Genomic DNA, 72,089 nt, shown 5'->3' with positions numbered 1-72,089 from the left:
TTGGAAAAGGTGAGCAGGGCTTTTGGTATTGGCAAGGGAGAACAGTGGAAGGGAAAGGGAGGTAGAAGCATGATTTTGCACATTTCACTAACAATGCTTTGGAAACAAGTTTCAAGGGGGAAAATGTTCAAAGTAAAACATTTCACAGATTACAACGCACTGCTTTAGGAACACACAAACTAGATTTTTTAGTATGCATAAGCCTGAAAACTAAAGTAATATTACATGCTTTATATTAGCTTCACCTGTATGTTTGTCTGTCCGTCTGTAACTCTTTCGACTAAGAGTGAGTGGCTCATCACTGTAAAATGTCCCACCGATTTCATTACGTTCGTTAGCCGAGCGGTCTAAGGCGCGCGACTTCTGTGACGTCAGCTTTCGGATTCAGCGATCGTGGGTTCTACTCCTATCCACGCTGAAAAAAAAATGTTTTTTTTTTTTTCCCCGGTAAATTCTAAGATTATATCCATACATCTAACTGTAAATGATTCGGAGAGACTTTACCATTTCTTTGTGACGTTGCAACTCCAAACAGTTATCTCAGATGGTAATAGGTAGTGTCGGTAACTCATTTCCCTATGATAATTATACATAAATATAGTTTAAAAAACTAAAAAAACATGCTTTTAAAGAATATCAAACTAAAAAGTTAAAAATAAATATAGTTTAAAAAACTAAAGAAACATGCTTTTAAAGATTGTAACCCTTCTCCCTCCTTAATTGGAAGAGGGGTTGCGTCCCCGACTCACTCTGGGCGCGAAGGGAAAAAATAAATATTAAAACCAGGCATAAAAAGCTAAACAATATAAATTCCCCACACCACTGCCCAGGGGTCAGGCCAAAAAATTCAAAGGATATAATAGCAGAGTAACCATTAAACAAACAAGAGGCAAGACTTTGGACGTATGTTATTAAAAAATAGAAATTTGCAAAAATAATTTTTACTATACATAACCATACAAGCTTAGTTACAAAAGCTGACGTTAATAATGGCAGCATCTTATCCCCATTTGCGATACTAACAATAACCTTTAAAAAATCGTAAAAAATATAAATACTGATAACAACAAGTATAAAAATATATAAGGGCGTGAGGCGTGGCAACTATAAAATATCAAAATTTACTGACTGCCCTAATACCAAAAATCAAACAAGACAATCAATACAAATATATAAAAAATTCTACAATAATAAAACTGAAGTACAAAAAATTTATTTAAATAAAGTTCTTAAACTCTCAATCAACGGTTTAGTCTTTCTTCAGATGTTCGTTGCTAAAGACTTGCCAAAAAAAACAAAGTTAATATCCTAGGCGTGCGCTGGCTTCCTGACCTTCCTCACCAACTCCAGAGTCTAATGCCACGCCGGGCCATAGGTACGAATTCACAAAGGCGTGAACGATGATCAAAAAAAAATTATCTTATTTTTAAGGGAAATGTAGCAAAAACTCTTCACGTAACATAACCATGTTACCACAGAAGTATTTATCATCAGCTTCAAACAAAGTCTTACTTCTTTATTAACTTGCCAATGATTTTATAAAAACGTAGAATGGCCGCACCAATCAACATCAGGCTGCGCATGTAGTCCAATACCGATCGCATACATTTAATAATACTGCACAAGCTGATATGTTAGCTAAATGCCAACTTTACGTATGCAAATTCCGATGACAAAGTCTCAAAAACAAATTGCAAAATGTTCGTTTCTTCCAAACTTATACTTTTATTGCAACTACAGGCAAACGGGCGACCTTTTTTAAAAAAATCCCACACTGGAACAACGTGTGAAAACAAATGGGCCTCTTCACCAAACTGGCTAATAAAAGTTCCGTCCAAATAAAATTTAGTATGGGAAAATACACAGTTCACTAGGTTTGCCAAAAACCACTGCAGCACCACGAGGGTAAAAATCAAAATTGCGGCCTCTCTTTACCTTGATAAGTTCAGTATCACAGGGCAATCCATTGCCCTGTCACCCAGCGTGGAGCCTCCAACCCAATACTCTTCGTCGCCCGTTGCCGTCCGGCACACCAGTCCGCGCCGTCACATGGCTCTGTCCTCGACGGTCGCTCGGCACCAACCCCCGCGGCCCCAGCTGATTTTTTTCTTCCCGGCAAGCCGAATGTCTGACGTCATCAGCCAACCGCCGGGCGCTCACCAAGTGGTATTTACGTGAAACACAATCGATATTCTTAAACTCATAATCGATAGCTACCAAACGGCGTATAACTAATTAACAGAAATAAATATAATTAAAAAAATTTACAGATAAATTAACATTAATTAAAAAAGGCGTAAAAATACGTGAAATAAAAAACCATATAAAACTAGAGACCAGCAACAAAAATAAATTACAAGTAAAAATGTGGCCCTGCCGGCCACAACCTCCGCCTTGAACAAAAAAAAATTTAAACAGCAACCTTAAAAAACTAAAACGTCAAAAAAAAAACCTTGGACTTGGAGACAAAGTATTCTCAAAAACTTCTAATCCAACAAACCAGCCCAAACTCAAACAAACAAACCTGCAACAAGGAAAACTTGCCTCCAAAGCCTCAGTCAAAATTTCAACGCTCAAAAAAAAAAAAAAAAAAAAAAACAAGAGAAGGATTTTCCAACAAGTAACGGAAAAGACAAACTAAACTCACAAACCGAACAAACGGGATCTAAGTATGCCAAAACAAAACAAACAAGCTCCAAAGTCAAGACCGAAACGTATTAGACAAAACCTTCTCTCTCAAAATTATCAATAACTAAAGGTTGCAAACTAAAGCAAAGAACTATAAAAACTATAACCTCACAGGAAAAAAATCAAAACCATCACTGGAAATCTAAAAGACCACTAAAATTCCTGGTGCTGATCCTGCTCCCGCAGCTTGCAAATTAGCGTAAACCTGTTCTTTGGGAAGTTTATAAATCCAAGAAACTGCCATTATTAAAAAAATCAAAAAAGTCAGCAAAATCGCAAAAGTCCAAAGTCTCTGCCCAGCAGAGTGGCGCAGGTTGTAACCCTTCTTCCTCCTCAATTGGAAGAGGGGTTGCGTCCCCGACTCACTCTGGGCGCGAAGGGAAAAAATAAATATTAAAACCAGGCATAAAAAGCTAAACAATATAAATTCCCCACACCACTGCCCAGGGGTCAGGCCAAAAAATTCAAAGGATATAATAGCAGAGTAACCATTAAACAAACAAGAGGCAAGACTTTGGACGTATGTTATTAAAAAATAGAAATTTGCAAAAATAATTTTTACTATACATAACCATACAAGCTTAGTTACAAAAGCTGACGTTAATAATGGCAGCATCTTATCCCCATTTGCGATACTAACAATAACCTTTAAAAAATCGTAAAAAATATAAATACTGATAACAACAAGTATAAAAATATATAAGGGCGTGAGGCGTGGCCACTATAAAATATCAAAATTTACTGACTGCCCTAATACCAAAAATCAAACAAGACAATCAATACAAATATATAAAAAATTCTACAATAATAAAACTGAAGTACAAAAAATTTATTTAAATAAAGTTCTTAAACTCTCAATCAACGGTTTAGTCTTTCTTCAGATGTTCGTTGCTAAAGACTTGCCAAAAAAAACAAAGTTAATATCCTAGGCGTGCGCTAGCTTCCTGACCTTCCTCACCAACTCCAGAGTCTAATGCCACGCCGGGCCATAGGTACGAATTCACAAAGGCGTGAACGATGATCAAAAAAAAATTATCTTATTTTTAAGGGAAATGTAGCAAAAACTCTTCACGTAACATAACCATGTTACCACAGAAGTATTTATCATCAGCTTCAAACAAAGTCTTACTTCTTTATTAACTTGCCAATGATTTTATAAAAACGTAGAATGGCCGCACCAATCAACATCAGGCTGCGCATGTAGTCCAATACCGATCGCATACATTTAATAATACTGCACAAGCTGATATGTTAGCTAAATGCCAACTTTACGTATGCAAATTCCGATGACAAAGTCTCAAAAACAAATTGCAAAATGTTCGTTTCTTCCAAACTTATACTTTTATTGCAACTACAGGCAAACGGGCGACCTTTTTTAAAAAAATCCCACACTGGAACAATGTGTGAAAACAAATGGGCCTCTTCACCAAACTGGCTAATAAAAGTTCCGTCCAAATAAAATTTAGTATGGGAAAATACACAGTTCACTAGGTTTGCCAAAAACCACTGCAGCACCACGAGGGTAAAAATCAAAATTGCGGCCTCTCTTTACCTTGATAAGTTCAGTATCACAGGGCAATCCATTGCCCTGTCACCCAGCGTGGAGCCTCCAACCCAATACTCTTCGTCGCCCGTTGCCGTCCGGCACACCAGTCCGCGCCGTCACATGGCTGTGTCCTCGACGGTCGCTCGGCACCCTCTCCCCGGCCCAGCTGATTTTTTCTTCCCGGCAAGCCGAATGTCTGACGTCATCAGCCAACCGCCGGGCGCTCACCAAGTGGTATTTACGTGAAACACAATCGATATTCTTAAACTCATAATCGATAGCTACCAAACGGCGTATAACTAATTAACAGAAATAAATATAATTAAAAAAATTTACAGATAAATTAACATTAATTAAAAAAGGCGTAAAAATACGTGAAATAAAAAACCATATAAAACTAGAGACCAGCAACAAAAATAAATTACAAGTAAAAATGTGGCCCTGCCGGCCACAAGATTATCAAACTAAAAAGCTAAAAATAATTTTAAAATTTAATTTATGACAATAGTATATAAGCAATACTAGTATAAATGAGAAAAAAGCATGGGGCGCTTAATATACAAAAAATATGGCACAAAGCGCCTCAAGCTTTTTTCTCATTTAAGGTAGGTGTACCAAAGTTAAGCTTTGATAATTTTTTTAAAAATGTCTTGTGCAAGATAGAATATCGTCATTAAAAGCATGGGGCGCTTTGTGCCATATTTTTTGTATATTAAGCGCCCCCATGCTTTTTTCTCATTTATACTAGTATTGCTTATATACTATTGTCATAAATTAAATTTTAAAATTATTTTTAGCTTTTTAGTTTGATAATCTTTAAAAGCATGTTTCTTTAGTTTTTTAAACTATATTTATTTTTATTAAAGTGTTTTCTGTAAAATCATATTCCACACCATAAATTCGAAAGTGTGTTTGTTGGTCGGTTCTTTCACGCCGCAACGGAGCAACGGATCGACATTATTATTTTTTTGCTTAGATATGGTTTAATGGGCCGGAGAGTGACATAGGCTACTTTTCATCCCGGAAAAAAATTCACGGTTCCTGTGGGATGGATCTGGAGAGTAATTCTGCAATCACTTCTTCATGCTAAGTATCCACGGTAACGGCCATCGCATCGGTTGCTTGCAGTTCGGGTTGGATTATTCGATTAGTTAATGTTATCATTCAATTTTGACCTTGTTTTGTTACTGTGAAAAATCAGCTCCCAAGGGTGGTTTAGTCCGGGAAACTTCAGCTAGTATACAACATTTGATTTGTATTTTACAACATTAATTCTCATGGAATCCAATCTCTTCGTAAGGACAGTCAACAAACGGAAAAAAAAATAGTACAAGCATACTATAAAACGGCGAAACACGAAATTGGCGACATATGAAGTAAACGTACTATGAACATTTCTCCCGTGGGGCATCGAACGCAGGTCCTTACTTGTCACTGAGGTGTACGAGGGAGGGGAGGCACGCTTAGCCGTCTCTGGCTACCGGGGCCACGCGGCCTCCCCCTCTTGGTCAACGAACCCGTGAATCCCCCAGGTTCTACCCACAAATAGAACTCCCCCAGGAGGGAAAATGTGTCGGGGAGGAACTGCAGACGAGAGTTACTCCGACACAAGGAGATCGCGGCGGACGAAAAAGAAACAGCGATCGCCCGGGGCACAGTGGCGGGGAGAACTGGCAGCCTCGTCCGTCGGAAGGAACGACCGCCAGACGTCGGACGGCGGCGCGACGCGGCGAGGAAACGGTGAGGGAAGGGGGGGGGGGGGCGCGAGGGTGTAAAGACCCCGACAGATCGCCGGAGGAACCCGCACAAGAATTTTAATTTACGGTTTCATTTTACGTGGTCGCGGCGGAGGGAGTACCGCGCCCGCGCAAGAAAACACAAGACTCTTTCCCCCCCCCTCCCTTGTCAAGCCGACGACGCCCGGCGCTGTAGTTTGACGTCTAACTGCTTTTAAAGTGGACGGAATTGCTGCCCCTGGTAATTGCCGTTGTTGCGGGCAATTTGTCCAGCGTCTATTGGAGAGCGGAGGGGTGTAAGGGGGTCCAGGGATTCTGGCAGGGGACATGGACGGAGAGGGGGGGAAGAGGAGTCAGTCTGTGCTGTCTTCATTCCCGTGTCCCGACAGCGCGCCGGGTAAACAGACACCCCAGGGTTCGCGACCCACGGGAGTGATTTACGTCATCTCGGATGGAAATAAAGACCTCATCCTGCCCTCCGTAAAACTTTAAATCTTCCAGTTTAAACGGCCGTTGCATCCCATTGTGGCTCTGAACTCGATGCTCACCGTCCAATTTAATCGTGCGCTCGCGGCTCTTAGACCAAAATTAACGAATTTTCCTCGACTATCTTTAACGTCAGTTGGGTTTCGATTTATTACGATGTCACGGTTATGACAGTAACACACAAAGACACATAACATGGATATTGGAGAAAGTAATTAGCCCTGGCTTTCAGTAAGGAACCATAGCACTTGCTTGAAGTGGTGTTCGAGAAAAACATGGAAAGAAGTCAGGGTGGGTAGCTTGACGCAAGATCTAACCCAAGTCCTCCGGAATGCGAGTTCAGTGTCTCGCCACTGCGCCACCTAGCTCCGTAAATGCTGCGAGTGAACGGCAGTGATCGAAAACGAATTTACGCTCATACTACGATGGTTGTGGGTTCAAGCCCAACCCCCAGGTATGATTCAAATGGAGTGAAATGTAATTTTGTTGGTCAGGGGTGTATCTATGTTAGTGAGGCGCGATGGAAAGTGTGACGATCGCTTTTGCTTCTAGCGCGGTACCGCCTCTGAGCGCAAAGTTGTGGATTGGCGAGCTGTCTTGAGCTTGAGCTTGATGAGTTGATGAGTTTTGAGTGGTAACCGTGACATCATGTGGAGGATAAATTGTGTAATGCAAGTTCCTTGAGTGCTTTACCAAAATCTGCACCAGGTAAAATACATTGAAAACACGCGTTTTTAGCCATCTCCAAAGATCCTAAAAATACAGTTTTAAAAACTAAGTACGCAAACAGAACTAATCATCTGCCCTCCGCGCATTCTTAAATGCTTTTCTCGAACCGACGCCACTCGGATGTCTTGAGCAGTTTGCAAATCGCCTGGTTTCTCCAGAAGCCCTGCGCACCGCATGTGTGTCCAGGTAGGCGGGGCGCTCAAATAAAAATCCATAACTAAACGCACATATGCTCTTACGTATTGATCTGTCCCGCTTCCAACGAACCCCTTGAGATGTTACCCTCCCCTCCTCTTCGGCGAGACGTCCTCTGCGGACCCCAGGCGAGCCACGTCTCTCAGGAAACATTCTTTTCACAGACGAGAGAGCCAAACTCCCGATCGTGCATCTTCGTGGTTTTTTTTTGTTTATTGTAAATGTGTTGATAAAAGGATGCTAATGGTCAATTAGGTTAGGTTTAGCTACATTATACTATACTTTAAAACATTGTGGACGGTTGATTTGGTTAGGATAGCTATGCACATTAAGTATGCGGAAAAAGAAAAGCGAACATGAACTTCGGGGAACCTTCGGGTTTTGGCTCTCTCGTCTGTGAAAAGATGGCTTCTCCTCCTCCCCCCTCCCCCCGGCTCTCAAGGCCAGGGACGGCCGGTGGGACTTGACTCGATTAGCCGCGGGACTCCGTCGGTCGCCGTTCCCGCGGCTAATTAATCGCCAAGTAGCCCGAAGAGGCTGACCTCAAGCGACCTCTTGACTCGGCTCGTTACGGGCAATTGGGTCCTCGAGCTTCCTCCCCCTCCCCCCTCCCCCGTCTCGCGGTAATTGCAGGACCCGCCTGTCGATCCCCGCGGCCTGGTTTTTCGCACGGGAAGTGCGCTGTTACTCGCTCGTCAAGTGATTCTTGGCTCGCGACGCATCTTCGCGTGGCCTTGGGTCTGTGCCACGGACGGCGAGGAAGGATGATGTGGTTCAAACATAGGTATGCATATATTGGCCTCATCAGTTTCTTTCTTGTGAGATGTAGTTGGACATATAAATATTACATATAAGTATGACGAAAACATAATATATATGAATTATGAAATTATAACACGCTTATAATATAGTTTGTAATCCATTGTGTGATTATAGATGCGGTTAGTTTATATATATATATATTTATAGAATTTATAATATAAGAAGATAATGTAATAAAGTTATAAAACACTTAGAAGCGCCAATAGCCCTTGCAGATTACTAGCATTATTATTAGGAAGAATTAAATGGCAGCATGGGACAGAGAAATAATAATAACAACAAGATACACCAAACCAGGGTTAAGATCTAGGACCAAAAGAAAGTTAAAACGATTTGTAAACGGGAATATCTGTACCACAAACGATCGAAAATTTGTTTGAGAATAGAGGCCGACTTCCCATATATGTATAGTATTCCATTTGATAAAATAAAATAAATTTTATTTCCTGTAGAACTAGGCTAGCCAAACAGAGAAAAAAAACCACTCCAAGAATGTTTAGATGTCAAACTAAAAAAAAAAAAAAAAAATGAGTATTACTGAAATTATTTGTCTGTATAGTTCATTATATATATATATATATATATATATATATATATATATATATATATATATACACACACACACACTAAATACCTCAGACGAGACTGTGTTGGGGCTAATTTATCTTTGTGTGTCCTCATCTACGGTACCTATAAATTCAAAACCTTTGTCTTATCAGCATTAAGGCCACATACTGGTAAAAAAATAAACTGAAATTTTCAAAATGTAAACAAAACTTAAGCTTCACGACTCAACTCATTCATTGAATAATTGGTTAATTTTTGTAACTAGAAGTTCGTTTTCTGTGTTTCAGCGGCTTGGAAGTACGTACTGTTAAGGTGGGTATCCATATGTTGTAGTTATCCGTTACGTGGCACCGTTACGTATAACCCTGCGACACGACACAACGATGTTGGAATTCCCATCGTATCATTCATCGGTTACAATGTATCCATATCAAAAACACATGTTACCAGAAGGGTAGTTTATCAGTAGCCATGAATACATACAGAATAACCTGCAGCGGCCGCCTCTCGCTTAAAAGAAGGAAGAGAAAGTCACCTCGTTGGTGGATGTCAAAAGTGTTGGTTCGAATTTGTTGACTGATTTGAATTTTCAGGCAGCGAGTGGACTGTACAAGAACTTTACGAGAATGCATCCTGCGCAGTTAGAATTTTTCTGTGTTCAATCGGGTTGAAAAATGAAGAAGAATTTCACTCCACCCGTTCACAGTGGTGTTCTTTTCGTCGAGCCCTAACTTCCTCTGATGTGACGGCTGAAAGACCGACGAATGACAGATCGAGCCCGTCGTGTATCTTAGTGTTCAAGTTTTGACACGAAGCACTGTAAAATAGTTCCGTCCACGCATGCACGTTCAAGTTACGCAACCGGGGCTACGTCGTTCCGGTCGTTTGCAACATGTGGATAGTCACGTTCACAGCGCAGCCGGTCCACCTGGCGCGGCTTTTGGGGAGCTCTCACCCCCTCTGGACTGGACTGCGGCATGCGGGAGACCTAAGATGCACATAAAGTTATGCCATTCCCGATTACACCCGAACAATTCACCTTTGGCCGACCTCGGGTTTATTTATATATATATTTATATTTCTCTGTTTATTTTAATGTAGCCATACTAACCTAATTAACCGTCCATAGTGTTTTAAAGTGTTTTAATGTAGCTAACCTAACCGACCACTTTTAATATTTGAATTAAATTTTCCTGCGCAAAAATGAAACAAATCCCGAAGTTGGCCGAAAGGTGAATTGTTCGGGTGTAATCGGGAATGGCAGGACTTTACGTGCATCTTAGGTCTCCCGCGGAATGCTGCGCGTAGTGATGGGTCGAAACAGTTCGTTTTAGAGAGTCGTTCACGTGCGCTCACTCTCGACAGGGAGTCGTTCGTTTGAGTCATTCAAAAGAGTCATATCGTTCATGAGCGGATCGTCTGTCGGTAGTTGTAGATTACGCTCGCGAGCGAGTCGGAGCGCGTCACTTCATTCAGGAGCTAGTCCGGGATATTCATTTCGTTCAGTTGCGAGTCGTGAGTTGTCATTTCATTCACGAGCGAGTCGGGGTCGCAAAAAGTCGCGAGCAGCAAACAGTCTTTCTTTGTGGCCAAACATTTTGAACACGGGAGTGAGTATAAATACATAATAATAAGATTAACTTTATTTATTTGATCTTTAATATACTTAAAGTGTTTAATGTTTCCATGAATTATTTTGACGTTATTTAATCATGGCACCCAGAAATCAAAAAACTAGTCAAATTTGGGACTATTTTTCAGAAGTTAATAACAGTGATGGAAAAGCAAAATGTAATTTCTGTTCAAAAGTGATTTCGTACAAAGGTGGAAGTACATTTAATCTCACACGCCATGTGCGAACCATACATCCCACAATTTCACTGTCCTTGAAACGTCAGCTACCTGCAGATATCTCAAGATTTGAAGAGGATAAACCAAATGATCCAGAACCTTCTGTATCCAGTAGGCCTGCAGAAGAAACTTCAAATACTCAACGAAACACAGTCCCTTCTAGTGAAGCACAGTCAGTAGAAACAGTGTTACACACAGGTCGGAAAAGTGTGAGTACAATTTCTTCATACTTTCATAAGCCATTGTCAAATAGGAAAAATAGAGACATTGATAACAGTCTTACAGAATTGATTGTTAAAGATTACCTGCCTTACAGAATAGTAGAAAGCCCAGCTTTCAGAAAATATTCGCAAAATTTAAACAGTGGATACCAACTTCCTACTCGAAAGACTGTTTCCACTGTTTTAGTGCCTCAAATGTACGAACAAACGAAAGTAAAAGTTAGGCTTGCTCTAGAGGCTGCTGATGCAGTTACAATTACGACAGATGGTTGGACATCAGTAAAAAATGAAAGTTACATATCAGTAACAGCACACTATATTAACAAAGATATGGAACTACATTCCTGTCTTCTTGAATGTTTTAATTATGACGACAAGCACACTGCTGTAAATGTAGCAGAGGAATTAAGGCGAGTGACACATGAGTGGGGCATCGACAGAAAAGTTGTTGCAGTTGTTAGTGACAATGCAGCTAACATGGTGGCAGCTGTTAACCTTACCGGCTGGACACACATATCTTGTTTTGCCCACAACCTGAACTTGATTGTTCAGCATGGACTTGATGGGACTAAAACCAAGATACTACTTACCAAAGTCAAGAGTATCGTGGCATTTTTCAAACGAAGCCCTCAAGCTTGTGCAAAATTGAAATCCATGCAAGAGCAATTAGGTGAGCCATGTCTGAAGCTAAAGCAAGAGGTCGTCACTAGATGGAATTCTACTTACGACATGCTTCAAAGAATTGTTGATGTCAAAGATGCCCTAGCTTCAACTACAGCCATTAACTACCCAGACCTTCCAGTTATTACGAACGAAGATGTGAGCAATATTCAAAATGTATGTAAATTATTGAAAGTGTTTAAGGACTGCACAGAAGAAATTAGCTCTGAAAAACAAGTCACTGCTTCAAAAATAATTTTGTTTGTTAAAGCACTGAAGACATGGTGTGCTAGACGTAATTCCGAACTCGACGAAAATGTTCCCGCCAAGGAAATTGCAGAGAGATTGCTAGAAGGCATCAACAAACGCTTCAAAGCTGTTGAAGAAAACAGTGTGTTTGCAGAAGCTACGATGTTGGATCCGCGATTCAAGGCCCGTGGTTTTTCCGATGTGAATTCTTCGGAAAAAATTAAACAGACTCTAATTTCGCACTGCGTGAAATTCGGATCTAAATCTAATCCAACCATAACACATGAGGTGCAAAATGCTACTCAATACCAGGGGTCTTCGATTTGGGAAGAGTTCGATGAAAGTGTAAAAAAATTGCTGAGCAATCCCAATCGAAAAGTTGCAGGGATAGTTGAAGTCGATAAATTCCTACAGGAACCATTGTTGCCAAGAAATGGAAACCCGCTCACTTGGTGGTTTGAAAGGCGTGAAGTTTATCCAACACTATTCCAACTAGCCAAAAAACGTCTTTGTGTAGTTGCGACCTCAGTTCCATGCGAACGAGTTTTTTCTAAAGCTGGCCAAATTATCACAGATAGAAGAAGTAGGCTTTCAGGAAAATCTGTTTCACAAATATTATTTCTGAATGAAAATTTGTAAAGTACTTTGTGGACAATATTTAAAATGCGCCTTATTATAATGACTTGTTGAAATATGGATATTTAATCGGTGTTTACCAAATAATTGCAGTTATCGCAAACATTCATTATGGACCAAGAAACAATTCCCGAGTACATTATTATTTCAGTAATTTTAACTTCGAACTGTTATGCATCGATCTCAACAAAAAGGATTACTCCTATGTGTAAGAAGAATCTGAATCTTATTCAACGTGTGTCGGCTTTTGAAAGTGCAGCAGGAGTCAGTGTTAATTAGCATCTCAACTAGTACATAGGCCTAAGTGTTCCGTTTTGAAAGTCGAAATATACACTTGCTGCAGTCAACATAAGGTAATCATTTTCGCTTAAATTCATGTAGCTATTAATTTAATTTAAATGCGTAATTTACCATCTCACCTAATTTTATTTTTAAATTAATTATGTTCAAAATTTCTGTGCAGCTATAGGATATATGTAAAATTTTATATGTTTTTTTAATCCAAGATATCACAAAATTATTTCAAGACGTTACATTGCTTTTTTACCGAGTAGTCGAATCAATTTTTAAAACAATTTTCACAATTTTTAGCTAATTTTTAAGTCAATAAACCCAATATTACACAATATGTGATGTGGCATGTTGTAAGGTTTTTTCTTTACAATATTTTTCCACGATAAAAGAAACCTGCACTCTTTTCGTATTGTTTCTCTCTAGGATTTAAAAAATAGAATGCTGTGCTGTGTGATTTAAAGCAGATACCACGCTCCAACGTTATGAATCTGTTACCAAAGATGTGTCTTTGTAGAAAACACGCGATAATGAAATTCTATAAGCCTACAAACTAGCGGTCTTATCTGCTACCCGCCAACTTCTCTTGTCTCATTTTTCATCCAAACAAGCCAAGGTTATCACACCTACGAGATATCTGCTTCATTCTCACATTTCGTCGAGCGAGCCAAAGTCATTCAACCATTCCTTTCTGTGTATCATTCGTGAATATAGCCTGCCGATTCTTACCTTTAATATCGTTCGCGAATGATATGCTCTTTTTTGAAGAGCGACTCGCGAGTCGCTCACATAAACGAGTCGTTCAGTATAAACGACTCGTTCGCGAACGACCCATCACTAGCTGCGCGTGCCCGCCGCCGGCTCCTCGACTTCCACCCCCCACCCCCCACCCCGTCGCCAATGCACGCGCGCAGGCACTGACGTCACCGCGCCGCCAGCTGACCCGACCTGGTGAGAAGAGTCTAGCGGCAGCAATGCTACATTCCCGCAACTGGCTGCAAATGCCGATCCTCTCCGAAGTTGGCCGATCGGGAGCGCCTACCCCCTGGATGCTTTTTATTTTTACGCGCGCGTTTTTTCTCTCCAGTATAAAAATGCCACATAGACTGTTTAGTGGATGGTTGGTTATATTAGGTAAGTATAGCTACATTAAAAATACTGTAAAATCATTTTATGGTTGCTTAGCAAATAACTTTTTAATATGTAGCTATCCAGCGCTAGGAAACCGTTTACATGATTTCCAAGTATCTTTAATGTAACTATCCTAACCAAATGAACCGTCCACAAAGTTTTAAAGTATTTATAATGTAGTTAACCTAACCTAATTGACCATTAGTTATCATGTCCTTACCTGAAAATTACAATTTAATTAATATATTTACTTTTATTTGCATTCATTATTCAAATATATTTATTACTTTTGAAATGTTACGTGCTCGTATTTATTTTTACAAGTACAAAAAAGAACTTCGCATCTGCCGGGATTCGAATCGTCAACCTTAAGATTCGATGATAGCGCCGCTGAGCGCTCAGCCACGAGGCCATATTTGATAATTTTAACTTTCAGATGACATATATGATTGTGCCGCCGGTCCCGGAACGAGCCTGAGCAGTGCGGCAGCCGGCCCCGGAACGAGCGTGAGCGGTGCGTCATTTGCAGCCAGTTGCAGGAAGGTAGCATTGCTGCCGCTAGACTCTTGTGACCTGGTGCCGAGGCCTCTGGACGGGTTCTTGCCTGCTGACAGTGTCTCCAGATTGGGTTTTTTTTCCCCATATTGGGGAAAATAATTTTTTGGGGGGAAATTTTGGGGAAACTAGATCCTTGGGGAAATTTTTGGGGAAAAATATTTTGGTAACGGGGAAAAATGGGGAAGTATTTAATCTGCCTGCCTAGTATTACTTCTAATGCCATCTCTAATCCTTTTTTCAAACAAAACATGTTTAGTTTTTTAAACACTCACTTTATTGAATGCATTTAAAAAGCAGCTAGCTACAGATGGCCTTGATTTGAATAAGTTGATAGGTATTGGTGTTCTCGAATGCTAGTGTGGAGAGAGCATTCTCCATAATGAATGTGGTGAAAAACAAATTGAGAAATAGAATGCATACAAGCACAGCAGATCACATAATTAGAGTGCGGTACAGTTTGAGAAACGAAGGCTGTAATAAATTTGAGCTAAGCACTAAAAGGCTTGCCAAGATTGAGTCAGAGGATGTATATAATAATCATAACGATGTCGGTGTCATGTTGCTTTTGGCATAAGTATGGTTGTACTGACATTATTGTTGTTTTATTCCAGCATAAATGATATATAGTGTTTACATTAGTAAAATAGTTATGTATAGTAGATTTCACTTAATTTCATTCGTTAATTGTACTATGTAACACAATCTTTTTACTATAATAGGTCAATCTACTGTAATATTTATGAAAGAGAAAATGTATATTTTGTGTTGGTATATAGGTACTCAATATTATCAAAAATTAATAAATACAATTATGCTGCTGTAATTTTACTTTAGTCAGTCATTAAACCACAAATTAGCTCTCTTGTATACAATTAAAAAAAACCATCGTGATCGGTAAATCAATAGAACGAAAAAAAACAAAATCATAAAAAAATCAATAGTGACGCCCGTGCAGCAGGTTTTATTATATTTTATTTTTTATTTTTATGGTTAGACGAATTTTTTTATTTATATATAAAAAAATTAATTTATATACTTTGATTCTTGATACGTACGATAGTTTTACAGCTCTGAACATATAATACCACACCTTTAAGCGGCCAACACTGATAATAAATAATATTTTAAAGGAATAGGTAGATAAGGTAGGTTAAAGATTTTTGGGGAAATCTGTATCATTTTGGGGAAACTTTTTGTCTGTTTTGGGGAAATTTTGAAAACTCAATCTGGAGACCCTGCCTGCTGTAGTCGTGGCACGAGTACAGTGCGGGCTACCAGATATTTCGGCGGGACTTCGCGCAGGATGTACATATGGAGGGTGTCCATAAAAGTATGTCCCAGTTATAAATTTTAACAGTATCAAATGCAAGCGTTGTAATGTGTTGGTTCAAGGTCACAAAGAGTAACTCAAAACAGTTTTAGACAAGCGAATGTGCGACTACTGAGCTATGTTTTCTCGCTTGCAGCGCCACCTATGTTTAACGAATTGCAATTTGCCCAATTATTAGAGGATTAACCAGTAAAATTTATTTAGCAGCAGGATGGAGCCCCTCCCCGTTTGAATCTCTTTTAACGAGAGAGGTTCAACGTCGAAGTCGTGTAAACACGGTGCTGCCTACATTTGTTTGCGTATGGCGCGAACCCAAAGCTCACAAAGCCAAAGGGAAACTTTATAGTATTAAATTGTTTAGTGAATTTAAACAAAAGGGCAGTGTATTAATAAAATTACATATCTAGGATCGAGTTCAAAGCCGGGAACTTGGTATTTATTCAAGTCATTTCCCCTTTAATCGGAACAGTTTCATCATATTTGATAATTTCTGTCTGCTATTCGAATGGTTCGATAGCCGACGTAGCAAATGTGATGCTCCAGCAGCGAATTATAGCGACGGGTACGGAAAATACGCGTGATTGGCTTATACTTATCACGCCCGGCATTATTTTAAAGAATTCTACGTTAATTTTCGTGTTCAAGTTTCGTTTTATAGGTGTATTTGCAACATGAGGACATACGAATTTGCTCGTTACCGTATTGAAAGACTCGCTTACGTATTTTCTTTGTTAGTGCCACCAGAGTGTTCCGTGGGGCGATGGCATAGAACAGGCGAGTTCTTTGACGAAGAGAGATTCTGAGGAACTGAGGTGATGTCGGCAAGGCAAAGAAATGTCGCGGTGCATGTGAGTAGTAGTGTAAAAATGTGTGGACTGTGGTGAGCGTAAAACAGACCACAAGAATCAAGTGCATTAATTTAATCAGTTAAGTTTTTATACATTAGGCAGATGAAAATTGGACTAATATAAATTTAGAAAATGTAAATATTAGTTATTAAATACAACTTTTTATTAACCTGTCAAAATTTTTGATCAATTTTCATGAGTTCGTGAAAATTTTAATTGAATTTGTAAGGTCATTAATAAAAACTAACTTATTATGCAAAAACTAAGTAATATCAAAGATATTTAAATTAAACAGAATATGTGAAGCCGCGTCCTAAGTACCCAAGTTATATATCCGGTACTATCTTATGTATTGCTAGTGCCTTAATTTTTCTCACGAAAGGTTAAAAAAAAAAACTATTATGTTGTAATTTAATTCCGGCACGTGGAGACGATGGTCATATTTGCCGTACCGGTTCGAGCAGAAGTTGTTGTTAATGTCCTATCTGTGGAACCTGATTGGAGCGTCACCGAGTATGCTGTATTGCTGGTAAGAAAACAAGGTCAGCGACTTGTCTCGGCGGTTGTGTTCGAAGAGAAGAAGGGGACAAAGGTATGCAATAAATCTTTAATATCTGCGTACGTGGCTCTTCAGGGAGAAAGACTCACTGTTAACTTGATAATTCCAGAGGAGAAGAGAGCTGATAGAACTTTCCTCAGGTCGATACAGAGTGGGGAGTTTTGTCTCCCAGGACTCGTCGGCGCGGGAGGAGGGTAGGTTGAAACAAAACCAAAAAGCTCCCTCCACAAGCGAGGGGCAGGGGTAGTTAGCGAGAGAGACACACTAGGGGGAAATGGGATAAAAGGAAGCGGAATTATTACCAACATAACGTTAAGACAGCAGCAAAAGGGGCGAGAGGAGGGTTGGGCGCGGGTGGCGTCGGAGAAAGGATTGCCAACATAATACGCATTGTTATTGCGCCGCCGAGTCTGGCACAGATGGTAATTACATTTATTGAAAGCAGATTCTCTCCTACCCCTTTCTCTTGGGTCTCCCCCCTCCCCTCACCTACACCACGTCCTTCATTTACGACTATGCGCAGGCATTCCCAGCCGTTTCGCGGCTGGAAGGATTAATGGGCCTTACTCCGGGGGAGGGGGCGGGGTAGGAATAATGACTAATTATTAACACCACTTTGCGCGCGAATGTTAATGCCGTCCCGTTGTCTCGCTCCTCGTGGAGGAGGGAGGAGGGGAGGAGGGGTGGAGGCGGGCACTTGAGCGCAGCTCTTGCCAAGCCGGAGCTCGCAAGGAAACTACTTGAACGAGATAAATCACGTCGCCCTCCAAGCGGCGCTCATGCGCAGCGACTGGATTGACGCGAGCTGCGCCTACCAGGGTCTTGGGTGGGTGGGGGGGGGGGAGGAGTGTTAGAGGAAGTTAGTGTCAGCTGCCTGCCGGCACGCGTGCACTTGAGTGTTGAAGGGAGATCATGAATCAGGGCTTTAACGTCTCGTCGCGACACCGCGGGGACCATGGAGAGGTACTGCGAGGTATAATTGGAGCGCATTGGAAAGTTGGTGGATGGGGGGAAACTGAAGTACCCGGAGAAAACCCGCAGTCTCTCACGGCCAAGTTCGCAAAAAAAAAAAAAAAAGAAGGTTCGATCTCGCTTGGTATGGAACCAGGGAAACACCCCCGCCCCCCCCCCCCAGAAGATGGGAGGGGGGGTGGGGGAGTAATCTGTGGACTTTTATTTTTTTAATGCTTTTATCATTGGTTATTTCGCTATATCGCTGACATAATTACTTATATGTCAATTTCGTAAATCTTTTGTAGTATTTGTGACCAATTTAGGCAATAAAAAACAACACTCATGTCGTACTCGGCACAAAAACCCGGAAATTCTCACACTGGAAGCCGGCGTGAATCCAACTTCGCCACGGACCACGGAGCTGAGGTCGGGACTCGTCGAAGGAGGAAAACTGAGACTGCACCGACTTTCAACACGTGTTCCGCACGACCTGTCGCAAGGAGAAGCACATTAGTTAGAGTACAGGTTCAACCATATTTTTTTTACGTGACAACGTCTTTTCACATGCTACAGTTATAACTTGATGTAAGCTTTTGGACATACGCCATTATAAAGCACATGTATGTCTGTAGAAGAAAACTGCAAAAAATACAAAAGACAAAAACACAAATTAAGCAAAAAATTGCTGTTGTCAACAGGATATAAACACCACATAATATTCCATAACAGGAATATGGTCAACAAACAAAGAAAAACAAAGGAAATTGACTAACAACGAAAAAAAAAACCACAAATGATCACAGCACAAAAATATTGAACCCATAAAATTCAGCACAACAGTTGAAACGAGACAAAACACGACAAAACGAAAAGACGAAACAAACACAATAGTTTTCTAAAACAGAAACAAGCGACGTTTCGGGAACTACTATCTGCTCCCGTCCTCAGGCAAAGACGCACATGGTACGAAAACACAGGTGCGACTCAATATAGTTATAGTCGGTCGAACTTTCTTTGGTGACAAAATACCGTCAGATCGGAATCGCTAATAACCACGGGACTAATAATGTGTCAACAATGGTTGATCCAACAGCGTATATACATACGTATACGTGTCTGTTGCGCAGCATTTGTTTTGCTTTTGAAGTCATCGTACTGGTGTCGGAGCACACGCGCGATTGTTACGAATTATCTTCGCGTAAAGTTATAAATTGATGTAGCGTGGAAAACGTGTTTAGCGTTGATTCAGAGGTCATTGTTAATAGCTTGCGAAGCACTATTAGAAACCAAAGTGAGATAATAAAAATTTCACCGTAATATAACTGAATATTGGTATTAAATTGAAAATTACAAATTAATACAAGAAGTGGTCAATATGACTCGTAAATATGCTCAGAATTATTGAAAACGCAAGACAGAGGAAAGCTCGCGTCGAAAGGAATCAAAAGAGCCTTAAAAAGGCCAGTGCCGGGGGAATGTGAGCGCTACGGCAGAGTCGAAAAGGAAATGAAAAATATGATTAAATCCCATCATTTCAACAAGAAAAAAATCCATGGCGTGGACTCCGAACTCCCCAATAGCATACCGAAATGAATGCAGGCAAATGCCGGTAGCTGATTCTATCCGCGATTCTTTTGAACTTTTTTTATTTTAATTTTTTGTCCCCAATCTATATTTGTTTTGTCACGTCGCAGATGACTGGAAGAGAATTCGTGTAAATAAATTAGCGATGCTGTGGGCAAGAAATCCTGATTCCACACGTATGCTGTGAGGATCTTTGCTGTCTAAATACTAAGTGAGACAAAGGGACAATGAAATTTCCCTTGTATTATCTTTGTATTGGAAAACAGGAACGGTGGCATAATGGTGAATATTAAATACCATTCCTCTGTCTACATTGTAATTGTTCAGCGTGATGAAAGTAGAATGTTTCCTCAAACTACATGAAAAATGATGAAAAAAAAATATATGTCTAGAGAACAGAAACATTCCAGAGATGAGTAAATAGCAGGCTGGACGTTGTTCAATACAGTACCGAGAAAATTATTTTATACGGCTTTTATTAATTACAGATAAAAACAAAAACCTTAAAAAAGTGGAATTGATAATGAGGCAAGTGTGCTACAATTGGATCTAAAATTTCTCAAAAAGAGAAAGCCTTTAAAACATTATAGTTTTTGATAAAATCTGACGGATAGTTAAAACGTTATGGCTACTTAAAAAAAAAACCTCCATAAAAAATTGCCAACACTGCAGCAGCGCGTGGTGAAAGCATAACAGAAGCCCGAGGATGTGTATTTGTTGTATGAAAAAGCGACGTTGAACGATTATCCACACGTGATTCGCCCATCTTCACCCGTTTTTAGGCACCTTCGCCATAGGCAACACGCTTAGAAGATAAATCGTGCAAGTTGCATAGGTCGAGACCCGCAGGGGCGTCTTTCTGGTGCTTAAGGGGATTGGTGCACCAGCATCGTATTAAAAAAACAATATATTTGTTAATGATTCAGCTGCTAGAGAAAATTTGAACCATTCTGGTGTAAAATTTATTTTTTTAATTTTTATTTTAATTTAGTTATTGCTGATTTTCGGGAATTTTTTAAATTCAAGCTTTATTAAAAAACTATAAAGAATTCAGTGGTAAAACTTTCGCAGATAAATTTTCAGACACGGGAGATATGACTGTGACCATTATTTTATCTGTAATCATTATTATTTTAATGTATTTACAATTTGAATTTTAATAACTGAGCTGCTACGAAATTGCGTGATATTCATTTGCGAATTTAATAACATTCGCGTTTTCATTTTTAATTCAAACGCCAACATATCTGTCGGCTGAATGATTGACTTTATTTTAGTCTTTAGTTTATTGCAGTCGGACCTAAAGTAAAAACGTAGCTGTAGAAGTTTGAGCAGCGTGCAAGCTCGGATACGAGAAATTATGGAGCGCGCTGGACAGTAGTGACACCTTGCGACTGTTTCCCCAACTTTTTGCAGCCAGCCCACCCTGCCACAGCTGTCTGCTGTTTACGAAGGGGAGACGGGATTTCGCGCGAAACTGATATGAAGGCCAACGTACTCATTTTCAGTAGATAAGAGAACGTGCTTGGTCTAGCTCGGCGTATAATTGAATGGTTATTCTCTGTTATTATTTAGCACAGTGATTTAGCCAGATGTTTTTTTGTTGTAAGCGTGAGATTTATTCAGGAATAAAATGCCGAAGAAACTCCACCAAGCAGAGTACACAAAAGAACAAAACTATCGAAAGCCATTAGAGCGCTTAGAAAAAAGAATAAAGAAAGATAAGAGATTATTTTATGATAGCTTTTTTTTACCATACATTTATTTTTCAGAGTTGCGTATGTACAACGCGATGGACGCGATGCGACAACAAAAAGATGTGTAAAATTGTAAACATGATTTTTTTTTTTCCAGCAATGCGTGAACCGTTCATAAACTATATTCAACATGTATCCGTATAATTACGTTTGAATTTTTTTATGACAGGCATCAATGTTAACAAGTTTATTAAGCCACAATAGACTTTTTTTCAGAAAAATAAGTGTAGCAGTAAACACTCAACATAGTCTCACACAAAATCAGTTTACATGAATGCAGTTTTAAGAAGTAAGCTACGTAAATAATAGTTAAACATTATTTAATATCTGCTGGTAACGTTTCCAAAGTATCAGCTTCGCCTTCATTCACAAACAATTTTCGTGAGCTTATTAATTTATTTTGCTGGCGTTTCGTTGGTGACTGTTAGGACTGCAAAATTAGTAAACATTTTTCACCCTATCCTGAGTTAAATCTAAGTGTGCGCGGTTAGATGAGGACCTGTGTCTCATGCTTACGCCTTTACACTCTACTCATGCGGGGTATTAACCATGCGCGTAAGGGCGCGTTGCCAATGACTTGTACGATAGTCTCAACAATCCCCTACGGACTCGAAAAATGTCACCTGCTCATTGGCTACTTGACTTGTGACAACTGTTTGTTGTAATGCCTGTGATTCATCGTTGATTTTGTTGAGGAGTTTTTAGTGATTCAGAGCCTCCCATTTAACTGTGGCCGAATTGAAGAAGCAGTACAAATGTTACATGCTTGAATCCATAGCGAATGGAAACCATAAATATTTACTGATGTAGTGGTTAGTAAAAAAAATATATATTATTCGTTTCGCGTCCATCGCTTCGCGCCATGTTGGCTCCTATATTATATGGATTTATAAAATATAACGATTAATTTACGACACTTAAGATAAGGTGTGTAGGATTTTAAGAATTCACTTGAATTAATATTTAAGAACATATTTCAGGATAACTTGTGAAGACGCTCGTACAGACGGCACCGGTTGTGATGACTCATTGTTACCAGAGCAGGGGCCACGCATGTGAAACCTCAACACAACTCGAAAATCAGTAAGTGTTACATTGAAATGTGTCCGCTACAAATGTTCAGGAATTATAACTTTGAAATCGAGTAGAAATATTCCTGCAATTAGCATTAGGTATATTTTAATAGACATTGAAAGCGAATCATTAAGTAGCTTCAAAATCCAAATACCAGAATACAGATAGTCTGTAACAATACAGACCTCTCCGACTAGATATGGTCTAGATTGTTAATAGTAACACATTTGAAAAAAAAACTGACTAGTTACTGAATATGTTGAAATTATGGTAAACCTGTTACTTTAGATGATTGGTGATGTAATAATGTATCTTGGAAACTACATAAAATTTTAACTGCTTTTATTTCGCAAATCACCATGGCGGCCATTTTACGATCACGATTTAGTTCTTAAATTTTAAATTAGTTTATTTGTTGAGAGCCTGGTACAATGTGTCTGACCACTAAAGCGATCCGAGCCGCGTAGTGTATACTACTGCGAGGTTGCCGAAGTAGGCTCGGGTCGGGACGAATTTCGCTGTGAAAAAACAAAGGTTTTTAATACATGGAAAATTATCCCAAAGCCGAAAATTTGTACAGTAGTAGAATGAACATTTCTTAGTAACACGTCAAAAGTTTAAGTACTGCCGCAAACCTTGTGCGTCACACCAAAAACGAGCAGTTAAGTCCAAAATGACATTTTTTTGCTACGATCCACAATAATGGATATTGCAAATGCAGTTTATGGATTAGACCGTCAGTATGGAACCCAAAATAATCTAGAAACATTGCCCTATCTGAGGATAGTGATAAAAAGCACAAAGTTTAAATTTGTTTCTATAAAATAGACCATTTAAATCATTAAAGTTAACGAATTCACTTTCATTCAATTTTAAGGAAATATAAATACATCTTACATAAACTTAAAGATCCCAACGTGGAAATCGCTTAAAGTAAACGTTGTTGCATATTTATTCATCTTTAAATTGGTATATTTTTTAAGTGTCTCATACAATTAGTCTGACCACTAAAGCGATCCGAGCCGCGTAGTGTATACTACTGCGAGATAGCCGAAGTAGGCTCGGGTTGGGACGAATTTCGCTGTTAGGAAACAAAAAATTTTAATACATGAAAAATTATCCCAAAGCAAAAATTTTGTACATTAGTAGAATGAACATTTCTTAGTAACACGTCAAAAGTTTACCGATGAAACCTTGTGATCACACCAATAATGAGCAGTTGAGTCCTTAATGATAATTTCTACAATGATCCACAAAAATGTTTCGTAAATTTAATAACTTTAATACTTTTTTAAGTCGGTTCTCATTATGGCACCAAAGTAATATAAAAGAATGTCCTACATGGTAATTGTGATAAACACCTCAAAGTTTAAACGTCCTATTATTAAATTGGTAATTTTAATCATAAAAAGTAAGAAAAAAATATTTTTTTTATAGAAATTTGACTACATGTTACACAAATATGTTGTGCGTAGCGTCAAAATCACTTCATAAATATTGTCTGTTTTTTTTTTTTTTTTTTTTTAAGTTTTAAATGTGTATATTTTGAGTGTCTGGTACAATAGTCTGACCACTGATGTATTTCAAGCTGCGTAGTGTGTTTGCAGCAGTGTTAAAGTCGCTTGTGCTGGGACGTTTTTTGCTCCAGAAAACTAAGGTTTTTAATGTATGGTAATTCCAGACTGAATTTTACTCTGAAAGAATAAACGTTTCCTAACTACAAGTGATTTTTTCTGCAAACGTAGATAAAAATCTTCCAGGATGCGATTTGCTTAGGTAAAAATGTTAGTATGATGGACTCTTTAATTTCTAAATTATAAATAAATCACAACAATAGAACTTCCTAGAAAGTTGTGATAAACTGACGATATTGCGCGAGTAGCAGACCCGTACGTGACTACAGAGAAAGGATATTTTCCTTGACCGTTAGGATTTATGGGACGAACACCCTCTCACAGCTAGAGTCATAAAATACGGTCAAACTCTTGCAAAAACATCCACCACCACTCTTTGCCACTAGCAATTCAACGAAGTCAGCTAGGTGCAGCACTCCAATAAATTAACTTAGAAAAAAATACTAAATATGTAATTCTATCAATACATTTTACAACACAACTTATGTTTTATTTATTTTCTGGGAAAAATAATATTATCATACGAATTATGTTATAAAAGTGACAAAACTCACATTTACGGTGTATCGTTTTCTTCAATTGTTATGTAGTAAACTAATTTTATACAATTAAATATATATATATTTTATAATATAGGCTACATTAAAATTTTGCGTAGTTCTGATCAAAAATAATATAATGTATTAGAAATAAAAAAATAATTATATTTTTTGGTATTAAAATAATTTTTAATAATTAAATTTTTATAACAAAATACGAACACACATATATAAAACCAGAGGTCCTCTAAAATTTTGATTTACAAGTTCCAAGCAGAAATTGTTTATTGTTAATTTTAATGTATCAAAAATCATTCATATAAGAAAAAAGAATATGTAGTATATCTCAATAGATGTAAAATGAATACACCCTATCATATGCATTAAATATATTTTAAGTAATCCCTAAATAAGACCCAGTTGAATGAGTGTCGCAGTACGCAGTGTGTCGCAATGCCGCGCTGGAACGGCGCGGCGGTGGCCGTGCGAGATCAGTACGGCCGCAGTACACTGCAACGCTCGGGCAGCTTTCATGAGGCAACTAATTATGCTAGACTCTTTATAAATATACTATCTTAAAGCTAAAAGTATAATTATAACCATTTATTTAGACATTTTTTCGCATTGGGCTCTTCAAATCGGTGTAAATCGTATTTTTATCTGGGTGGCAAAGATAAAAAAAATATATGTCGTGAATTAATCGCTTTATATCATATCTTAAATATTAAAAATTTAATTTTTTTTCTTACATTAATGGGTGTATTACAGTTTCTAGATTATTTTGGTAGGTTTACGGACAGTCAAAATTAAAAACTGTATACTTGGGTAGCATTTTAATGGACTGATGTAAGTTGCTGTCACCTAGGACTTAAATGCAAATTTTCGGTGATAACGCACAAGGTCTACAGCGGTAAACTTTCGGTATATTATTAAGCATAGTCAACTCTACCACAGTACAAAAATCCAGCTTTGGACAAATTTTTCGCAGGTTTGTGCCTTTTTAAGTCTTGGTTTCCTGGAGTAACACGAAAGTCTACGCGGGGAAGGGCGGCTACCTGATCCGAGAATGAAGGATAGGGCGAGATGGGAAGCGAAGATAAGATCTGGTTTCGTGGTTCGCTTTCCGTCCGTGTTGGAGAGAGAGAGAGAGAGAGAGAGAGAGAGAGAGAGAGAGAGAGAGAGAGAGAGAGAGAGATAGGCGATATTGTGGAAGACCTTCGAAAGATTCCCGCTAGATGGCAGGCCTCAGAGCTGCAACCTCCGACAAGCTCCCCTCACAGAAGCTCTCTCGCCACTAACTTGCCAAATCTAAGCCGCTAGCTTATATACGTGCTGGCTGGCCTTACAATAGTAATAAACAAGCATTTATGAAACACTTAAGCTCATTTCCAACAAATTCTGACGAATGACTGTTTTTTGTCCTGCACCAATCCCCTTAAAACAGCATACATGGCCACAGACGATAGAAGTTGTAATACAAGTATGTGGTTTTGCTGGGTTTTTTTTTTACGTAATTTAATAAAATATTTTTTGGGAGTTTTACAATTTAATAATAACGATGATAAAATCAAAATGTCTAGTTTTATGTTTTGTTAGTAATTTGTTCTCAAAAGATTTATTGTCTACGATGTATTAGTTCACGATTGAAACAATAGAGACTTTATAGAGGAGAATCAAAATAGTCGCTCGCAACATCTGCGTGTGTCTGATGGTGAAAATATCTGCCTGTTCTGACATTATAACATGTTAGGTGTTCAGGTGTGTATACTTTTCGACGTAGAATGCTCTTCAAAAATTCGAAGGGTTCATCGTAGTTTCAGAAATACCCCAGGATCCAGACTTCGGTGTTTGTTTTTTCTTGTAAAGAATATAAGCTTTCGCGTGTAAATTCTTGTAATTTCACGTATTAGCTCATGGTCCATACATATACGAAGATATCCGTAAATTGAAGAAGATCCATAGATAATTTGTAAGCAGCGTTATTCGTAAATTTAAAGAAAAGTTTTTCAACATAGAACATGGTTCAAGTGTTTAGTGAAGATAAATTTGAGAGAGAAAAATTAAGTGATCTGTGATTCAAAGCATTTTGTTTTTATGTGTCGCATTTTTTAAGAGAATAAAAAAAAACTTTTTTTTTGTTTCGGAGAAACAGCACGCATACGAAATTTAAATAGTTCAATATATCTTATTAGAGGCTATTAAAATGGTATGCGTACAAGGATAATTAGTTTAATGGCATTTAATATACATTCTTGTAACTTCTTGTTTTATTTTCCACATTATCGATCTTCAAACCATTTTAATGAAACTTTTCATACTCTTGTACCGCGCTTAATCTTTCGCTTTGTGTTACTAGGTACTAAATCCGGGTACACATCGTTTGCCCTACAGGCGTTTGCCCTAAACGTAGGGCAAATGCCTGTAGGGCAAACGACTTTAGGGCAAATGCCGTTTAGTGCAAACGACTGTAGGGCAAACGCCGGCAAGCACTTATGTTTTGGATTAACGAAACCGCACCAACTTTTAGGGCAGACGCCTGTAGGGCAAATACCTGTAGGGCAAACGACTGTCGAAAAACTTCTTTTAGGGCAAACGCCTGTAGGGCAAATGCCGGAGACTGGTCCGAATGGGATTATCAAACATTTTGTGTAAACGCCTTTAGGGCAAATGCCTGTAGGGCAAACGCCTGTAGGGCAAATGCCTTTAGGGCAAACGCCTGTAGGGCAAATGACTTTAGGGTAAATGAAGTTTAGGTTATTTTGGGTAATGTAGATTTTTTCAATTATGTATCGATTCAAACAGTGTTCTTGTAGTTTAAATTTCCTCCGCAGGTGGCAGTACCTCAATAAATGTTTTCCCTCTAAATGCAAAGTTTACAAAAACGTCGCTAGATGGCACTTATGTAAGCCTATATCGAGGTTTGGTGGGAATTCGTTTGGTATGAACTTCCTAGATTCACCAACAGATGGTTCTCTGCGCTAAGTTCAATGTTATCGAATATTTTTTCTGTAAAATATTTCGGAACATAAGGTGATGAAAGGTCTTCGACCAAAAAAAATCGTATGATAAAAAAAAACAGTATTGGCGATTTAACAAAAATATCGCTGGAAAAAGGTTCAACTTTTTTTCCGGGGCTTTGCTTATTTCAATTTCAGCTGTCAGACGTGCATTACGCTATGATTACTTAAAATATTACGAGCATATAGGTAAATAATGCGAATACTAGCTGTTAAACATTTTCTTAATTAGCATAATAGTACTAATGCGGTTAAAATCCTACATATTGTTCATACTATTTTATTCCATAATGTATACACAACATACAGCTGAAGTACACAATGAAGAAGTATTCCAGTTCGTTTTGTTCTGGGGTTTCCATAATTTGCATTAATTACCTCAAACTCATATTCACCCCTTTTTAACCTCTTAGCGATTGCATTTCGCTAAATTATTATAGTTTGATTAGTAGTGTTTAAGTCTTTATTATTACTAACATTTATTTTCTTTATGCTTAGTTATTTTTAAAATATATATACTTATAACCATTTTTCACAGCTTATGGCTTGAATTCCACTAAATGGAAAATTCGTGGTTGGTAGAAATAGTATGTTTATTATTGGTAGTCAATATCTTTTCTTATAATAGATTATTTTCACAGATAAAACTTTTATTTTAAAACCATATATAGGTACCCATTTCACCTCTTTAGGGGTTGAAATTTGCAAAATGATAAAATTTTTGTTGGTAGTTTTTGAATGTTATTATTAGTACCCATGGTATTTTACTGCGCGTTATTAGATTCGGAGATATAATTTTTCAATTTTCAAACCATATTTATCCCTTTTTCACCCATTGGGGTTGAATTTCGAAATATGATGATTTTGTTGTTTATAGTTTTTGTGTGTTTATTATTGGTTCCCATTATATTTTGTAAAACTTTATTAAATTCAAAGATATGATTATAATCATGAACACAATTTTCACCCCTTTTTAACCGCTTAGGGGTTGAATTTAGTAATTAAAATTTGCTGTTATTAGTTCCATTAAGTTACGTTTATTATTGGTACCAAATATCTTTCATTTTGCTACATTAAATTTGGAGATTTAATTGGTAATCTTAAAACCATATTTACCCTTTTTTCATTCCTTTAGGGGTGGAATTCCGCAATTTCATATAGCATAGTATAAACGACATCCGAAGACCTTTGTTTGAAAAAAAAAATTTATCAAAATCCCACCAGTAGTTTTCAATTGATGCCGGAACAGAAATACGGACAAATAGACAAACATAAAAAAATTTTAAAAACTATATTTTCCAGTTAACAATACTGTAAATAGGCGTTTAAAAGTTGTTTCGTCAGTACTTTTGTATAGACTTTTCATCTCTAAAATAGATAATCTATAGATTTGGTAGCCGATGTAATTTCCCATGTTACAAGAGGTAAACAAGCTGTGTAACCTGACAGACACAAAACAAAAATAAATAAATAATATTGATACCTGAAAAGTAAAATTAAACAAAATTACTAAGTTAAGTATTAATTGTGAAGCATAATAAAAATAAGAAAAACATAATAAGTAATTACTTACGCATATAGCGCCTATCTGAATTGTCAAAATGCATTAGTAGTGATGATGGTTAATGTGCGAATAATAAACTCAAAGCGTTAAATTATATGTCGTTTATACAATATTAATACTTTATATATTGTAAAATATATTTTTTACTCGATATTTGACGGTTATGTTCCGAGAAAGACAACTGTCAACTCCGTTGTATTGTTATTTAATGCGTTACATTATGTCCTTAGAGGGAGAAGGGGAAGGGGAAGAGAAGAAGGCACATAAAAAAGAAAAAAAGCTCTTATTTGAATTCCTGATACAAATACTTTCTTTGCAACAATACAAAAATGTTAACTGCTTTCATATGAATGTGACATATTGTTGGGCCGGTATCAACAACAGTCTATCAGTTTATACCGATCCATATTGTTTACGATTCAAATGAGTATGACACGGAAACAAAATGTAAAAGGACAAAAAAAATACAGCCTTTAACATTCCAAGCTTTTGTGAGGTTAATTACTTTCGATTTATCTAAGTCACGCTATTTATGTGTCGAAAGAAACTTGAGATGGATAATAAGTTACCTGGTATGAACTGTAGTAATTATACTTCACATACATGGGTAAAAGGAGGGGGAAGGGTACTGTCTTCCAATTAACCGAAAATGTTGAGTTTGTTAGTAACAAACCTGCCTTATATGCGACAAAATATATTCATATTTAATTACAAATATTAAAACGTAAGTTACAAATTAAAATAAATTTTATAAAATATCGGGAAATTTTGAAACTAGCCCATGTAATTAGTAATAATAATATTCAACACATGATAGTAATCAATCACTTGCATATATATAAATATAAACAAATAATATTATGTTATATATAAGAAATTTTCCGAACAATCACAGAAATTTCCAAATGTCGTCCCTACCACACTTAATTAAGCAAATCTCTGCCTAGTATGCCTACTAAGGAATACCCTAAAAACTATTAATTTGAAACATTTGTGTAACTTTATACATATATTCTTATAAAAAAATTTACAAATCGCGGTAATAAATAATTTTAGTAATAGTATCCATGAATAAGAACGAAATAAAAACAAGTGAAACACTGCTTTCTGCGAGTGGGATTTGATGACAATGGTTTCAAGCTCAATGCTAAACCGCCCTAGCTCTCAATACGAGGCTGCCGGGTAGGGCCTACATAAGTATCGCAATAGGGCATTCATCACATAGCACATAAATAAAATTTTAAGGGGTGAACTCTTTCAGTAGCATACACGAAAACACCTTTTCTATTACGTAATCGCATATCACTATAAATACGGCTGAGAAATCATACAATTACCATGTTATGTGTACTAAGGTTGTATACAAATTGATGTTTTGTTTGGATTCATAAACCATGTCAAAATATGAAACTAAACTAATAAAAACTACAAGTAATTTGTACGATTTCAAAGACGACACGTAGACAACATGGCATACACTGCGCGCTCAAAAATAAAACTGTCATTGTTATCTAGAAGTCTAGAAGTCTTTCCAGCACAGCATGAACATAGCAATGAGACAAAACAAAAATAACAAATAACGTATTTATTTATTAAACATAGGTGATGGTGAAAAGACGTCACTTGCTCCTACTAAGTTATGAATAACATATTTTCCAGTAAATTCTGTTTGTTTAATTGTTTTGAAAATATATTAACTAAAATTACACCTTTTTTGCGAATATGCTGATTCATTAGCATCTGAAACAGAGTTATAATTAATGATCTTTCTATGTTAATTATACTTTTACGTAATTCATTATTGTACATTCCACGACATATCAAAATCGTTCCTAGTTTACACTCATACCTATGACATTCATTCAAATATTGTGGCAATATGGATGAATTGATTAAATGCATTTTGAAAAGTTGTACCTACATTTCATTGGCTGTCACACATTAAATCAGTCTTTTATTATACTTCACTTGTTCCCATAAAACTTATTAGGGGTAAAGTTAAAGATGGTCTGGGCGAATTAGCAAAATATGCACACTCTCGATGGAAGTATTTTCACCGCATTCTACAAACATATTAATAAAACGACAGATTCAGTTGGGCACACGTTATACAAAAATTGAAAATAGGCATGAAGGTCTCAAAGGCTATTTTAACAGTAACTTTTAAACACTGAAAATGTTTTTATAAATGCATATATATAATCCTCTGCCTTAAATTATTTTAGGGTCATCGTTTTTTGGACGACTTCAAGTGAAAATTCCAGCAGGCAAGGATAATAAAATTTTGTAAGCTCCTTTTGCTAACGCTTGTTTTTATATATAGCAGCAATATTAAATTAAGTTAATTTGTTCGCTAGTTACCCCCCCCCCCCCCCAACCATGGAAAATATTAAATAATCAACATCTCTGTTAAAAAATTATTTAAAAAATACAATCCAGTCACTGAGATTGGCGCACCATCTGTTGTAAGTAAGGTTCAATTACCAGCTGCATTCTTAGACTTAAACGTTGGGAAAGCAAACCGTATGTGCTGCCATCTAATTTGTGAATTTTTTATTTTGTACTCATTTGGAGAATGGTTCCAACATTTGTCAACAGGGGCGACACACGTAAGGACATCTATCTTAGAAACGGTTCGTAGGGCAAACGCCTGTAGGGCAAACGACTTTAGGGCAAACGCCGGCAAGCATTCATTTTCGGATTATTGAAATTTCGCAAACTTTTAGGGCAAACGCCTGTAGGGTAAACGCCTGTAGGGCAAACGACTGTCGAAAAACTTCTTTTAGGGCAAACGCCTTTAGGGCAAATGCCGGAGCTTGGTCCGAATGTGATTATCAAACATTTTGTGCATACGCCTTTAGGGCAAACGCCTGTAGGGCAAACGCCTGTAGGGCAAACGCCTGTAGAGCAAACGACTTTAGGACAAACGCCTTTAGGGCAAACGATTTTAGGGCAAACGCCTGTTTGGAATGAGGAATGCGAGAATATGCTTCGAAAATGCGTTTAGGGCAAACGCCTGTAGGGCAAACGACGCACTCCCCTAAATCCTATATCCATGCCACAAATTTCTGCCTTTTACGACATGTTTTAATCCTCTTTATTGTTATGTTATCTTCCCCACTTAATTCTCAGCATTGGTCTGAAACAATACATTTACAACCTTTAGAATTACTGCCTTTTTTGTCATTGTTTCATTTCAATGAAAGAACCACACTTCACAGAGAAGTATTCAAAAATCATTTCTGACCCACAAACGTTTTGTTGGAAAATCTGTTGTACACGTTGTTTTATCCAAAATTATTATTTATTAAAATTAAAATGAAATTAGGGCTTACCTAAAAATTGGAAATATTCCTTGACATTATAATCAATATTAAAATATTTTACCTTAAGTACTCATCAGAGCACAGTGCTAAAACCATTCCAGGATTAGAAGAAATTTGACTAAGTACCTACTTTAGACTCGTCCCTTGAGCACAAAACAATAAATAATTTGGATAGTGTGAGTTAATATAACTGGTTTACTTCGACTTGCAGTAGGCCTACTGGCAGAAAACTAAACATATTATTTTGTATATTTTAATTATTATATTCAATTTGATGGTTTCGATAGTATATAATTTTTTTTCCTTTGACAGAAAAAAGCGCATTTGTTTACTCTATATTCGTACATTTACGTTATATACTAAACAACCGTTTTAAAGTAAAAAAAAAAAAAATCTTTTGTATTTTTATTCTTCTTTTTGAAACGCAGGCGCTAATATTTTCATTATATTTGAATTGTAAATGAAAATGCGAGAGGAATATTTGCAAAAAAAAATAAGCTTTCAGAGAAAATCAACACTTGGCCAGTGTTTATTTTTCATGCGCAGGAAAATGGTTGTATTGGGAAACATCGTATTTGCGTGTGGATGCCTCGACGTTTATAAAAAAAATACACGGACACTATGGCGCAATTAAACCCTATTTATTGTTTATTTTTATAACAACTGTGATTTGAACGTACAGAATATTCACTCTTCCTTTCACACGAAAGTTATGATTAACGTTAAATGATAATTATTAAAAAGATCAAACAGGAGTTAATAATAACGAAATAGTTTTGTTCCTAAAAGAATAATTTTCAGTCCCATGTTTTCTTTGTAGCTTCACAATTCATTCTGTATATAGACAAATTGCTTTAAAATTACATTATAATGGAAACTAGTGGCTTTCGTTGAGTAAATAATATTTTGTCGAAAACAAAATACACGAAAATCATTGTTAATCACTTCTAGTGGTGCTATATTCTGGGGCGAAGATCACTTAGTCTTGCATAACCGCAGTGGGAATTAGCTTATTGGACCGCTTTAGAATAATGGGCCAATTTCATGAAATTAGTAATAAGGTGTGAGTAGAAATTGACATGGCGAAAATGAACTTAGTTCAAGAATTATCAATCAGAATGTGATTCAGTCCAAACACGCGCAGGTGAACACCCAAGGCTTTCATTCGTTACGTCAATGACACTAGAAAAGTGCACTTGAAGGGTATTCACCTTCGCATATGTGAACAAAAGGTTCATTATAATGCAAAGCAGAAACTGACTGGAGTTCTGTTTCGGCGCGTTCAGAAACAGCACAACCATTATCTCGTCACCACTACCCAATTATAGTGCAGCATACATTTCTTCCGGATGATCTGAACACTTTTGAATCCTTAGTAAAGGTCAACCGTCAGTCAGGAAGGCGGTAGAATTTTGAATAATAGCTTGTGCTAACATGTCAGTGCGTGTAAGACACACTGCGTGTAAGTTTATTTTTTTTCTTTTTTGCAATTGTTGAAAAGAATGAGTGTCGCAAGATGATACCAAAATGCCCAGATCACCAGTGATGCATAATAGTTAGCTACTGCGTGTACTGGACGTTTCATTATCACTCACAAACTATCCTTCCCCTAAATACTTCATGTAAAGTAGCAGCGAAACAAAAACAAAAATACACGATGGAAATGTGATTCAAATCGTCATGTACACTTTAACTCTAGACAATGCAGTAAAAAATCACAAATGTTTGTATAACAGCTTAGGGAAAAAATATTTATGACTTGTCTTGTCAGTAATTAGGATGTATATTTGAAAATGGGAACTATAATAAGAAAATTACAATATCCAAAATGGCTTTGTTTTTCCCATGGTCAGTCCACTCCACCCCCCCCCCCTTCCCCCTTAATATTAACTGTTTAGGTTCAAGTTTAATAAGGTATACGCATCTATTAACTGGGTTTTTTAAAATGACTTCGTGCAACTGCTCGTCGTTTTCAGCCCACTGTATGCTGTAATATTTCTGACTGGAATCCGTCCACGAAATTATATGTGCTGTTTGAGAATGTAACATTTCGACATCAGGTGATGTTGGCTATTTTCTCAGTGTATTTACACTGTTAGAAATTACAGTAAATACGGACTTTTCAACGAAGAAATTAACTCAAATAAACGACTAGTTCTTCGTAATTTCAAAGAACCGAATATTCTTAGAAACTACGCCTTATTTTGACTTACGAGTTGTGTGTTTAGTCCTAAACAAAGGTAAACACACAAAATTGGACAAAAAAACAGTGTTCTTACTGTAGACTTAACCAGCTTTTGAATGTTTTGTTAATATACCAAGAATATCCTTTTCGGATTCAAGTCCAAAGTAAATGTTTCCAGTGCCAGTAAATTCACGAAGAGAGCCGTAAATTAACAAGGATCCCTGGGTTATTTGTAACCAGCGTTATTCGTAAATTTTGATGGTGAAATATTTTTAACAGCGTATGCATTAGACTTTGTTGTACATTCCTGAGGGGTTTTCTACGACGACCAGTGTGGACCAGCAACGGCGTATGTCAGTGAAATTATTTTTAATGAGTATTACCCTCAGTAAGAATCATTCAGAGAACGGACTTCGGTTGTGGTGTTGAACTGGAGGTGGCGTCGGTCGCACGGGCGGCGGAGGTCGGAGTGCTTCCGGAGCGAGACGACTGCTGTCCGCGCCCAGACAATTAGCGGCCGGCTCAATATTTAACAACTGTTTGCGGCTCGGCAAACTGCCTCTCTAACTGCTCGTCAAACACGCACCCCACCCCCCAACCTCGAGGCCCGCGCAACTGGATCACGCCCCTTGGGGTTACGTCGATGGTTGTGAACACACATTTCGCCGCACGAGGCACGGAAAAACAACCAAAGGTTGCGGAGATTACCGCAGGAACAAGCCAAGCGAGCACGAACAAATTATTATATATTTTTGTTAAACTCCGACTGTTCATGACGTTTTGACGGCTTATGCTTTGAATTTCGAGGATGAACACACATATAGAATGGTAATTATGGCACTGTTGCTACGTTAGTTTCCGTGTTTGTCCGACCTGGGTGGTTTGAAGTGAAGTAAAGTTAATCATTGTAATTTAACTATAATAATCATGAAATAATGAGAAATTTTAGTGGTATCATTTTTTTAAAACATAACAGGTTGTTTTAAGAAGTGAAACTGATCCAACGGAAGTTTAACGTAATTAAGATTTGAGATTAGGAACTGTTACTCTAGTAGTTTGATTTTGTATAACTATGGTGTAATGTTTTCTTTGGCAACACACACGTCTAGCACTAACGAAACAATTTTTTTTGCTGCATATTGTATTTGAATAATCACGATACAAATAAGCCAACACTTTAAATTCGTGAGACAAGATAGCAAAACATTTGAAATAAGTATTAAAGTTGTCATTGAATCGCCAAATAATAAATCAAACATCAAACGTAATAATTGAGTGGTTGCTTACTCTTAGACGTTATTGATTCATGCCATGTCTCTCTAGTCCCGCGTATTATAACGTAACACACACCGCATGTTGGCCGATAATCATGGCATGTTTCCGCTAGTGTTCGTATTGCAGAAGTCTCGATGGATTATTTTTTCTCCCATCTATAAATACTTCTAATGACATGTTTAGAATTTGTGTCTAAAGACGAGAGGTTGTATTATGTGGAAAAGGGTTGACCTTCGCTCAATCAAACGCAAAGCTTTAACGCGTACACTGGGCGTGGCATTTTACAAACAATAAATAACACGTAGATGTATGTGACGTGTATCTGTTAAACAAATTCGCAGTAGTAGGTATATAATATTCTTAAATGTAAAAACAATGACATGACACGGCGGGCTAGGCCGTGACATAAGGCGCAAATTCACCACATTGACAAATTTGTATGGCACATATATGGTTAATCGTAAATTCGTATGAACAATATTCATGGAATGAGATTATAGAAGCGATTTTGTTAATACAATTCAGCCGTGGAAACCCTGAAGATAAACTTCTAGGCGAGTGACTGTGACGTGATTGCTTAAGTGAAGAAAGGTTTAATTGTGAAAATCTTCCCGAAAAATTGCAGCTAGCAATAATTAGCATCAGGTGCCGAGCTGGAGAGAGAAGGAGAGAGAAAAAGAGAGTGAAAGAGAGTTAAAAAGGAGGGGAAGGGGGAATTTACACTTGGAAATTTAAAAATGTCTTAACTTTGCTTGTTAAAAACGTAGGACTTTAAGATATTATTCAGTCATTGGAACCTAATATGACACCACCCGAAGCAATAATGATAGCACAATGCAGTTGAGCGTAAAACTGTAAATTTTCACGAAGATCAGCAATTAGCAAGTCTAATCGACTAGCAGCAGTGGGTGCCGTATCTATGAACCATGGGCCATACATATTTTTGGACCGCTAAGTCTTGGTCAGTGGCTCGCCACACTTGCTGAAACCATTATATTCGGATGAACACACAATCGTGCAAAATTATGTTTTTTAAATCATAATTTTTCGATCAGAGGTGCTGTATTATAACTCAGGTGCGCGCGCGTACTGTTGTTCTACCGCAAACCAAAATTACATTTAAACCCAAGGATTATAAGGATGAGGATTTCGTGGTTTGTACTGTAAATAACGTAGAAGATACAAGTCGACCTTTCATCATTTATTGTTTTTGGAACTGACCCTCGCTATTTTAAAGGTTTGTCACCCGAGAATTGAGTTTATTAACAGTATACTTTGATAACGCCCAGTACTATTCAAAATAAATTCATACGGCTCCGTGGCTCATTCGTGTGAGTACGTTTATTTTGTATGGAATCGGGCCTCTCCAACCACTCAGTCAGGTGGTAACTTGAATTCGACAGCGTAGCGGCGGAAAACATATCTATTTTTTTTTGTATCAGCCCCTTTCAGTCATGCGCGAGATTGGTTTGTTTGAACTCTGACGGAAGAGCATTGGCTTCCACTTGGCCGATCACAGCAAATGAAAACCTCACGGGAGCCAATTCTACGTCTTTCTCCTTCTTCCCCTCAAAATATAACCGAAGTTATTTTGTCTGTCAGAATAAATAAAACTATCATCAGTGGTATTTTAATAATTGATACGACTACCATACTACTGAATAAAATGCCCTCTCGTGAAAACTCGCACGACGGTAAAATGTTACACAGGCAATCCGAGTTCTAATACCAGTCCGGGTTTCCTGGTTTTCGGTTTTACTAGGTTCGCCGAAATCTCTCCAGGCCAGAGCTTGTATCGTTCATTACTACGTATTAAGTTGTAGGCAACGACCGATTCATTTCCTGATGACTATACCTGGCTCGTGTAGCGTTTGTCTTTTTCCAACGACCACGGTGTCGATGAGATGTAAAACAAAAATAAATGAATACATAAATTAATTGATTCAGCAGGAAGTGAAGTATTGATCAATCAGGATAAGCCACCATAAACTATATTCCAGCATTGTTGACGTCATGGAAATTCGTCGAGCCAAAGATCGGCAACGACGTGTGACGTAAGCACAAGACAGGCGTCGGAGTGTAGCGACGCTAAGGTACGACTTCTCCGACGTCATGGAAACGGCCGAACGAATCCACCTATTGTTTATCCCCACCACGCACTGTCACAATTGGGGGTGGAGGGAAAATAATCTATCTATATAATATATAATTTATATCTATAATCTATCTATCTATAATTTAAATTGAAACTTCTTTACAGCTGGTAGAGTAAGTCGAGGCGTAACGAAAAGTGAACGATAAGGAGTGGGGCGCTCTTTGGTGGAGAAAAAAGTGGAGGGAATATTGGGAGTCGCGGTCGTCATTTAGTAAGTATACTGTGTAATCGTTCAAGTAAACTATTGTATATTAAGTTTTATTGTTGAAATGGAGTTTTAATGAGTTAAGTTTCACTTCTAACGCGTGTGTCGGTCTCGAACACATTTAAAAAAAAAAAAAAAAAAAAAAGGAATTTTTGTTTACGAAATTAGTTGCAGGGAAGGAGGCGTATTCTGTTGAAGCTGGCTTGTGAACGCCAGGTGATTTTGTTCACCAGACGTTCCCAGGGGGGTGGGTAGGGGAGTAATAATTGGGGGGGGGGGGAGGTGTTAGAACAACCCACAAACCAGAGCGGGTAATGATGATTCATGTTTCCGGCGGAGCACCTTCAACCAGCGGTCCGGTTTATCTGGTTCGCTAAAAATGATGGATGGCAGTCGCTGAATCAGCGTGAACTCCCCCCACCCCCTCCTATCCCATACACCCAGCGCCCCCCCCCCCCCCATCCACCGCAACTCTACCGCAGCTGACTGCTGGGCTTTCGCCACCAGCCAACCCTTTCCATGCCCCCCCCCCTTCCACTTTCCTTCACGGGTTCCCCCTTTCGCAGGGGTGATGTGGCTGCACGCGGGTTCGCAGTCCGGCACTTGTTTGAAATGACTGCGTACATACCGGGCGTCCGGAAAATACCTCTCCTCTTTTTTTCCCCAAAAAGAATATCAATCGCGATAAAAAAAGATAAAGACTTAGAAGTTAAAATTTGTAAACTTTGTTTTGCGTCTATCCAGCTAACATATAGATCGTCGCCTTTCTTGGCCAGGTTCACGAACTACTTCTTGGATTCTGGGTTAGTGCCATGTCCTTGTAATTGATGATGTTCCCCGACGTTTAGGCGTGCCTTGTTGCAGACATTATTGAGGACGATAAACAATCTGTTATTTGGCGTGTTTTTTTTGCAGTCATTATCAAAGGTGATAAACAGAAAAATTGTTATCGCCCTTTAAGATGCGTGCAATAAGGCACGCTGAACAGTCGGGCAAATCATCAATTACAAAAACGTGGCATCAAACTAGAAGCCAAGAAGTAGTTCGTCTATTTTGCCAAAATACCATCACAGACTGTTGCCTAGTGACAATACAATCAAACGATTCTGGTAGGGAAGGCTTCGTGGCCAATGGTATGAAGGAATCGTCCCAGCATTTTCTTGGTTCTTCAACCCAGATCGCCAGAATGCAAGTCAGGTTTGTTACCACTGCACCAGCTCGCGCTACACGTAGCGTGTTAGTTCAGCCAAGGGTCTGGACGACCCTTGCGAGGGCGATAATAGTTCCAGCTAACTGGGGCAGTTTGTGCATCCCTTTATGGGCAGCCCTGCATAAGTAAGGGGAAAGAGCGTTGGAGGGGGGGGGGGTCGGTTTACGAACATCCCCTAGATGGCGTCACTCGTCGCGTGTGCCTCGTTTGAAGAGGAACGCAGAATAATTTTACTTAATTTACGTAATTAGGATTCCAGCGCGGGAGGTCGCCTAGGTCTTGTCGGGAGAAGGAACGGCGGTTGTTCGTCGGCAAGTGGGAGGGGCCAGACGTAGAGATACATACAGGATGGATTAGAATTCCACCGACAAACTTCGTGTGCATATTCATCGCGTAAAATTAAGTTGTAAACTTAACACGACTTGGGTATAAAGTGCTTTCCTAGACCGGTGTATGCCTTTGAAGTTGTAGCTTAACAACTGATTCATTGCAAATAATGGGGAAAGTGTTTAAGGCATAACGCAAATCTTCTACAACTACCGCAAGACTAACCACTCTCGTAAAAATGATTTCATTGAAATAATTGGCGATGACATAACACATGAAAACAATTTCAGTTAAAAAAATTTAGACACTCTTTATTTTGCGGTGATTGTGAAAAACATTTTTAAGGTAACTTTTTCCACAAAATGTTATTTGAAATAAAATAATTTGTTTAGTTCCAACTTCGAATCCTTATACCACTAACCAGCCTTGGGAAGGACTTTACAACACATGTTTTCAATTTATGTTTTCCTTGTTGAATCAGTAGGTCGGATCCTGACTCATCCTTTAGTGAGAAAGAGTGTTTGTGTGTGTCTGCAACTCTCGTCCGCGCAGAGGCCATGTCAGCGCTTACCCATGTAAAGCTACAAATTGTGATACACAATGCTCCACAGCAGTTATAATATTCTGTTGCTTACACTGCAAAATTCGTAAGTTAGGTTATAACGTTTTTTAATGATATGCGGATGAAAATAATTCCCAGTGACGCAGTAAATTAAAACTAAAAAAAAATTGGTCGTCTGTAAAGTCGGTTTACGGACGATAGTTTAACGTGACAACCTCATAACAAAACATTGATGAAATGATTGCATACTTTTATGAATAAAATTGAATCATTTTTATTTTAATAATAAAAGAATAAATACTTGAAATTATATTAGTAATCAGATTTTTAAAATGCAAGAATAATTAACCTTCATTGTCGAAATTGTTGATGTAATAAGCAATGAAAACCACATTAACTTTTCACTTTACTTTATAAACAGTCGACGAAACAGTTCACGTGTATATGACTTGTAATTAATTTTAAAAACTGTCGTTTAGCTATAAAGTTTAAATATAATTATGAACAAGTTTTCATATAAATAAACTGTAATCAAATATCTATCATCAATTATATGAATCACCATAATTTTTTAGTCAAATGTAACATAACCTATTATTACTGCACTCGCCGACAGCGTAACGGAACACAGCGTAACGGAACAATGAGCGTAACGGGACACAGATTAACGGAACAATGAGCGTAACGGGACACAGCGTAACGGAACAAAGTGCGTAACGGGACACTTTCGTGCGTGCAGCCGGCGTTCATCTATTTATTAGACGTCACGTCAAAAACCTATACTTAACATCTTTCTCTTGCTCAGGCATTCGGGTTCATGCGTACTGTAACGGAAATGTTTGCCCGGGGTGTTTTAGTGACGGGGTGATAAACTTGATAGTTCGTGACTTGGCGAGTTGAGAGTCACAGGTTTAAGGGAGGAAGTTGAAGTAATAAATAATTAGCAATGATAGAGATTGTTCCAGCCGGTATCGTCGTTGGAGGAAAAGGAAACATCAAAGTTTACATCGAATTCCAAACTACGTGGAAATCGAACTTGTGCTCGTGAATTTTGAACAATCCCGAGGTTCGAGATAAAACCACTGAACCCTCGGCTTATGAGCGTCGTTCTTAAGTTTACTGATTCACTAGCTGAATTAACCATCGTTGCTCGGGCTTAAGGGGGTGCCTCCAATTTCAGGTTATGATTTTATATTTATATTAATCACTGATAAACTTTTAAACTTTTTCAATTGTTTAACTTTCACGAAATGAAAAATATATATAGTGCATACTTTTTGCATAATTAGCTGCAAAAGTGTTATTTTTAACGTTTTTGGGTTGTACAAATTAGGAGAATTTAATTTATTGCAGAACTGAAACTTTTTACTAGCTACACATAGATAGTAACACGTGTGTAAACCGGCATTCAAAATAAACTTGGAAACACAATTTCTGACTCTTCTGTGTATAAGATTATCTTGTTACAATCGGGATGAAATACATTATTGTAGCCCACTATAAGGATTACAATAATCCTAAAAAATGACTCTGAGACACATGTAGCTAAGTGGCTATAATTTTCTTATTCTGTCTTCACTTGTTTTTTTATTATTAGTTTTTTTTTTTTAAATCATGGAAGAGAATGTTTTAGACGCCATGGATCTCCCCCCTGACTACTTTTTTTGCTGTGAGCCACCTGTGTTGGTGTATGTCACAGAATGGCGTGATTTTGTAATCACCGTAAGTTCTGTTCACGACCGTGCGAAGTAAAGTACCGCCTTGGAACTAGGGAAGCCTTCATTTCACAGACGAGAGAGCCACACCCGAAGTTCCCCGAAGTTCATGCTCGCTTTTTTTCCCCCGTTGTATCTCATTGTATAAACTGGTGTGGCATTAAATTTTGCAGTCGATTAGGATGGACGAGCTACATTATAAATAATTTAAAACATTGTGGATGGTTGGTTATATTAGGTAAGTATAGCTACATTAAAAATACTGTAAAAATCATTTTATGGTTGCTTAGCAAATAACTTTTTAATGTGAAGCTATCCAGGGCTAGGAAACCGTTTACATGATTTCACAGTATCTTTAATGTAGCTATCTTAACCAAATCAACCGTCCACAATGTTTTGAAGTATTTATAATGTAGCTAACGTAACCTAATTGACCATTAGTTATCATGAGTTACAAAGAACAAAAAAAAAACCGAAGATGCACGATCGGCCGTTTAGGCTCTCTCGTCTGTGAAATGAAGGCTTCCCGTGGAACTAACTGCATGCGGCACCGAGTGTTCGCAGGCTTGGCAACCCTGCAGGGGCGAGACACGGTTTTGGGCGGCGAGGGTGGCGCTCCTGGTATCTAGATAAGGGGCGAGACGACCGCGCCGCTGCTGCCGCCAGTGGCCGGGACTCTGATTACTGGCAGTTGTGATGAGCTGCCGTGCGGAAGGGGGTTTACGAGGAAGGGGAAAGTGCAGAGGTCGACATAAAAAAAACACGCACGCCGAAGGAAGCACATGTTATTACGGCGGGTAATGTAGCGTGCCGGGGCGGCGCGGTCAGCCGTGCGGCAACGCGCTGGCGGGTCGGTTTAATCATCCACGAAAATACCAATAACTGATTTTTTTTTTTGCTGTTGTTGGCAACACTGGATCAAGGGACAGTCGCCGTGAGAGATCTGGGGAAGCCTTCTTTTCACAGACGAGAGAGCCAAAACCCGAAGTTCCCCGAAGTTCATGTTTTTTCCCCCCGTATCTTTAATGTAGCTATCATAACCAAATCAACCGTACACAATGTTTTAAAGTATTTATAATGTCGCAAACCTAACCTAATTGACCATTAGTATACTTTTATCAACACTGCCATATTTATTTACACAGAACAAAAGAAACCGAAGATGCACGATCGGCGGTTTGGCTCTCTCGTCTGTGAAAATAAGGCTTCCCGAGAGATCTGGCTGGACACATCAGACCGTCGCGTCGCACGGTCGCTGCAAAAGTGCTTGAGTTGGTTGGATGCTCTCCTGGCTTCGTTCATGTCACTGCGGCACACTGGGTTCGATATAATTTCGACCAGGAACCAAACTTGTTATAGCTTCTTCTGTAACGGAAATTTGGCTGATTATGGCTGAGTTTCCTAGGAGTCTTCCAACTTCTCACGTCGTAATTTTTTTTGACGTGACAACGTCTAATAAATCTATGAACGCCGGCTGCACGCACGAAAAAGTATGACTAATTGTCCCGTTACGCACACTGTCCCGTTACGCTGTGTTCCGTTACGCTCATTGTACGCTTGCGCCGCATCTATCTCTCTTCCACTCGATTGGAACAACCATCGATTTGACTTTTTCGAAGCACATTAAACTTTAAACACTCCCATTCGTTTCCTACTTTTCCTATCATCGTCCTATCCTTAACAGAATAACACAGATTGGAAGAAGTTAAATAGCAAACATGTATTAAAGTTATAGTTTAAATAGTCTCTTCGTTTAAGTAATAAACATATTTGAATTAATGAGTGTAAATAAAAGTAAATTTATCAATTAAATTGTAGATTTCATTTCACTCCTTCTCTGTATCCATACAAAATAGTGATCATTCAATAAAAATTATTCAATTTTATTCATAAAAGTATGCAATCATTTCATCTATGTTTTGTTATGACGTCACGTTAAAATAACGTCCGTAAACCGACTTTACAGACAGCGAATTTTTTTTTTGAATGCTTGTACGGAGCTTGTAGCATGCTGATGTTTGAATCAATTTATTTTTTCGTTCCTTTTTTGTACTTACATATGTAACGATTTGAAGAATTATACTTTTAAATTTGTTACATTGTAAAAAAAAATAATTGAAATTGGAGTAGTTTTATTAGTTTTCCAGTCAAATTTTCGCATTTCCATACGAATAGTATACAAACTATTTTTTTCTTTTGTTTATACTGTTTTACTCGCCTCAAAATTCATTTTTATGCTCGATGCGCTTTGATTCAGAGCCCATAGTTTTAACCTGGGGATTTTTTTTATGTTTTCATAATGTCCACAACAAAAAATCCCATTCTCCGTTATAGATATTTTTAAAAGTTATATTTAACTTTATTTAATATAAGGTAGTATAATAATTATAATATGCGATCTTAAAAATAAAGAATTTCAGGGTGTATGTACTTATTTCAAACCATTTTATGGACATACCCCATTATCGGTTGACTTTGAATGATAGATAAACCTTAAGAATGGACACCATTAATAAAATTTAATCACGTGGAGAAAAAAGCCGAATAAACTGATGTCAAGTGTTAAATGTATATAGACACACAGAAAATTCCGGTGTGGTAATTTAGTCAGAAAAAAATATATATCAGCACAGACAGTCAGTGGGCTGTCAACGAATAGACCGTTACAACACAATCAGTTATTACTAGAGACATGCAAAATTCGCGGATTCATTTCGCGATAGGCTAGCATCAAAACAACTATACCTTCGTACCGCTTCTGCGATTGGCCCACATTTTATCCGGGGAACTGTGATCCAATGGGAAAAACTAAACCAAGAAAGTGGCGAATTACGGACAGCCTAGTTGAGACGTCTCACGCGTCAGTAGCCAATGAACAGTTGTCATTTCCGCGAGTATTTAAAGGACTGTGGAGTCTTTCCTAGAGGTCAATGAATCCGAGAATTTTGCAGGTCTCTAGTTATTACAGACGAACAACAACCTTGAACAACGCAGCAACTAACGGACAAACACAGCTATGAACAATTAACAGACAGTCTGGTTAACGCAACAACACAGAGACGCACATATGAATCTCAACAGATGTCTGGCCACCACACCGATGACAGTACAGACGAACACAACACTTCCTAAGATGAGACAGTTGCGACGTTTTTTTTTTTTTTGGGATGTGACGTCTGCTCACGTTGTCAGGATTAAAACAGACTGATAGCGGACACTGGATAAACAAAAATGTTTTTTATGGTTTCGACCCCCCCCCCCCCCTTTTCCATTTTTTCCCCCTTCCTGACGCGGCGCGGGGTTTTTGTTCCCCATTGCAAGAATCATTCGATGAACGTTATGTTTCACAAATACGTTGTTTGTTTTACTCCGACAATGCTGCATAGCAGGGTCTGGCCACGTCTTATCCTCTACATGAGTGTAAGCAGTCTTCCGCTTGGTGGGTAAAGAAATTCCCTTTTCTTCAGTTTTAGGTGCATCTTTTAATATATATAAATCCAGTGTCCTGATGTTTGTTTCCAGTGAACTCTTCACCAAGTCAACCGATTTCGATGAAAATTGGCATTTATGTGTAATTTTTTCCAACTTGAGAGATAGGATAGTTTTTATTTCGATTAATGGTCTTAATAATTTATAATTAATAATAAACTGATTATCAATGTTGATTGGTGTTATTAATCGTAAGTTTCATAAGTCTGAAACAGATGGCGCCTTAAATCAGTTTTTTTACAGACAACTGTTGTACTGTCTGACATAAATATCTCATAGATGGCGCTACGTTTCAATTCAAATTTTATTTTTCTCCATGTTGTGCACATTTTCGTTGATCAATGTACTACGTAACCTCGCTTTTTTGTATTATTTTTTATTTTATTTTCACGTGTTTATAATTATTGATATCTATCTGCTATTACAGTTAGAACTAATCAGAGTATTTATTAATAAAATTATATTGGTTTATTATAAGTAAAGGTAATCAGAGTATTTAATAATAAAATAGAATTGAAAACGTTATGTTATTCTGTGTTAAATTTTGTCTTTTAAATCCTTTCCAAATCACTCAGCCACAGCATCGAGTGGCCGGGTCTGCTAGTATATATATATATATATATATATATATATATATATATATATATATATATATATATATACTAGCTGACCCGGCAAACGTTGTTTTGCCATATAAATTATTTCTAGGGAATTTCTACCTGCAGTACCCGGCGTTGCCCGGGCTGAACACAGGGTGTATGGGACCTTTTTCGAAATAAGATGTAGTTAGTAATTGTCTTCTTAATTTCAATGTCAAGTGTGCAAAATAATTTATATCCCTTTCAGATCCCGACAGACGTTCTGCCAGTGTATAGTTATTTACCTCTACCTATATATCTAAAAATTGGTGGTCTGTATGTAGTCTAGACTCTATAAAGCACTATAGAAAAAAGCTTAAAAATAAGAGATTACTAATATTGAAAAGATTCCATTATCTAGCTAATGCTCGGCATGCATTGCAATGCCTCATTAAGTTTTGTTTTGTAATATGTTTGAAGTAGTTACACATATAAAAATCATCTATCCATCTCTCTAAACATATATTTATCTCTATCTACATATTTACATATCTATGTATCTCTCTATCGCTATGTATCTCTTTATATATACATATTTACATATATACCTCACACTATCTCTATCTCTTCTATATATAAATATATATATAGCTCTATACATCTATATATCTCTTTATCTAACCCATTTCATTCTATATACCTCGCTCTATCTCAACTTATCTCTCTCTCTCTCTATCTCACTCGATATATATCACTCTATCTCTGACTCTCTTTTATATTTAAATAAATTGTGTCATGCGTGCGCACTTATACAACAAAAACAGTGCCACTGTATAATATGAAATAACCACATTTTTTGAAACGATTTGTGCTCCAACTATTGCAAAATAGTTATACCGTCTCAGAAACCTTCACGGTCATGCGCATAACAACTCACCAAAATTTCATCGCAATTGGGCGAATGGTATACGAACGCATACAGCACAAACAAACGAAAATTAAAGACATGACAAACGCATCAAACGATGGTGCGTTTAAAATTCAAGGCAACTAACTCTATCTATTTACGAAGTTAAGAACAAAACTGTTATGAGCGCCTTTATTTTGCTAGCCGCTGCGAGCTCCACTAAGCGGGCTGGTCTCGCCAAGGAGAAAAATATGAATTTGGCAGACGTTACTATGTGTATGATCGTGTGGCAGACATAAAGAAATGACACTCACTCACTATTTGTATGTCTATGACCTATGATTTTTTCTGTTATAAAATGAAATTATCACTTTTTCACTCCCTTAGGGATGGAATTTCATATTAATATGTGGTCTATGTGTTCATCCAGGTAATGAGCTCGTTGTAGGCGGGGAAGGTTGATCAAGTGTTAATTGATCAGCTATCGACCGGGGTTAAAAAATATAAAATTCTATTAAAAATTAGGGGTTGGTGATAGAAGGGTGAAAATTGAGGATTGTATGTATTTTTGTATGTTGTATCATAAAAAAATAGAAATTAAAAATTTTGTCTAAAAAATAAAAAAAATTTAGGGGTGGACTACCCCTAACATTTAGGGGGATGAAAAATAGATGTTGGCCGATTCTCATAGATACCGGATAAGCACAAAAAATTTCATCAAAATCGGTCAAGCCGTTTCGGAGGAGTATGGCAACGAAAACTGTGACACGAGAATTTTATATATTAGATATATGAACATAACATCTTATAGAAGTAATTAAAAACGTTGAAACACAAAAACAACGACCAGCGATGTTAACATGGTCGGTCCGGGTTACCTGAAATACGCGAGTCCATCGTGTGACCACTGCGCCATCCATAGCCACTCGGTTCTCATCAACAGATGATTCCAACTAATTGGAAATATTAATTTCAAATCAACCATCACGCCCAAATACTTCATACAGTGTTTTATATTTAAACTTATACTTTCTTAAGCACATTATTAAAAAAATTATGAGAGTGAAATTTTACGATGCGCGCGCACCACGCAACGAAATTTTCATAAGATGAAAAAAGGCTACATACAAAAAGAAAGATTGATATTGATTACTATCCCATATAATTAAAAAAAATATATTTAGTGTGAATATAAGTGACATTAATTATGTCTTTAAACCTTTTTTCAATTATATTTATACAAGTGAGGTTTTGTTCCTGTATGTATAATTTATTTGCATTTAAATTTATAAATCATTACTATATTATTTAACAAATTATTTAATAACAAATTAGAATAAACATTCAGTATATGTATTGATTTTCATTATAAATTAAAATTATCTTGATTATTTTACTAAATTAAATAATTAATGTGTTTATTAAAAATAATATTGAATACTGAAAATTATTATTTTTATTTTGATGGAATCTATATTTTAATAACTATATATACATTTAAATATATATAGTATCATTCCAGCCATTTTACCATGTTTTTATCAACTCGCTTTCTTGTACTTATGTCTGTCCGGGTGGAATTGTGTAATTAATTTAAACTAACTTCCCGATGAGCTAGCTACTTGAAATTTGGACCATAGCTCAGAAGTAGATGATAATGCATGAAAATTTGAGAAAAGAAGAATAAAATCGAAAATGAGGAGATAAAAATGAATAAAACGTTAAAGAGAATAAGAAGAATTACGTTCACTATACGATTTAAATTATTACCTGATACAATGAAGCTCTGACTCGCTTTTGTATTGATTTTTTTGTTTTTTCGATAAAAATTTTATAATCGATGATCGATCAGCTATTTATTGAATATAGCTCAAATCTAACTGAATATATTGATTTTTTTATTCTGTCTAAACAATTGATTGAAGAATCGAATTTATAAATAAATTATATATTGTTCAATTAATCTTTCTCCAATTAATTTCATATATTACAGTTCAAGAATTTAAGTTGTAAATCCATTTTTGCTGAGATCCAAGCATATCGAAAAACTTCGTTTGGTACAGTTGGATACAAAAAAGGGCCAGTTATTATTTCTTAATAAATATCAATTACCCGTTCGTCGTTATTTTAATATGAGGTTTATATGCAATACATAACTATAAAGAGTTTAGAGAGTAGATATCAAAAAAATAACTTAATTATCGGTTCACATTATTTGCGGTGCAATAAAATTGTTAGTTGCGATATTAATGCATCAATTATCTTCTGCATGCACTCTATGTTTTTCGTTTCCAATCTTACATGTTTTTTAATAGCTATCAAAAGTTGCCAAGTATGAATTTTTAGGATAATTGAGATAAAGTTAGAAATCTTTATATGGTTTTATCCTTCATAATGATTAGAGTGTGCCATTGCACATTTGTAGTAATGCGCATGCTCACTTTATCTATTTTATAGTTATTGTTTTTATTTTTTTTGTATAGCAAACTGGGAGCCATAATTTTTTTTTATTCTTGAATTTGTAAATCATCTTGTAACCAACAATTTCAGCATAATTTATATTTATAAAAGCACAAGTTTGTGTGTTAAAAATTGTTATATTAGTTTTACAACAAAATAATTTTACTTCTGTCCATAATGAATGTTGATTTGGGAAATCGCACTATAGTGTAACTCTATTTGTTTTACATGTGCAGTCTTTCATGTCTCAACTCTATGGTCTTCTTCAGTTGCACAAAATAATACGTCTTTTTTTTTTAAGCATGTCGGCCATGATGTAACTGTTCCTTAGCTTCGGCCGTTTCTTAATCTCTTGACATCAATGTCTTAATTAATTCTCCGTACACCGCAAGTGTGTGTGTGCGGAAGGCGTGGGTGGCCATGGGCGCGATTCCTTCGTGACACACAACTTCTTCGTCACCTGAGTCATGGTGCTCCTCAGTGCCTGATGCAGCTCGTCTAATCAGGAAAGATCTTCTTTGTTACTTTCTGCATGCAGAAGAGCAACCATGAGCCACCACATACCAAAAGATAAAATTTTAACCTAACATTTTCGGCATTGTTTTGGACTAATAATTAATTTTATTTTTACTTAACCTATGTAATTTTTAACCTATGTAATTCTTAACATCAAAATCAATGTGTTTAACTTAATTATCTGAACATTCATTTTTACTATAAGTATGACTGTATACTCATCAACTAATATTAAACTTGTTATTGTTATTATTTAAAGTAAAAGAATTTAAAGAAAAGAAAATATAAGGAACAGAGAAACGATATTGCTGTATTCATTTAACTAAAACCACTGTTTGTATTAATTTTGACTATTATATATATTTAACTATTTTATCCTGTAATATGGCCTACCCAGTCGGCTCAAGGTTCTCATGATTTTCTACACGCCTAACAAGGCACCATTGAGCCCGTTCCCCATGCTTTCACTGCTGGCCTCTGTACCTCCTTGGTATTTGGTCAGGTTGAGGTGAAGAGGGCGGCAGAGCTTGGTAGCAGAGCTGGTGGTTCTGGTGTTTTGTTGGTCGTGTTCACGTGTGTAGATGTGTCCACCCTCGGATGTGCATGGCTTGGTTGTGGCAATAGTTATTTGCTGTTGTTTTTATTGTGGTAGTTTTGTTATTTGTTATTTTCATTATGTCCTCTTCAATCATCCCTGAGTTCCTCATAAAGGATGAATTGATCTTTGAGTGTCAATTGCGTGGCATTTCATGTGAAAACGCCACAGTGGCACATTTGCGTAAAACATTGCGTTTGGCTCTTCAGAACAGCACTCCAGTTAATCATGACCTTTTGATAACAGTGAACCCTAATGAGGAGTATAAAACCTGCACGAGTAAGATACTAGTTTTACAGGAGTTGGTTACAAACTTAGATGATGAGAATTTTGCCGTAACGCTCCCTCGTGTCAGAAATCGTTTGAATCACTTGAGTACACGCATTAAGTGTTTGCTTGATGTTCACACATCTAAACTGTCTGAGTTACAAGTTGCCTCACTTGAAAATATGATGGAGGAGATTCAGAATTTAGTTGAGACTGTTGGTAACGCTGAATCTCAGTTCTCGTTAGTGCGTGATGTAACACCTATCACATCCTTGACAAATATTTGTGAACAGTTGAGCAGGGTGACATTGCCCACTTCCACTGTCCCGAATCCACTTATTTCGTCAGTTCCTGGTCCGTCCAAGGTAGACTTTGATCCTGTCGGCAACGTTTGTAGCCCTATGTCCATTCCTAACCTAACTAACCCAGCCTATACCACATCCACTCAGTCCACGAGTCGGAACCCTCATGTTGTATTTAGTACATCAGCAAGCTCGACACATAATCCTACTCTCACTAGAAATTTTGCGCTGCCAAGTGTGTTTGGTAAACTTACTCATCCTCTCGAAACAATGTTGAAAGACTTCCCGGCCACTGATGGGTTGCACATACCTAAATTTTTAAATTTCCTTAAGATTATTGTTAAATTGCGACAAAGTAACACCATCCATGAGTCGCAGATCTTGGAAACTATTTATCCTTTCACTTTTGGGCCTTTAGCCGAAAGGACTCAGCAGGCAATTGCCCAGAACCTTTCCTTCGATGCCTACCATGAGAATATCCTTAGTTTTTTTATTCCCTTCAGGTTGCTTACACAATTGCAATTAAATAATTTCAATCGGTTACAGAAACCTGATGAACCACTTTTTGTGTATGTAAATGAGGTTAAGGAGGCCGCTGCCATTTTGCGACTTGGTGTAACTGAACAAGAGATTGTTAACACCATCCTAGAGGGGCTTTCCCCTGATGAGAGATCTCGGTTAGTCTTTCTCAGCAAACCCTCCACATTTTCCGAGCTCGACAGAATGTGTATCCATTCGCAAAATGTTAGGTTTGCGGATCATCACCGTAACCTACAGTTTGCCCACCCCACATTTAAGACTCAAAACTATGGTTTTCACAGTTCATGTAATACCACACAGGTTAATCCTAACTTTAGGAAGAGTAGTGTTTACAACCAAACAAAAACTAAGCCAGACAATCAAGCACAAGGTCAATTTTGTAATTATTGCAAAAGAAATAACCATGTCATCAGAGACTGCAAGGTTCTGCAACAAAAAAACGCCAGAAGCAGGGATGTAAGGTGAGCGACTTACCCTGCAAGCAAGATCGGAAGCCTAATTCACAGTATAATGCTCACGTTCTTCAGCAGATTAACTTAGCTCTTTGTTTTCAAACATATTTTGGAGTACGAAAACACTTTCCAGATCAAGTTTGTAAGGTTAACTCCCCTAATATTGTGGGAATAAATTCCGTGCCAGTACCTCGTATTGTGGTATCGTTTGGTTCCTTTGATACTCCTGCTTTAGTTGATTCGGGTTCTACACGTTCTATCATTTCCTATGAGTTGTTCACCAAATTAAAGGAAGCTAAGGGCATAAAATCAATTGTAAAAGGCGATTTCAAGTGCTATTCTGCTTCTAATGATATTTTAACCATAGATTGTTGCGCCACTATTAAATTAAAAATAGCAAATTTCACTTGGGTTTTCCCTTGCTTGGTATGTAAAAATATAGGTTTGGATTGTATTCTCGGAGCAGACTTTATGATGAAAACCGGACTTATACTTGATGTGCAAGAAAAGTGTATTTTCTTTAAGTTCCTACCTAAACTCAAAATTCGGTTTGCTGACAGTAACCAGCACCTTGATAACCTTGCTGAAATCAATGTACACAACTCTAGTAAAATTGAAAGTGATACTTTGAGCCATCTGTCTGATGAACAGCGTATTGCTATCAGAAAACTATGTGAATCATTTTCTAAAGTTCTAACCTCCGAATTAGGTCTTACCAACCTCTTGGAATATGAGATTAAGCTAAAAGATAGCAGCTATGTTAAAAATCAACCTTACAGATTGGCACCCATTCAGATGAATCTTTTGCGAAACGAAGTACAGCAACTTTTGGATAAAGGCGTTATTGAGCAGTCTACCTCTCAGTATGCGAGTCCTGCATTTCTAGTTCCTAAATCTAATGGTAAGCAACGAATGGTGATCGATTTCCGTCGTGTAAATCAAAAGATTGAGATTGAATCAGTTCCTTTGCCCGATATACATTCAGCTTTTCATTGGTTTGCTAGAGCTAAGTACTTTACCACCATTGATTTAAATTCAGCATATCATCAAATCCCTCTCAAAAAAGAATCTAAGCACATCACTAGTTTTTGTGTACCCTGGAATTTATACCAGTTTACGCGAGTTCCTTTTGGGCTTGCTACTGGAGCTCAAGTCCTCACACGATTATTGGATCAAATTTTTCATGACATTAAATTTAAATTTGTATACAATTATTTGGATGATCTTGTTATATATTCTGAGAATTTTGAGGAACATCTTCAACACTTGAGAGAAGTTTTCTCTCGTCTTGAGAAAGCAGGCTTAACCGTTAACCCACAAAAGATTAAAATTGCTGTCCCAGAGATTTCATTCCTTGGTCATAAAATTTCTTCTCAAGGTATTTCCATCGATCCAGAACGTACAAAATCCATTAGAGAGTTTCCTCCACCCCGCGATGTTAAAGGTATAGCTAGATTTATCGGTATGGTCCAGTTTTTTGGAAAATTTATTCCTAATTTGGCCGAGAAGGCCGTTCCTTTGAATCAACTCCGTAAAAAGAATGTGAAATTTGAATGGGGAGAAAAACAACAAAAAGCTTTTGAAACACTAAAGAATGATATAATGAGTCCACCAGTACTCCGTATGGCAGATTTTTCGAGACCTTTCATTTTGCAAACTGATGCTTCAGGTTCAGCAATAGGGGCGGTTTTAGCACAAGAGTTTGATGGTGCCCGCCATCCGATAGCTTTTGCATCCCGGACTCTGACCAATCAAGAGAAGGTAGCATCTATTTATGAATTGGAATGTCTCGCTGTTGTTTTTGGTATAGATAAGTTCAGGCCTTACTTAGAACATACAGAATTCCTTTTGGAAACGGATAATCAAGCTCTATCATGGCTCTTGGCGCACCCACGACAATTAGGCAAAATCGGTCGTTGGGTCATGAAAATCTCATCTCTAAAATTCAAGGTTCAGCATATAAGAGGAACACAGAATGTAATTGCTGATACGCTTTCACGTATGTTTGATTGTTCACAGCCTAGTAAGGAGGAAGCCACTTGTAATGTTTTGGTCACTGATTTCCCTTTAGCCTTCAAGACTATTCAGGCTCATCAGGAGGAAGATGAGGAATTGCAGAAAATTGTCCAAAATTTGAGTTCAGGTATCCAACAAAAACCATATTTTCTGTCCAAAGGTATCTTGTTTTCCAAAACTCGAAACAATCAGAAACGTATTGTTCTTCCCAAAATATTGAAACCCCTGGTATTCGAATATTTTCATTCCTCGCCTATTGGTGCTCATCTCGGTATATATAAAACTATTGAGGCTATTAAAAGGCATTTTGTTTGGAAAGGCATGTATGCTGAGGTGGCTGATAGAGTCAAACAATGTCATCTTTGTGCACTTAGTAAACCTGCTCAGAATACCCATTTAGGTTTTTTGTCTTCTAAAATATCCGACAAACCTATGCAAAAATTATTTGTTGATTTCGTAGGCCCTTTTCCAAGGAGTAAAGATGGAAATAGTATCTTATTAGTTTGTGTGGATGCATTTTCCAAATTTGTTTGGTTGATTCCTTTAAGAAAAGCTGATGCGCCATCCACGATTCGGGCCCTTCAAACCTACATATTCCAAAGTTTTGGGGTTCCTTCATCAATAGTTTCGGATAATGGATCACAATTTACTTCCAAATTATTCAAAATTATGTGCTTCACACATGGTATACGTCATATCACGTTGTCACCATACTATCCTCCACCTTCGCATGCGGAAAGGTTCAATCGTAACCTCCGTTCGGCCTTAATTGCCTTCCATGCGAAAGATCAAGTTAGTTGGGACAAAAATCTTCGTTGGCTTCAGATGGCTTTTAATTATTCACGTCATGAGTCACATAAATCTTCGCCTTTCAATTTGATGTTCACCTATGCTCCGAACAATCCCTTGTCTAATCTTTGGTCCTTGGATGACCTGTTACCTAAGGATTCTAAAAACATTAAAGTAATTTGGGCAGCTGCCCTTAAAAACCTTAAGCACTCACATGAAAGAAGTCGTATTAAATATGATAAGAATCGAGTCAAAAATCCTTTTCGACGAGGTGACCTCGTCTTATGCAAGTCACATCCTACCAGTAAAGCAGTGGATAAGAGGATGGCGAAACTGTCTTTTCGCTGGTCAGGCCCTTATCACATCCAACGCTTTTTAACCCCAGTGACAGCTGCCCTAGCTGATCCTGACACGGGTTCTTATGTGACCAGAGCTCACATTTCACACTTAAAAAGGTATCACTCTCCACCTCCAGTTTGAATTGTCCAATGTTGGGAACTGCAGGTCCTTTCGTTTGGTCTTCACTACAGGTGTTTACTTTTGTCCGATCCTTGACTTAGTTTGATCGTGGCTTGATCACCCACTGATCCTAGTCTTGAGGATTCAGAATTTATTTAACTTTTTTCAGAATAGGCCTATTCTTTATGCATATTACATAAACAAAAAAACCATGGTAGTAATTTAAGTTTTAATAACATCTATTATTTTATCTTTGTTTAGGGTATGTTTTTATGGGGTATGCTCTAGTTTAGATCACATGATGTGTGGGTAATATCTGAATAATGTTGGGTATTATTAATAATTAGAAATCTTAAAATGTTGTTTTATTTTATATTTCACTATCCAAAGGTGTTTTCCTGTGTTCTTGTTTTAGTGTCGCTGTGAATCTCCCGTCTCCTGTATTTCCTTGTGGTCGTGTGCCATGTTCGGGGTCTTGTGCCTCCTTGTTTGTGCCTACTCCTTCGCTCTTGGAAGAGTTACGGTAAATCATTTGAATTCTGGTATTCTCTTCGAAAAACAAGATTCGCTCATCTTTTCGGACAATGTTTATTCCATTGTGCTTGACTTCAATTTAGTTCAACTTGAAAATGAAAGTAAACAAGTGGATGTTTTTCTGAACAAAGTTATTTCACTGAATAGTGGTCATCACGATGACGAAGCTTGGAATCAGAATTTTGCGTTTGTGGTCAAACAACTACAAGAAAACTTTATTGCATACAAAACTGAGACTATGGCTTTAACTTCACTTCTGCCCCATCGCCCTAGAAGGCAAAAACGTGGTTGGTTTAATTTTGGTGGTTCTATATTGAAGACAGTTTTCGGTACCCTAGATAGTGATGATTTGACTGTCTTAGAGAAAAGACTGAAAGTGGTTAACGAGAATCAAGATGACATTTCTAACAGTATGTTACATCATATGATTGTGGTCAAGAATTTAGAAGACAGAGTCATAAACAACACTATTCTCATTAAAAATTTGGCGTTACATTATCTAAATAGCCATAATGAATTTTACAAAGCATTAAACAGCTCCATCCATGAAGTCTGGGACAAAATCACATTAATAAGTTGGAGAATTGATCTAAATACCCTTTTGTTTAGGGTTAGTGAGACATTATCTAGTGCTCGGCTGGAAATTTCCGATCTAAGACAAGCTATTGAAAACAGTGTTCATGGACAACTAAGTTCCACTCTTCTAACACCCACGGTGTTTATTGATCTTTTGTTTAAAATTCAACAGTATATTGCCCTACCCTTGCATATGTTGGCTACAATTTCGCATGATAATCTCTACATATTTTATGGTTTGAGTAAAGTCCAAGCCATCGTCTATAATGGTTCATTAAATGTCATTGTTAACGTGCCTCTAGCAAACAAGGATAGCAGTTTTGAGGCTTATAACATTTTCGCCTTCCCATTTTTCTCTTCTGAGTTCAAACATTATCTTTTACTCAACGTGCACGACACTTTGTTGGTTAGTCCAGACAGAAAAATATTTGCTCCTGTGTTTTCTTCTTCTCTCTCGGGTTGTAAAAAATACGGTGTAACCTTATGTTCCCCGACCTTTCCGTTTTTTGATGCTCATGTCAGTAATTGTGAGTTTAACCTTTTTCTTGGTAAACCCACTTATGATATTTGTGATAAAAGCTTTGTTTCACTGCATTTACCTTTCCTTCAAAAAACCAATACACTTTGGTTATTCGCTAGTAATCATTCATTGGATGTTACCTTACTGTGTCGATCAACTGCGGAGTCATTTCCACCTTTAACTATTTCTTTAATTGGTAGTGGATATATAAATAATGTTTCCCATTGTGACATTGTAAGCCCATTTTTCAAAACTTTCGGGTCAGTAATTTCTACTTTACATTTCAATCTAACTTTACCTTCTATTCACATACCAAAATTTAATTTTAACCTCAGCAAGCCGTCCTTTGCATCACTTCCTAATTTAACCATCAATGCTTCTCTTATTAAGGATATTAATGGTATGTTAAAGTCCCGTCCTAACGGTGCTCCTTTTTACGATGTAGTTAATCTCTTTCGTCCGAAGCAACAACACGTTGAGTCCTACTCTCACTTTAACCTTGCTGCCATATCCATATCCTCCCTGGTCTTAATTTGTATCCTCATTTTGAGCGTTATCCTGTTCTTGAAGTTGCGCTCCATCTCGACCACCCCCCCCCCAAATCCTTCACCTCCTATCCCTTCCGGGACAATGTTGTTTCCCTTAGCCTCGTCGTCTAATGTGGAATAGTAATTTTTTTTTATATATATAGCTAAGTGTATATGTGGGTATTGTTGTAATTGGGATGTTATTTTAGTTTTGGGACTTATTAACTGTTGCCACTCACCGGCGGTTGCCCTTTGAGGGGAGGAGTGTGTGCCATTGCACATTTGTAGTAATGCGCATGCTCACTTTATCTATTTTATAGTTATTGTTTTTATTTTTTTTGTATAGCAAACTGGGAGCCATAATTTTTTTTTATTCTTGAATTTGTAAATCATCTTGTAACCAACAATTTCAGCATAATTTATATTTATAAAAGCACAAGTTTGTGTGTTAAAAATTGTTATATTAGTTTTACAACAAAATAATTTTACTTCTGTCCATAATGAATGTTGATTTGGGAAATCGCACTATAGTGTAACTCTATTTGTTTTACATGTGCAGTCTTTCATGTCTCAACTCTATGGTCTTCTTCAGTTGCACAAAATAATACGTCTTTTTTTTTTAAGCATGTCGGCCATGATGTAACTGTTCCTTAGCTTCGGCCGTTTCTTAATCTCTTGACATCAATGTCTTAATTAATTCTCCGTACACCGCAAGTGTGTGTGTGCGGAAGGCGTGGGTGGCCATGGGCGCGATTCCTTCGTGACACACAACTTCTTCGTCACCTGAGTCATGGTGCTCCTCAGTGCCTGATGCAGCTCGTCTAATCAGGAAAGATCTTCTTTGTTACTTTCTGCATGCAGAAGAGCAACCATGAGCCACCACATACCAAAAGATAAAATTTTAACCTAACATTTTCGGCATTGTTTTGGACTAATAATTAATTTTATTTTTACTTAACCTATGTAATTTTTAACCTATGTAATTCTTAACATCAAAATCAATGTGTTTAACTTAATTATCTGAACATTCATTTTTACTATAAGTATGACTGTATACTCATCAACTAATATTAAACTTGTTATTGTTATTATTTAAAGTAAAAGAATTTAAAGAAAAGAAAATATAAGGAACAGAGAAACGATATTGCTGTATTCATTTAACTAAAACCACTGTTTGTATTAATTTTGACTATTATATATATTTAACTATTTTATCCTGTAATATGGCCTACCCAGTCGGCTCAAGGTTCTCATGATTTTCTACACGCCTAACAAGGCACCATTGAGCCCGTTCCCCATGCTTTCACTGCTGGCCTCTGTACCTCCTTGGTATTTGGTCAGGTTGAGGTGAAGAGGGCGGCAGAAGAGAAATAATTTTATATTTTTAGTCCGTTACAAAAACATGTTAGGTACATTAAAAAAGTTATTATTTTATTATTATTTCATTTTTATTAATTATTTGCATGAAAAGTATGTATAACTTTTAACACCGGTACATACATACACGAACACCATTTCTTTTATAAGTATTTGAGTATAACTTATCATAGGTGGCCTGTCAACGCTTGATCTGTTTTCAAGCACTGTGCCCTCCACTTTGCCTGGTGCAATTCGGGTGCTCATCAACAATAATGATCGGTCGCGCCAGGTGCTCGCTCGCAGCTGGGCGACTCGCCGGCCCCGCCGACCGGGAGATGGCGTCACGACCTGGGAGTTTGCGCGGGGGTTGGCAGCCCTGGCTAATGAGCCTTGCCCCCCGCGCGACCCGGCCGTGTTCCGACGCAGATGTTGCCCGGACAGGAAGTAATGAAGAAGTAGCGGGAGGGGGGTAGCCGATGTCCAGGCACAGCCTGTGTTGACTCCAGAACCAGCCATTGGCTTATTTCCCCTTTCCCCCTCCCTTTCACCCTCTCATCCAACCAAAACTCCCTTTTTCCCACGAAGCAATACGTACCTGCTGCTAATGACCGTCGCATTAGGCAGTCGGCGCTCTTCCTAAGGTAATTATCACGTCTGGGGAGCCGTAATCCGGCCGATTTCCCATAAACACGAATTGATTTCGGTTGGCCTTTTTAAAAAATTTTTTTCACTAACCGGAAAGTAAGGAGGGAATTACAAAAATTGGAAAACTCGATTAAAGTGCCTTCCGATGATTTTTTATTTCTTTCTCGCCAAGCCCATCTTCCGTTGCGCAAGGGTAATATTCACAACCCAAAGCTGTACGCTCCTAATGAATAGCCACCAAAAAAACACAATGATGGGACACATAATTTCAGGTTCTAACCGAACATTTCAATTGCGTGCGCGTATAAAGTCTTGGTTTTGTTAATTGTTTTATTTGAAAAAACACTTTAAAGCACTCGGTTACGGCTGTTTCATAATAATTCACATAAAAAAAAAGTGTAATACCAGGAAACATGATAATTTTTAGATCTTTCTACACCTCCATTGTGTCATTAAAAATAAGTGTTGTATATCACTTGGTTCATGCTTGTAAAACTGAATTCTGTTCGTTTTAGTTTTAAGGTAGTCACCTTAATTGAAATAACGAATATCTTTAGTGTAGGCGAACAAAATGGCAGCCCCTTACGTTGTCACGTGGTGAAGCTTGGATTCACCCGTCATCTTGAATTTTGTGTGTTTTTTTTATTCCAAATGTTCGTGACAAAATATTTCAAAAATGTTTCCGTAGAAGTAAAGTTGACCATCCACGGAAATACGGAAAGTTTAAATGTAGATATTGGCCATTAAATGCAAATAGTCGAGCAAAAATTGTAGTTGTAAATATTTGCCCAAAAGTTTACAAACAGCTCATGACGCGTAAAATAAGTATGATGCAAAATTCATCAACAAAAATTAATTTGCGATGCTAACGTATTAACATTGACAGCGCATATAGAAGAAGGGCTTACAACAACAAAAAGTATTTTACGTAGGCTACTCGTCTAGCAAACTCCAGAATGCTTTAACAAACAAACAAAAAAGTCAAAGTAAACATTTGTTTTTAAATATTACTTCAGAAGAGCAATTTAAATTAATTTAGGTTACTATTGGTCATGTAATTATGGGAAGTATGAATATTTATTCTCTGGTTTAGTGTTAATTCTTAGCATTAATTAATACGATTAAAAATTATAATATAGGGGAACGAAATACACGTTTTTGAATAAAAACTGGCCTTTGGCCGAACTGTACATGGGTGAACTTGAAAATGTAATAACCCATAATTGCAAAAAAAAAAAAAAAAGGTGGGGGTGAAGTCTTTACTTAAGGGGGAGGGCATGATATACGCCAAAGGCACATTACAAACAACATTTATACTGAAGCGTCTTTAACTCTAATAGAAATTAAATTTTTAGGTTTTTTTATACATACTTGAAAAAAAAAACACATTTACAGCAGGAGTTGATGGGGGAGGGAATATGTATGCAAACCCTCCCCCCCCCCCAACCTCGAAATCCTTAAAAAAAATTTTATAACAAATTTATAACACACCAAAAAAAAAAGGTAAATAAATCGAAAGCAAACAGCGAGAAGAAAGATTTTTTATCCTCCCCTCCTCCCTCTTCAAAATGTAAAGTGACATTCTGCTTTCGCTCCCGGGTATGCGGGTGTTTGGTTTGACCCCCCCCCCCCCTCCCCCCCCCCCTACTCTCGGCCAACCCAGGCCGCTAAGCGGCGCAGCGGTGTCAATTGTCGATTGTCGACATTCGACTGCAGCCGCCGGTATCGACAGCTGTTGCGCCGGCTACCCCCACCCCCCCCCCACCCCCCCGGGGAGACCCGTCATGTCAACTCTCGACCGGGCGACGCGCCGAACAGACCGCGTGACAGGGAGGTTCCTCCCCCCCCCCCCCCCCCCTTTGCACGTTGTCCTTCTGGCGAAGGCCCCCCTGGGGGTGGTGGTAAGGGGAAATAGAGAACGGTGGATTTTAATTACACGTCCTTCCAGTCGGTCCTTATCGGATATTTTCTGGCCAGTGCCGATCATGAAGTCTCCCTGCGGTCGCGTTCCCTCCTGGTTTAATATCGCCCCCGCGACGACACCTGGTTCGCCGTCGATATCGGACGGAGGGTGTTCCGATACAACACCACCCCGAGTTCACCCCGCGGCCCTTGGCTTATTCATTAATCAATACAGCCGACTATAATTAAAACCATGTTGAGACGCACGGTCTCGCTTTAAATTTCAATGAATAAAATTAAAATTGAAATATTTGTTCAGTATCTCTAAGTTTAACGAACCCAACTTTACCTTAAGGTTTTAAGGTATTAACTAAATTAGTTGATTGTTGTCTGGTTAATGTTTTCTTCCATCAATCTAAATAATTGAAACATCCAAGGAACAAGTCTTGAGTTGAGTACCTACCTTTGAAATCTCTCATCCCATCTTCCGTGTTATTTCCACGGAGATTAATTATTTGTTCTTAAAGCGTTTATTTTTCAATTTCTTTTGTACTCTTTAATTAGTGTTGCCCTTTTTTCTAGCTAACTTTTCGTAATTGAATTCAGTATTTTATTGTTGATAACTTGGTACTAGTAGTTTTAAGTTTTTTTTTAAGTATAGTATTTTTATACGTTGACTTATAGTCAACTAAAATGATTAAGCGTAAGGTAAAACTCCAAGCCTTAAAATCCTCTAGTATAAAATGTTAATTAATAAATATGTAAGATGTTGCGTGGTAACGAATTAGACAGTATAATATGCTAGCACACATCTAGGACATGTTGCAGACGTATTGTGAAGCAACTCCGGAAGTGATTCTTAGCAATTATTAAATGTATAAAATATAACGTTATGAATAAAAAGAAATGTATATATTTTTAAAATGTGAAATATAAAATTTCAATAAATGATCTTACACTATTTTGGATTAGAATTTTTTTGTAGTTAAATATTTTACAACGTTTAGAGTAATATCAGAATCACAGGGTAACGGAAGAGATTAAGTAAGGTAGTTAACAGGTTTAACGTTTGTAATGAATGTTGCTCGATGGCGTGGGGTAGGGACCATAAAATTTGCGGGTTGAATGACCTGTAGGATGAACTTTATAGTTCTACGCACACTCGGTCAAATGTCACGCTCTTATTGGCTGCTGTCTTGCGAAGGTGTCCCAATGTAGCAGCCTGTGATTCGACACAGCTTCGGTTGAGTGTTTCTCACTGGCCCGGAGTCATCCAGGTGAGTTGCGAGCCAATAGCAGAGGCAGCACTGAGGTATAACTGTATGGATTTTAGGCTGTCGTGAAATGAATCCGCGAATTTTTCCGGTCTCTAGCGTGGGGTTAAAAAGTAAAAAGGGTTTGAATTTGAAACATCTTTACGGCCGGTTATAGATTGCAGCAGCAGCGCATGATTTCTTATAATCTCCTATATTTTTGTAAACATTTACACACATTTGTTTATTTTAATGATTTCACATAATTTTTTCTAATCATAATTTGCAAATCCAAACGCTCAACTCTGAGGTTGAATCGGTTGTTAGCATTACGATAATTTGTACATAAATTTCCAATAGGGTTATATATAATATTTGATATATCATAAACCAATTATTTTTTTATTATATTCCATTGAAGAAATGGACAGTCACTAGAAAATAAAGGCCCTATTATCAACGCATGATTACGCGTGTTTCAAATATTAGAGCACCCTACAAATTTCCTATCCCTCTTATCAGCGAAGTTACACTTCTAACGCGCATGACTGCCACGCACCCAGGTTCTTTTTCTTCTAGTGTAGTGTGTGTGGTCGATGTTCAAATTGTAAGCATACATTTAATAGTTATACACTAAAAAAAGGTCCGCTAGGGATTTTGAATATGCATGGCAAGAAAATTAATTCAACACATCAAAATAAATCTCCATGGTAGTAGATGTAGTGGAAGACCGGGTGTTAGGAATAAGTTTAAATCATAGATGTGAGTCTGACTCCCAAAAAAAATTGGTTGTCTGTAAAGTCGGTTTACGGACGATTTTTTAACTTGACGTCATAACAAAACATTGATGAAATGATTGCATACTTTTATGAATAAAATTGAACCATTTTTATTGAATTATCACTATCTTCTATGGATACAAAGAAGGAGTGAAATGAAATCTACAATTTAATTGATAAATTTACTTTTATTTGCACTCATTAATTCAAATATGTTTATTACTTTAACGAAGAGACTATTGTTTTAACTATAACTTTTATACATGTTTGCTATTTAACTTCTTCCAATCTGTGTTATTCTGTTAAGGATAGGACGATGATAGGAAAAGTAGGAAACGAATGGGAGTGTTTCAAGTTTAATGTGCCTCGAAAAAGTCAAATCGATGGTTGTTCCAATCGAGTGGAAGAGAGATAGATGCGGCGCAAGCGTACAATGCGCGTAACAGGACACAGCGTAACGGGACAATGTGCGTAACGGGCCATTTTTCGTGCGTGCAGCCGGCGTTCATCGATTTATTAGACGTTGTCACGTCAAAATCCACACCAAAGCTTCGCAAGGACTGACAGTTCCACATGCTACGGCATACAGAGTTTCTGCATGAGAATTCGAGGTCATGCGCATACAAGATAAAGCCAGTGCAACAACAGAAGCCTGGCGATTGCATCGCTCCTCAACAATTCGCAGCAGAAATTCTGAACCGCATTGACCTTGATGATGGGCTTTTGAAAAAAAAATAGTCTTGCATAAGGGAACATTTTATTTGTGTGATAAAGTGGACAGGCATATCGTGAGCATTTAGGGTAACTAAAAATCACGCGTTGTTATGAAGCAAATACGACACAGCCTGAAAGTGAATGTATGGTACGTGTTTAGACATTTCAAGACATTACATTATTTCAAGAGCAGACAATAGACAGCAAGAATAACTACTTGGACATACTACACCTGCCCTCAGTACCCATAAGATCAGGAATTTCAGCTTAACATTATCCTGCAACAATATGGCACCCCTCCCTACTGAGGTCCATACTGCAGGTATGGTCTACTTAGCCATAACGCTTCCAGGAAGATGCATCGGCAGAGACTATCCGTTTTTACCTGATACAAATGTGGAGGTCTTCCTGTGGGGTGATTTTAATAACAACGTGTACTTGTACTGGAAACCCGTATCAGGAATGTGATCTCGACTGTTCTAGATGACATTCTCCACAGAACATGGCAAGAGCTAGAACATCGTCTAGATGTTCGTGCTACTGAAGGAACACAAATCGGTATATTTTTTAAGCAGTAAACAATTTTTTCAGCGCAATTAGTTTTTAAGCTCTTATTTTTAAAAACCCCTCTTGGGCTAATAGTCATACTATATTTCTCATAAGTTTACGTGGTTTTGTAAAATTATTATTTAAAGACACTAGCTGCAGTACCCAGCGTTGCCCGGGCTGAACACAGGGTGAAGGGAACTGTTTAGAGATCAGATGTAGTTAGTAATTGTCTTCTTAATTTGAATGTCAAGTGTGCAAAATAAGATCCCGACAGACCTTGTTCTGCCAGTTTATAGTTATTTACATGGTCTGTAAGTAATCTAGACTCTATAAAGCAATATAGAAAAAAAACTGAAAAATAAGGGATTACTAATATTGAAAAGATTCCATTATCTAGCTAATGCTCGGCATGCATTGCAATGCCTCATTCAGTTTTGTTTTGTAATATGTTTGAAGTAGTTACACATATACAAATAATCTATCCATGTCTCTAAATATATATTTATCTCTATCTACATCTTTAGTCCTATATATCGATGTATATCTCTATCTGTATTTATCTATTTATATCTACATATGTACCTCACACTATCTCAATGTATTCTATATGAGGGTACTGATTGCTTCGTTGTTAATATCACACGGGTGTTTTTTATTTGTATGGGAAAATTAAGAATGATAAGGCATCTAGTGCGTGGCAACTTCTAGCACCTGCGGCATTGTCAACACACACTTCGTACGTGTACTGCATGTTGTATCTAACCATCTCCAACGCATTTGATTCTAAATTGGACTTTTAGTAAGGATCCCTAATGCTATTTATAATATAATATAGCCTATAGCCTTCCTCGATAAATGTACTATCCAACACTAAAAGAATTTTTCAAATCGGACCAGTGGTTCCTGAGATTAGCGCGTTCAAACAAACAAACAAACAAACTCTTCAGCTTTATAATATTAGTATAGATTAAATAAGAATGGAATAGCAATATTTTTTTTACTGTTCATTTGGACCTTGTGTTATTCTCAACACGGATACTGCAATTTCTGCGTGGTCTCCCAACACTGTTCTGCTTCGCTTGTCCCATTCGCGGCGGCTAATAAAGCGGCCAGTTCTCTTGAAATTCGTGTGATTCATATTCGTCGGTCTGCCACTCCTCCAGGCGCGCACGACGCCAACCAAAGCCTTGAACACAGAACAGCCCCTCCCCCTCTCCTGTCTTTCCAACGTCCACCAGGTCATAAATCAGTTTTAAGACCATCACTCCCGACGTTGATGGCCCTGTTGTCTTACGGCCGAGTCCCCGGGTCTCCGGCCCTCGGACTGCGCTCTGATATCTTCTTCACATCGGCGCCGCGCCGGCGAGCAAGTGGTTGCTGCCTCTCTCTCTCTCTCTCTCTCTCTCTCTCTCTCACACACACACATCCTCCTTCTCCCCTTCCTCCGTCCCCCCCCTTCCTTTTGGTTTCTATCTCGTTGCTTGAAAGCGAGGCTACAGGCATCTGCATGCTGAAATGCCGGGGAAGTGGAAAATTAATGTAGTACGCAGGAGGACTTCCATGGATTGCAACCAATTTTGAACGAGCGGCGACGGAATGCAAGAGGGAGGGAACAGTGGGGAAACTAGGAGCACCCCGAAGAAATAAAACAAAATGGCTGACTGCAACGCCGACTGCGTTCCTCGCTTGAAGAAAATCCGTGGCCGGAGTAGCCGCAGGGTGTCCACATTCTGGAAAGTCAGGGGAAAAGTCAGGGGATTTTCTTTACAACCTGGAAAAGTAATGGAAATTCCTAAGCGATAGTAATTTTTTAGGCAGAAATGTCATGCTCCAATATGCCATCACCCATATTTAGAACAGTGTTTTTTCAGATTATGTGTTTAGTTACAAATAATGTAAATTTCGTATGGAAGCTTCTGTTTGAACTAATGCAGCTCTAGGTATGGCGGAGGCAGGATTGTCTTTATTTCTTTCAGAAAATTGGAAAAACAGTAAAAAAAAATTTGAAAAACAGTAAATTATTTTTAAAAATTATGTCGGGTTTGTTAGTAATATTGGTCATGGAAAGTATTGGAAAAAAAATCAGGGAATTTTTTCTGCAGATTTGTGTGGGCACCCTGAGCCGGGATTAAAACCCAGTAAGCCCAGGTGAGGATGGCATTCCGACCTCTGACACAATGTGGCACCTCTCTCTCATCTCTCGCCTGCTTGATGAAGTAGTGACAGCGTTCCCGTAGCACTCGATGATCCAGTGATATCTCTTTAATTAATTCATGGCCGCTAAACTGAAATTTAAATTACTTGTCGATTATACTGACTTAAAGTTTGTACCAAAAGATAAATCTGCGGTGCCAGAAGCATTAGCTATTTTATATTTTTATTATTTATTATTTTCCTCTTTTATTTTATTTTCACAAATACATTTTGTACTAAGGAGAAAAAAATAACACAAAATCTAGCTTTATGTGAGTGTTATTAATGTAACTTTATGTCTAAGCGCAGTATTCTTACAATAAGAAAAAATAACAAAAATATTCGTATGTAATTTTAATGCTTTATGTTTAAAAATAGAATTAATTTATTATTGTAATATTAATATTAAGAAAAATATTTTGTTGTTTATTATTTGTTTATTTTGTTGTTTATTCAACTTGAAAGTTAATTTTTGTAAAATCAGTTACGCGAAATGAATGCAACGAGCATTATAAATATTCTTTACCTCTCAGAGAATTTTTTTTTAGTTTTATAGTAGTCTTGAATTTTTCAAGGGCACTTATCCCATCATCTTTATTAAAAAGACAATATTCATGTTAACGAGTTTCTTTAAAATTAATCGTACATAACCAACCGTTTTATAGAAAATGTAATTTATCACTAATTTATGAATTTAAATCGATAATATTTATTGATTAACATAACACCAATGTACAGAAATACATATGGTACGACCGGGAAACAAATGGTGGAAACGAATGCATAGACACACAAATACCAGGATGCCACCATTCATAATCAACCATTTTAGGACGATAAATCTTTGCCAGTAAAATAGAAACGAAAGCAAGCAAATAACGATTGAATAAATTGGGACCATGGTGAAAAAAAATGACGACAATTACAGTGAAAATAAACAACTTAAGTATGACAACAATAAAACAACACAAGACATCACGATGTATCGGGTTCTGAAATCTGTCGCCTTCGTTAGGCGAGATACTTTATTTTTATTTTTTTGCTTGTGAGGTAAAGACATGTTATCTTTGATTTTTCGGTTTTTTTCTGGAAATGACTTATATACCTACAACTCTGACCAAATTTATTTTACTACTCCCAATGCGTTGCAAGTTTTAACTATGTTACCTAAGGATACTGCCACACAGCGGCCACAGATTTCACTCGTGATAGGAAGCCTTTAAAATACGATGGTAATTGTTAAAAACGTTTTATTTCAAACCGGAGCCATACGTGAGCTAATACTTAAGTAGGCCGTGGAAGGCTAAAAATGACGTAAATATATGCATACGAATTTACTTCTTTGTTAAAAGACCCGTCTACCTGGGCACATATACGGTGTGAAAAGCTTTAGAAGAAACCACTTAATTTTAAACTGCTCAAGATATCAGAGTTGTGTATGTTTAAAAAAAAATAACTGTACGCTAAGGGAGAATGAGAAGTTCTATTTCCGCATTTCAATTTACACTGTATTTTTAGAATAGTGAAGATAACTAATACGCGTGTATTCAGCATAAGTTTAGGCATGAAACATCCGGTAAAAATTCCTGATATTACTCAAGGGATTTGCAAGACACATTTATCTTCATTTCTCCGCCATATAATGTTATGACTACCGCTTATATCTCATAGCTGCCCTGTGTACAACGAGAAGACGGCGCGCCAGTCTTCAGTCTTGCGCTTAAAGGCGATACCGCACTAGAATCAACAGTGAGCGTCACACTTATCGTCACGCCTCAGTAACACAAACACACTCATGACTAGGCGTACCCCTTAACAATAACTACGCTGTAATGGTTTTTTTATTTGTACGAAACAATTCGTTGACAGTGGAGTAATTAGATTCGGGTAGGCCTTCCTTACAACGACATGCCAGATATGTTGGGAAACGAATAGAACATGACCCATACAGTAAGGAACCATTTATCTTTCGTGACTTGTGAGTTCAGGAAACTTTGTGAAACCAAACTCAAGATGGCCTGACCGGTGTTCACTGCGTAACATTGCTCCAATCTGTCCAGATTGTCGTTTGGTCTAGCCTTCTCTACAAAAAAAATTAGGATTTATTTTATAAAGAAGAAGTAAACAGTTTATTTGGAATGTTCTCGGATAGTATAGTATCTTACTCCACAGGATGAGTTATAATTCTCCATAAAAATGGCGGAAGCGGTAGTTAATTTATGCGCTGAATAGAAAAAAAATATCATTCCGTTGTTCCGTCGTTAGGGCCATCTATTTTCAATTGGTTTACTTGAAATAAATGAGTTACCCCTTTAACATTTGTATAGAGACATGTAAATCATCCTGTGTATGCCCATTGCCTATTTATACGAAAATAACACTTGAGGTCTTTAAGGAATCGAGGATTGCAGAGAAATAATAGGCTTACAATTTACGTTACATTTAAAAACGTGATTTCATTTTTTCGAGTTTTGTGCTCTCGTTGAGCGAGAAGTGATAAGACGTAAGCGCGGAACAACTTAATTTAGAGTTATCGGAGAAGGACTGGGCTATGTCCTTTTAGGTAAAGAACCATCCCAGGATTTTTCTGGAGTTATTTAGAGAAACGGTGGGAAACCGAAAACCAGATAGCTCGAATAAAATTCGAATCTGCGTCTTCTGGAATGCGAGTCCATGTGTTTTACCACTTCGCCACCATTTTTCTACATTTCTACTCATTTTTTTGTGAAATTTTGCATTCATTCTAGTAGCTAACCTCGGAAATGTTTCTGTAACTTTGGTATTAAGCTAGTTCTTAGTAGAGTAAAAATAGTATACTGTAATTTACATGAAAACAACTGAATCGAGAAATAAAAGTGTTCGCAGTTATACTGGGTTCGGATTCTTATCCGGGGCATTTATGCTTTTTGTTGTCTCAGTACCTCCAATATTTTGTTATTTATAAAACGTTCCCTGAATAGCTTTCCAGTATTAACTACGCACATTAATAAGTATAATAAAACAAAATAAAGTCCGGTTATTGAATATTATAGTTCTTTAGTTCTTTTCCATGCTTCAAAAGTATAATGCTTGAATGAAACATCAATTAAAACATAAAATTATGCTCCAATTTTCGTAATAAATACTCAGTATTATCTCGAAAAAAACGTATTTCATTTACGCAAAAATAACCATAGCAATGTGTTACATAAAGTTACATCTTTCATGAGATTACATAGCCTACTACACCTTGGCAACTTGTATTCAAAGGAATATTTTTTAAAGTATTGTAAATTTGTTCTGTGTGCGTATTGAGATGTTGCTGTGCATATCAAATTACGGATCTGGAGAGAAATGAACTTAAATGCGCCCAGCTTGCGCAGGCGAAGCTTGCCGGCATCGCCCAGACAAATATCGCAGGCGCGGTCTCTGTGAGAAGCCCGTGTGCTCACAGCGGACGTCTGTTTGAAGTGGCTCCGGAGGAACAGCCCTCCCGCTGCGGACTTGAAGAGACGAGTCCCTCCCTCGACGCCGTCTCATTTGGCGGGCGCCCCCACTCTCCCCCGGCATCCTCCCCCGGGCTCCTGCTGAGTCGGAGGAATCGCGAAAGGGCGTGTCTTCGGGTGTTGCTCGTTGAAATTGAGGTGGGGTGCTGCGGGCCGTGATGCGGTGAGGGTGAGGAGGGGGTGGGTTTGTCCGCGGAGGATTGGCTCAGAGGGGAGGGGCTGGAAGATGGGGCATCTCCTCGGGGACTCAGGGACGCCAGCGCACCAAGCGGAGGGGCTGGAAATAAAGTCCTGATTAATTCAGCCAGGCAGTCATCCGGCGAGCGAGTATTTCCGACGGGAGGCAGATCCCGGCCCAGTGTTTCGGTTAGGCCAAGGGAATAGTCTGGGAAGTTTGAACCAGCCGATCGCAAACCTGTACCGAAACAATTATTTTTTTTTTTTGCTTGGGAGTCATCTTTCTCTTCAAGTTAGAAGTGACGTGTTCAAATCGTGTGAAAGTCGTCGTCTGCCACTGCTAAAAAAAAATACTTTCGACATGGAGGAGGCTTTACCTTCAAAAAATATTTTTCGTCTCTTACTATTAAAAAAACACAATGTTCACCAAAGATTTAGTTGTTTGGTTTTGGTTACCAGTTAATCTTGGCACCTAATGGTAGGTGGCTAACAGTTAAAAAAAATTTCTTAAGTGTACATAATCCGTGCACTGTTATAAATTACAGTAATTTTTCAATAAAGAAACTGTCTCAAATGTTTTTTATGGTCATGTTAATGTTAATTTTTTTAACATCGTCTGATTTTGTTTTCAAAATTTAAAAAAATATTTTCCTTAGTATCTTGACACCGACTGATTTTGGTTTGCTCTCTATGTGTTTACACATTCATCTTTTTGTCTGTTATTAAGGTTTCCTATGTCACACGGTGCAACCAGCAATTGCGTATGTCCACCAAATCATCTTAAACACAATCAATAATGTAGAGTTTCAAAGTTTACGTAAACAAATGTATTTTGGTTTAGCAAATTGGCAGAATAAGTTGGTTACTTAGTTTCGATGTAATTGGTAACCGTGAAGAATGTATATTGTGCAGGAAAACATTTTATAGCCAATTTCTCATGTTATGAAGATTTGTTTGGATGTGTTTTGATAGTAATTTGTATTGTAGTACATTTCTTATCATGCAATATTGACTGATGAGACAGGGGAAAAGAAATTTCAATGGGACAGGGAAGACAAGGGAAACTATGGGAAAATTTTCTGAAGCAAGAGTGTGGTAACCTTAATGGTGTATAGGTGTGTATTGCAGTAAAGTCATTATAACAAGTCGTTTACAGTATGTAATACAGATGTACTGAAGTACATTCATCACCTTCGGGCAAAGCCACGGGGCGAAGTCTATATGCCGAAATCATGTTTACCACGCGAACGATATCTTGGGAAAAAGCTAGTGAATATAATTACGAAAGGAAATATTTGTTTGGTTAAAAATCTCAAATTA

This window comes from Bacillus rossius, chromosome 3, assembly GCF_032445375.1.
Source record: "Bacillus rossius redtenbacheri isolate Brsri chromosome 3, Brsri_v3, whole genome shotgun sequence".
NCBI classification, from domain to species: Eukaryota; Metazoa; Arthropoda; class Insecta; order Phasmatodea; family Bacillidae; genus Bacillus; species Bacillus rossius.
Note: the sequence above shows the minus strand (reverse complement) of the source record.